Source organism: Lissotriton helveticus, chromosome 2_2, assembly GCF_964261635.1.
Source record: "Lissotriton helveticus chromosome 2_2, aLisHel1.1, whole genome shotgun sequence".
Classification (NCBI taxonomy): domain Eukaryota; kingdom Metazoa; phylum Chordata; class Amphibia; order Caudata; family Salamandridae; genus Lissotriton; species Lissotriton helveticus.
The window spans coordinates 203,863,308-203,935,396 of NC_136060.1; positions in this window are offsets into that span (position 1 = coordinate 203,863,308).

The following is a 72,089-nucleotide window of genomic DNA, read 5'->3' on the forward strand; positions in this document are numbered from 1 at the left end:
GCAGCTCAGTGGAACAGTAAATAGCACCAGTTGCTCAGAGCTTTTGAGTAAAGAGCTAGGTTTTTAATAGCTTCCTAAACCCAACTTCTGATGCTGCTGACTGACTAGCCGGCGGTAAGGCATTCCACAACTTCACCGTGCTGGCCGAAAAAGTCCTGCCTCCGAGACGCGCCTTTCTAACTCGCGGGGCGTGTAACTGAAAACGGTAGTTAGAGTGCAAAAGTCTCACCTGTACATACCTAGGGAGTCTCGCTTTAAGATAATTGGGGCAGGTCCCGCGGAGAGCTCTAAAAGCCAGGGTTAGAGCCTTAAATTTGATTCTGCTTGCCACCAGGAGCCAGTGCAGCTCGCGCAAATGCGGAGAGACATGCTGTTTAAAAGGGATATGTTTTATCAGCCTCGCAGCCGCATTTTGCACGGTCTGCAAGGGTTGAATCAAATATTTAGGTAGGCCCAAATAGAGGCCGTTAGCATAATCCAGCCTTGAAGTAACAGTCACATGGATTACCATTTTTTGACAGTCTTCCGGTAGAAGCAGGAGGATCTTACGCAAATTCCTCAATTTGCTTAGGCACCCTGCAACGACCTGCTGGATGTGGGAGGAGAAGGACAGGTTATTATCCCACCTCACCCCCATATTTTTTGCCTTTGTGCTGGGGAGAGGCGTGTGGCCCATCTCAGATGGCCACCACAGATCCAAGGGGGGGTGAACGCCTTTCCCAAAGAAAACCACCTCCGTCTTGCCCGCATTTAATTTTAGTTTGTTGGTATTCATCCAGCTGGCTACATCGCGGAGGCACCCCTTAAATTTGGAAAAAGAAAAAGCTGCATCCGACACTTCTGAGTAAGGAAAAACAAGCTGGGTGTTGTCAGCATATGAAATTACCGTGACCCCCCCAGTTGGCAATCAAGGTGAAGAGCGGAGCTAAATAAATATTAAAAAGCATAGGGCTGAGTGCCGATCCCTGAGGGACCCCACACCCCAGCTGCTTTGGTTTCGAGGAGAAAGAGCCCAGCGCCACTTTCTGTGACCGATTTGTCAGAAATGAACAAAGCCACCCAAGTGCTTTGTCCTGAAGGCCAATGTCCTCTAGGCGCTGCAAGAGTCTGCTGTGGTCGACCGTATCGAAAGCGCCAGATAGATCCAGGAGCACCAGCATAGCTGATGCTCCTGAATCTAAAGACCACCTGACTGACTCAGCTACCTCAATCAGGGTGGTCTCGGTACTAAAGCCGGCCCTAAAACCTGATTGTGTTTCGTGCAAGATCTTATTCTCCTCCGTAAAGCTATTCAACTGGCGCTGTATCAATTTTTCCATCATTTTACCTGGAGCAGCCAGTAGGGAGATTGGTCGGAGGTTACTAAGATCCTCCGGATCACCGTTCGGAGGAGTGTGGCGTGTTTCCAGCAATCCAGAAACACCCCGGATGTGATGGACCTGTTCCATATATGAAGGAGAGTATTAACAATTGACTCCGCCATCAAATTCCAGAGCTTCGGAGGGCAGGGATCATCCGGAGCCCCTGATTTACACCTCTTTATTTCATGCAGTGCTTCCATGAATGAAATCGGATGGAATTGACTTAAAGTCGGGGGGGGGAGCGCTGTTTTCAACAGTGTCTGCCAATACAGTGGGACTGGAGCCAGCGAAAGTAGCAAACACTTTCTTAATTTTATCATAAAAGAAATTCGAAATGTCTTCACAAAGAGTCTGAGATGGGGCACTATTTTAAAAACTTTTTTGCTGGATTGTTCCACTTGTTGGATAGAGGTGGCAATGAAGAGTTTTTTTGCTTTTTGTATTGATTTTTTCAGCTTGCGAACGGCTGTTCTATAGCAAACCTTGGCTGATTCGCAATAATTCACCCGCCACGCACGCTCCAACCTTTTACAAGCAGACTTTTCCACCCTCAGCTCCGCTGAGAACCAAGGGGCTGAGGGGGATTCCCTTCGAGACAAGGTGATTTTGGCTGGCGCGATGGTCTCCACCATATCTCCTATCCATCGATTCAGCGCAACTGCATCAGTGTTAGGATCTGACGTCAGTACAGGGGGATTAGTTGCCAGGACAGTGCCGATGGTGTCAGATCGCAGGTTTTTCTATTGCCTATGCAGAAAGGAGCGTCTGCCAACAGTCTGACAACCAAGAGGCGATCAAATAGTTGTCCGACCAAAGCAGCGGCTGCGGCGTTTCTGCTGTCGTGTCCCAAATGTCAGAAAAGATCAGATCAAGCGTGTGCCCTGCTCGATGCGTAGGGCCGGTAAAAATTTGTATTAAGTTAGCAGCGCTCAAGGTAGATATTAACTGAGCCGCCAGGGGGCACCTTGACCTGTCTACATGAACATTAAAATCCCCCACTACTATAAAGTGGGGATATAGGAGGGAGGTTTGGACAATGATGTCCATGAGTTCACCTGAACTGACCCCCGTACAATCCGGGGGTCTATAGATAACTATCCCTGCCAATGAGAGTTGGGGGTTGACTTGCAGGCAGAAATGTAACCCTTCCATACCTATGATGGTAGTAGGTAGCGAGGATGTCAGCGTAAATTGATCTTTGAAAATAAGAGCCACTTCCCCGCCCCTTCTGTCACTTTCCGGTTCGAAAAACTCATTTTAAAACCCAGAGGAACAGCTAATGTGATGGTAGTCAGATTGTCTTCATTCAGCCATGTTTCTGTCAGGAACAAGGCGTGCCAATCCGAGTCCAACAACAATAACCAAATATCCTCTGCATACCTAGCAAAGGATATGCAATTCAGTAGGCCAGCTCTAAAAATTAAACCGGAGGGACCCGCTATAGGAATGGATTTATGCTGACCAATCTGGTTGAGTACCAAGTAGTCCTCACATAAAACCTTGCCACAGTGCAAACATACCTGCGGTAATTCAGCCTTTGCTAAATCAACCTTGTTTGACTCACAGTGCCTCGCTGTATTCATCGCAATTAGATCCAACCTGGACCAGGAGATCTTCTTACTGTCCCTACCCTCACTAGCAGCTTTTCTGGCGCTGGCCGCGAACCAGTTGCGGACGGGCGCAGACGGGCTTGCCTTTGGTGCGCTTTCGGAGCGCCATCGGCATGGCCGCGCACCCATCTCCCTTAAGGGGAGGAGAAAACCGGAAGTGCAGGGAGAGAAGGGGAGGAGTCGCGTCCCTCCGTTCAAGCGCCACCTAGAGCCGTGACGGACAGATAGATAGATAGGTACAGCAGCTAATGGCATGTGTGAAGTTACTAGAGAGAAGAACGGAGAATGCGGAGGGCCACTACCAGCGCAACAATGTGAAGGTTGTGGTTCTGCCCGAGGGAGCAGAAGGGTCTGATGCAGTGGCATATACTGAAACGTGGTTGCATGTTCTACTGTCAGCAGGTGCACACACCCTAATATATGTTGTGGAGCAAGTCCATTGAGTGGTGGGGAGACATCTGCCACCGGGGAAGGTTCATAGACCCTTACTCTTCTGCCTCATACAGGGGTTGTGACGCAGTCATGAGGGATGCATGGAAGATGAGAGAGGTGAAAGGAGATAATGAAAAAGTACTTACCTTCCCAGACTGCGCCACATGGGTAAATAGGCAGAGAGGGTAGTCTCTAGTGGTTAAGCGATGCCTCAGGGAGTTATCCATCAAATACACCTACCTCTTCCTAGAAAGGCTGCAAGTGGTGCGGGCATGGAGTAAAGGCTCTGCGTAACAAGTTGTCATCCATGTATTGGGAGATATCAGAGGAGCAGGCATCTCCCACCACAACTACATAACACCCCCAATCTTGAGCAGGCTATACAAGGGAGGCAGAAGGCACTACATGCGGCTGCAACAATGCACAATCCCTCTCAGGGACAGGACCCCAACATTTCTCATGATCGCTCCCCCAGCAACAATGGCTCCAATGTGACAAGACTATTCGTGGCAGGGGTCAAAGGCCCCCGGATGTGACTTCTCAGACGGTAGAAGCTCTATTGTGAGGGTGGCTGGTAGTGTGTCTCCCCTTCTTCCATGGTTCCTGACGGCTCTGTAGAGTCTCTGGCTTTCTACGCTTGCCGGTGTCATGCTTCCTGTTGCTGATGTTCCAGTCCACTGAGTTCAGCATTTAGAGGGGATCAGGTCCAGTTGTCACCCAGAGGGAAGTGAGCAGTTGTTCAGGTGAGTTATGCATGACAGGGGTTGTGGTGGGTGTCTCCCTGGTGCTCCTAGCTGCAATGACAGGAGGGCTGGGCATTGTTGTCCTTGCCAAAGATAAATAGTGGGACTTCTTGCATTTGTCCAAGACCCTAGCAGCAATTTTGCACTGCTGTAACATCACTTTTTTAACATTCCGGTGCCATAATGTGGCACAGCATGCTTATATTGCCAGGTAAAGCTACTTTAAAGAATTTATTTTCACCTCTTTTTGTCATTCAGGAGCACACATCGAATGAGGAGGTCGGCTGGATAGATTGATTATGTGCAGGAAGGTGTCCCTTCCTGCACAACATCAATGTGATCTGCAACACAGGCACCCTTGCACCAAGGCACAAGGGTTCTCGCGTTGGCGCATGGCAGGCATTGTACTCCAAAGTAGGTGAAAAATGCAGGAAGGCACCCTCTCTTGTTGATAGGGAGCATTCCTGCCCTTTAGTTTTGTCTCATGGCATTGCAGCAAGGTTCCTTGAAATGCTGTCCAGCACCAAACACACTTACATGAGGCCCCAAGTGTGTTTGCATCATTCTTCAGGCCAGGTATTTTCTGACAATGAAAAACTGGCTCATATTGAACTTAGCAGCATTTTCTTTGTCTTTAGCAACGTACAAGGACATCCTTGTAGATATAGTGTTGTGTGTTTTGGCTGAGCTTTTACACAAGAATGCCTACCTTGCATCCTATTTTTGGTAAGTCACGCTAACAGCAGTCCCGCTATTGACATTTCAGGATCACGCAAGAAATATGCCACTAACAGGAGTTAGCAGCAAGTTGTAGAAACGGCAGTTAAAATAATCCACCATAGAGTCAACAATTTGATGCTACTGTGGCCTTAAGTACTAGTGAAAATGATCCTAAGTGTGATGGGATGAGGATAGTGCTAGTTGTCAACATTGATTGCCATGCCACACCTATGCTGGATATCCATGGACATCCATACATTCTTGTCTTTACATTGCCATCTCTACTGTCCTACATACTTGTTGGTGAATGCTGATTCTTTAACATTTGTCCCACAGCTAACCTATGTGTCAGGGTTTGTGTTGATAACTTTACAGCATTGTTAGGTCAGTGCAGTGTTGTAAGAGGAGTCATAGCCAATGTTTGTATGCAATACATTTCCTATTTTATCAGTGCAGTGACACATATATCAGCTCCGGAGGTAGTATCACTTGCTAGGGCAAGATATATGTATATTATTGTAAAATGCATTTTCTGCACTGTAGTGATATATCTGTTAGTCTGGCTCAAATATCGTTTGCTTCTTCAGCATACCCACCGTCAAGGTGATCCTGTTCACCATGGTCATGTATGTTTGTGACTTTTGTCAGAAAAACATTTTTCAAGTGGCACAGATTACACACAGAAATTGTTTGTCACAATTTAGGAATACATTTGAGCTGTGTGGCCATAGCTACATCGATGCACCATACACACATTGTCTTGACCCCTACACTCTTGTGCAAAGATGGAACTGATTATGCTTGGGCACCACACACCAAGCACATTGTATCTCACAATGATGGCACATATGCATTCTGTAGTTCCGAGGCCCACAACATTTTTCCTATTCGCCATGATAGTATAGTTGGTGTAATGAACCCTGCTTACGTTTTCATAATGGTGCACCTTCTGAAATCACAAACCAAGCATACAAGACATTGGTGAAGTAATTGTTTATTGTGCTACATCACAAGGTGGACCTACTTGTGCAAAGCTATAGGTGATACAAGAAAAATGAGAGGTGACATTAGGTGAAGAAGTTGTTGATCATGGCATCCCTCCTCAATGTTGCAGCTGCAGTAGTGGAAGGTTGGCCTGGCTCCACTTCTTCCTCCAGCCCATCAGGATTTTGCATCTCTTCCTGATCTTCAGGTATTTGTCCTCACACAAACAAGTATGATCTTGCATACCAACTCCGGCCTGTAAAGGAGTCTTCCACTGGAAACCTTGATTTTAGAACACTAAATATTCTCTCTACATGGCCCTTGAGCGGCCCACTACCATGTTGTAGTCTCTCTGTGCCTGTGTGTGGTCACTTTGATGGGTGTCATCCCCATGGCAATATGTCATAGCTTTGGTCAGCTGAAACTGAAAATGGAGAAAAGGTACATTAGTCGACTTTCAGGATGTGTTAGTGGATTACATTATTTGACCTTGTGTGCAGTGTGCGGAATTCTACATTCTCCTACCACGTGGTGTGGTACAGACAAATAACTGGCATCTATGCCATTAAATTGCCATTAGTTTACAGAATACACATCACTAAGAAGACATTAGGCTGGTCCTGTGTGATACTTCCATAGTGTAATTGTCTTGCTGTATGAGTACCTTTACACAAATGTATCACTCATTATCCTTACTGTCACATAGCACATGGCAATGGTTTTAGAGCTTACTCCCATTAGTGCAAAAAGTATAATTGACTATGAAAAATCTGTCGGTAATACTTGCAATGGGTGAGACATGGCAGAATTAATTTGACCCTGTGAGTTTTGATCTTCACATGTTGTTGCAAACTGGCAAGTTTGGGGACACATTACATTATTTGCGATGTGCGTATGGTGATTGGAGATTAACATTGGCACAAGTATGCTGCATACACTGCAAGTCCAGGCACCTTTGAACATGTGCATATCATATATTGGACACTGTTATGCATTCATTGTGTGTTTGTTCTTGCACATGCAATGCTGTTTACCACAATGACACACACAAAATGCCCTTGTAGACATTGATTGCAGTTGTGATAGAAGATGTGTTGTGTGTATGCAATGTGATTGTATTGTATTGTAATTTCATTTATATCATGCATATTGCCCCGGATGAGGCACTAAAGTGCTTTTTCAAGGGGTATCGTGATACTCCGGAACCCATAAAGGATAAGTGGAGAATTAGGATAGTGAAATATGAAAGTAATTTGAGTGGTGGATATGTTAGTCAGTTATTTAGATTGAGAAGGATAGTGGAGGGATAGAAGAGGGAAAAAAGGTTTGCCTTTATATAGCGCTTGTTACCCCTGATAAGGTGTTGAAGTGCTTTTTCGGCAAGTAGCATGCTACTCTGAAACCAATAAAGGATTAGTGGTGAATTAGTATAGTGAAAATATGAAAGTACTTTGAGCGGTGGATATGTTTGTACGTTATTTGGATTGAGTAGGATAGTGGAAGGATAGAAAAAGGAAAAGCTTTGCATTTATATAGTGCTTGCTACCTCTGATGAGGTATTGAAGTGCTTTTTCTGCGATTAGCACGCTACTCTGGAACTCATAAAGGATTAGTAGTGAATTAGTATAGTGAAATATGGAATTAATTTGAGTGGTTGATATGTTAGTCTGTTATTTGGATTGAAAAGGATAGTGGAGGGATAGAAGAGGGAAGAATTTAGAATTGTTTTTTTTTGTTGGAACTCATAGCTGTAGGAGGAGGCTTGGGATGAGTAAAAAGGGAGGTGGAAGGAAAAGAGTCGGAGAGAAGGGTTTAGAAAGGCTGGTTTGGGAGTTCTGAATAGTAAAAAGATGAGTACTTGATGCACAGTCTTGGTCTCTTGGAAGAAAGCTGGGGTGATGGAGTTTCCCTCAAACATTTCTGGTGGTTTACATTGTTTGCTGTTCATGTTATCAGTTGTGCTGTGTTAAGCTGCATTGTCTAGCATGACTATTGCAGTAGTAGTGTATGTGATTTGTTTGCTTGATCAGATAAGTATGTAATGTCATCTCTCCTCTTGCCCAGGGAAATACATTCTGCGTCACTGAGTGTACAACAGAGATGACTTGCTATATCATTGCCTAGTTGTAGCTGTTAAATATGAAGTGTGTTTACATAAATGAACAGGGCAATATCTGAATGTGCCCATGGTTCTTCATGATATTTGTTTTGCCACTGTACATCGCTGATTGTGCAGGGGCTGTGCTGACCTGAATGCAGAGCAAAGTGTTGGTATGTAATTTTGTTTGACAGACTTAGGATCCGTGTAGTTCATACTCAAACAATTGCTGGATGATGTCATTGCATGACTGAACTGACACCATTGGAGCATTGTGAACATGTTATCTTGTTATGTGGAATTGACATTAGGAAATGTGATACTTGTGTCACAAAAGTGGCAATGTAAGCTGAGTTGTTCCCTCTTACATTAGGTGATACAAGTTACAGGGACTAATCATAGTGTATATGAGGATGACCCCTATGCTTCAGTATCCTTATTTGGGATTCTGGAGGGGGGGCCACCACTTGAACCCAGTAAAAGAGAAGTGTGGCTCACCGGTTAGAAGCGGCAGACCCTGAAGCAGAGGTCGGCCCAGGACCAGGGTTCAATTCCCAACGCGGCAGGGTCTTGGGTCAATGTCCGCGGACTCGATAATTCTCGCCTCGGTGCCTATGCTAACCATGGGTCCCACTCTGCAACTCTGGGCAATAGCTTGCTTAATCTCCACAACGGCCCCAGCAACGCCGGGGATGCCTGGCTTCACCTTGGGGTGCCCTCTCACAGGGAAACCCAGGACGGGTTCCCCAGCGGTATACAGCGCCAGGACGCCACGTAACGAGGTAACAGTGCGCTTTACAAGTATACATACATTACATTACATAAAATGGCTGCACTATATTGGAGAGATATATTGAGTTTGTGGTCTGACGGTATCTTGGGTGTTGCGGGCTAATAACTTCTCCAGGGAAGACAATGTTGCCATTTGCTAAGTGTGTGATGGGCTTCCTAGTGGGTTGTCTTACATGGTTAGCTATTGTTATTCGGAACGCTCAGCATTATTTCTGGACTTGACCAGGTAGGGGGACAATGGGAATGTCCTCCACCATGGCATCATGCTAGAAGACATTCCGTCATCACATAAGACTGGTATGTGCGGCCCACAATATCTTGTAAAATGTCACCAGGACCAACATCAGGGCATAGGTTAGCACACACAATACATGATTGAGCAAGAGAGCTTGTGACAGATGTCCCATTCTTAAATGTCAACTGGGGCAGGCCTGGCATTGTAAGAGCAAAGGAATAACTTAAGTACAACATTTTATATTAAGCTAAGATTGGGAATCAGAGTGTTTAGGAACTGTGACCCACAAACCAGGGATTGAAAAACACTAGATGGATGACCTTCTGTTAGTTACAAAGCCATGGCAACAGCAGGATAGGGTGATGACAGACTGGTAATGAGTGTTGTTAGAAATGTGGGTCTCTAGTTGGCAATGGGTTGAACCTTTGTCCAAGTAGGGACCCTTCTTCCTAGCCAGGGTAAGTTGTAGTGTAGTTCCTATATTCCCAATAGGCTCTGCCCATTAGAATAATATATCCTATAGATTAGACGTAGGACTGAGGTCGACTAGGTCTCTATCGAATATACTAAACTTAATTGTGTGTGCCAGCTAGCTCAGAGGTCACTAGAAACTTTCTTGAATTCACAAGAAGGGATTAGTCTCTGACAACCGCATAAACTTCTGTAGAAGGTACATAGATGATGTGCTTATCATCTGGAGAGGCCCTGAAAATATCCTCCTTGAATTCTTCACTTGGATTAATACATGTGATGCCAATTTGAAATTCAATCACTCATACCATGAGAATGAAATGGTCTTTCTCGATGTAGTAATCACCAAATTTGGCAGCGGACTGCAAACCAGGACCCACCAGAAGCCTACAGCTAAGAACAATTTGTTACACTTCACAAGCTATCACCCACGCCCTTTACGGGAAAATCTCCCCTTCGGACAATGTTTACGACTAAGAAGAAATTGCAGCGAGGTTGCAGTCTTTAAAAACCAAGCCAATGAACTGGCTGAGAAACTTCAAAATCGAGGCAATCCTGTTGGGATTCTCAAAAAGAGTTGTAAGAGAGCTCGTAATCAAAATCGAGAAGCTCTTCTGGTTGTGAATACTGACAGAGTCTCTAAACCTCCTCCGCTAACTTGTGTGACTACCTTCAATGCTGCATCAAATGCTGTTAACAAATCAATCCGAAAGCATTGGAGCTGCAACTCGACCCATGTGGTCTACTTGATTACCGGTCCGTGCAGGCTCAGATACGTGGGGATGACCACTAGAAAGGTCAAACAACGAATTTGTGAGCATCGCAGCAACGTTCGGTGTAAGAAAAACAGCACTAAACTGACAGACCATTTCCTTCTATTGAATCACACCACCAATGATTTGCATTGGACAGTGATAGAGCATCTGCCACCAGGAATAACTTCCCAGCAGTCTCTTTTTGAAAAAGAACAGAGGTGGATTTATCGATTATCTACCCACCTCACGGGTTTAAATGACAATATTCCCTGGGGCACTGTCCTGAAACGTTGATCTTTCCTTTGGTCCCTGTGGCTCTATAAATGTGTTCTCCATATGTCTTGAGCAGGGATGAATATATCAAAAGCTAAACCCCTTGCACGTCTTTATGTGAGAGCACTAATAAACTATCTCTGTCCTCACCGTTTTTGAGACCATGTTTTTTTTTTATTAGTCCTAAACCCACGATTTTGCATATACGAAACCCATTTTCATTGCTATGTGTTCGGCATCTTACATGTTCAGTCTACTAGCGATTAGACTACTTTTGTCCCTATCATTGTGGTCAGGTTGTTCCTCTACTTTAGGCAAGTAAGAAGGATACATTAGACCCTTAATACTTCAGTGGCTAAATGTGCAAAAGAATACTTTTTAAAAAAATATCGCATGTTTTTTGCCGACAATCATCCTGCTGTTGCGAGGGAGCAAGGGCACTTACTATCATTAAATACTTTTTTTCAGCTCCTGTGACAACCAGGCAAGTTTTTCACTCGTTGCTATATGCACTGGTCTCACAAATCTGAGGGGTGTATTTAATTCTATGTAGCCATATTGTATTGTTTTAGTACCCTAAACAAGGGTGATGGGTATGGCCAAGGTTCTAGTGCACAAATCTTTAAAAATAGAGTGGGTCTAAAGCTACGGTCCCGTTCCAGCAAGGGACGCATTGTCAATAAAGTTTTTACACTGCAACGTTAATCGGGGCAGCGTTCTAGTAGTCGAAGCAATGCCCCTCCTTCCAACTCGCGTCACACGTCACCTCATGTAGTTACGTGTTCGCGGAGCTGCATTTGTACCAGGAAGCTCCGTTAATCGGCAATATTCAGGCCAGGGAGTACCTGAGTAGGTTTACTACAGGAGCACACAAGTTGGGAAGTAAGTTCTTCACGGGAGGGTTTTCTTTCTTTTATCCTTGTGGTAAAGGCACCCATGGGCGTTTGACCGAGTTTTGTCGTTTTTCTCCAGATGTCCGGGTGTCTGTTCCCCCTCCCTGCTGGTCCCATGAAGTGATTTACTTCACAGGCATATGTAAGCCTGATTTCTCCATTCAATGTTGTGTTTGTTTTACCTTTCTGTCTCTATCCCGTCTTGTACCAAGGGATTTGTATGTTCATTAATAAGCATTTGTAAGCATTTAGTCGCACTGAAACACACTCTAGAGCTCTTTGAAAAAAATGTTTTTACATACCCTAATGGGATGTGATGCCATACTGTGTGGTTCGCATCACTTTTGCTGGATTCAGACACGATATAGGCCTCAAGTACTTTGCCCTAACTGGGCACTTATATAAAAAAAGAGACATATGCCCGAAATGTTTTGTGATACTTTTGAAGACAGTCTAGTTGATATGTCTTTTAGGTTGATACACACGTTTTTCCGTAGTACTACAGCATTGGTCACCATTTCCAGTATGTTTGTCAGCAACCTACCTTATGTTTCCTAAATGGACTTTGCGGTTAAAATATATGTATGCCCTTGTTCTTCTTTTCTCATTTATTGCAGGCTCCAATGGTCTACGAATCTACACAAGACCACCTCGGTATAACTGTGAGTTGTACCACACAAAACTGTCCCACAGGTTAGGGTGCGCCTTAGGAGCGCATACCGCCGTGGAACTTACCATAGGTCCTGACGAATGCTTTGCTAATGGCACATACAAGCAGAAACATGTTGACCATCTCTTAACACCCAAATTGGATGTTACTAGCTACTTTACAGAACTAGTCCACATCAGTCTCACTCTTTTTAATGGTCTTGGTCAGCCTTTAATAAAATAGTTGATAGGCCAGTACCAATCACCTTTTAAACTCACTTTTTCACTTTCATCACCCATGCACACACGCCTTTGAATATCCTGCTCTGCTGTAAACTAGGCGTAGAAGCACACCAGGGAGGCATTCGGCTTGTCTAGTGGAACCCTATGATGAAGCATGTCACCGACCAGGTCGGTGAGTGAGGGTTCTTTTACAAACACTGGTTGTTTTCTTTTGCTGTTTAGTTCAACCCCTTTTTTAGGTTACACTAATAGTCACTCTTTCGTTGGTACATATTGATTTACAGGGGGTCTAAGAGTGCCTCGCTCCCTCTCTCTCTTGTTGTTATACATGTAACCGCATAAACATGACAACTTTGTTTCCCCAAGATAAAACGTATCTTCAGAGTCGTGAAAACAATAGATAGATATTTCACTCAGTCAATCGTGCATGTTTCGTTTCACTAGAGGTGCAGAGAAAGTAGAAAGACGGGCGTTTTCAATAAAAGGTTTTATTGAACAGTCTTCTTTCTCAAGCATAAGAAATTAACTGCTACAATCATAACACAGTTTGTAAAATATAATACGTACAGTATAAATAGTAGAATAAAATAATACTGTAAGAGCATTGTATGGTTCCTAAACCATAGAAAAATACATACATAAATAACAGAGGCTAAAAGTACTCAACTGGTGCTCTAAAATACGCCAACCCCGATGTACCTAACCTAAGCTTAGTACAAAGGAAGAAGTAAGTGATGTGTAGCATAAATGTAGTATTCTTTTGCCAAGAATCTGCCCAAGATTACTCTAAGGGTCTAATCAGCTCCGTACCTTAGTTTAGAATGAAGAAGGCTGCTGGTCTTGGGACTCGATTTCCCAACAACCCGCAAGGGTAGCTTGGAAACACTGGAGCTGGATTTCTCGGCAGGAGAAAAGACAGCGTCTCTCTCAGTGTGTCTGCTGGAGGGTCGGCTTCCTTCGGCACTTCCTGTAGCCGGGTGCGTCGGGCAAGTAGATATTTGAACTGCTCCAAACCACCGTATGTTTGCTTGGGCAAGTGTGGGCATATTTATACCTTGAAGGTGCCTGGTTTGACCTATGGTTGGACATAATAACGTCATCAAAGAGTCTCAGTTCTTTGAAAACTCCATGAGTTCTTGGATAAATCAGTGCTCAGGCAAGGGGAAGTCCCTGACTGCTGAAGGCAGGTTTTCCAAGAAATCGTTTTGGATTTTCGGAACTAGTGGAAGTAGCCCTGCCGTATTTGGACTGCATGAGCTATGCTTAAATATGGTTATGATTTCTGGGCCTATATAAGGATATAGTGATGTATATCTATATAAGGGCATGAATCGGGAAACTTACAATAGGGTCCTGAAATAATACATAACAAAGGGTGATATACACTTAAAATAACCCCTGCTCACCCCCTTGTTAGCTTGGCACGAGCAGGCAGGCTAACGGCAGAGGCAGTGTGTAGAGCATTTGTGCACAGGTACAGTAATACAGTGAGAACACTACAAATGGACACCACACCAGTTTATAAAAATATGTAATCTCTACTAAAACAAACAAGATCAAAACGACAAAAATCCACAATACATTAATCAAAATATGACTTTTAAAAGGTAGAAACAGTTCTGTCAATAGCAAATTATAGTTGCAACACTTTTAACACAAAGTACCTTGGATGCGTCAAAATCATGAATAAAAACAGTTGCAGAAAAGGTGATAGATTGGTTCCTTACGCACAGGGAAGGTGATGTGCCAGTTCTTTACACCATGGGAGGTGATGCGTCGGCTGCTTACTGCCAAGCAAGGGAGGTGATGCATCGGTTCCTTACTGTGCGGGTAGGTGATGCATCGGTTTCTTACTGTGCGGGGAGGTGATCCGTCAGTTTCTTACTGCGGCCCCAGCGTTCTCATTGACTTGGAGCCCCGGTGTGATGTGTGATGATCAGAGATGCCTCGATTCTCGATGTCGTGGGGAAAACAGCCAGCTTTGGTTGCTCCAACTGCAGTTCCACGATCCGTTGCTTCTTGCAGCCGCACAGCAGGGCCTGCGTCAGAATCGTTGTGGTGATCTCGGACTACGAAGATCGGTGAACTCAATGCGGCATGCATCGATTTCTCCAGCCTCGGGCAGTCTCTGCATCGGTTTCTTCAGCGATGCATTGGAAACAGGTGCGGATGCGTTACGCATCTCATAGTTCCCAGTAACAACCTCCAGAGGCACAATTCAGCAACATGCACATCTTGGCAGGTCAGAACTCCCAGCAAGGAAGTTCATGGGATCTGAGACTTCAGAAAAGGAGGAAAGCTCTTGGAGATATTCCTCAAGCAGGGGACACAGCATACAGCAAAGTCCTTGTCCTTTTTCTGGTGGAAACAGCCACTGCAGACCAACTCCATACAGCACACAGCAAAGGGGCAGTACTTCTCCTTCCGTTTCTCCAGCTCTTCTCCTTGGCAAAGGTTCCTCTTGAATTCCAGAAGTAATCTAAAAGTCTGGAGTTTGGGCCCCACTTTTTATAGCACAAATTCCTTTGTTCTCTGGTGCAAGAGAAGCTCTTTGGCCAGCCAAAACCAGTTATGTCCTCTCTGGTGCAGCTGCTCGGCAGTAGGTGGAGACAGCAATGTCCAAGACAGACCAGGCCCATTCAGGTGTGAAATAAATCTCCTCTCCCTACTCTGAATGCAGCCCAGGTCTATTCAGCCCAGCCCTGGCTCATACTAGAAAGGCAGGACACACCTCACCCCCCAACGTGGTTGTCTGAACAGAATGCACAGCACTAGACCCAGTCACTCCAAAGCCAAACAGTCAATACACAAACGTAGCATGGGCTCACGGGATGGCTATGCAAGAATATACTCACTTTCTAAAAGGGGTATTTACAAACACAGAATGTAAAAAGCATCCTTACTAAAGGATGCATCTTTACATTCTGATTTCAGGCATACTAATCTTTATCTTCCTATCTTGTCCCAGTGATATAATTATACAATGTTATAAATAAACTCCCATTCTATCCTATGGGAAAGATAGCCTCTCAATAGTAAAAAACGAAATTGGCAGTATTTCAGCATCACAACATGCAACACATATCAGGGCATGTCCCACCTTTCACATACACTGCACCCTGCCCACAGGGGTACCTGGGCCCTACCTTAGGGGTGACTCACATGTAAGAAAGGGAAAGGTTTGGGCCTGGCAAGTGGGTGTACTTGCCAGGGCGACATGGTAGTACTAGACTGCACGCAGACACTGCAATGGCAAGCCTGAGATCCTGTTGCAAGGCTGCTTGTGTGGGTGGCACAATCAGTGGTGCACGCCCACTAGCATCATTTGGTTTACAGGCCCTGGGCACATATAGCACACTGTACTAGGGACATATTAGTAAAACAAATAATCCAATTATGGAAACAATTATCCATGACAACAATTTACGTATGGAGTACTTGCATTTTGGAACTGAACAGCAGTGGCAAAGTGCCCAAAGAATCTATATCAGTAAAAACTAAGTCCAACACACAATAAAAATACAGGAGGCAAAGGCAAAAACTAGAGGGGAAACACACCCCAAGGATGCCAGGTCTAACATGTGTAAAAGGTGAGGTAATTGTAGCTGGATAGACCTTGAGTGCACATGCATCATAGGTCATGGTTTTATAACAGGAGTGTGAGGGATGTGAAGAGTCAACTTAGACAATTGGATTAGGGGTTAGACACATCATAGTGCAACAATGATTTAATATCATTACAAATACATTTTGACGTAGTAATTTGGCAAGCAGACCAATCAGATTTGACATGGAACAGAGTGATGGGTGCAAGGGCAAAGGGATGAAATGTTGCAAAGTAAGATTGGATGAATGGAGGGGGAACAAAAGTTGATGAAAGAAGGTGAAAAGGGACGATGGAAGGGCAGTAGGTAGATCTTTCGAGTGGACATGCCAAGTGGAATATAATGATAAATAGTGAAGCAGATCAGATTATTTGAACCAGGACAATGAGCACTGCTGAAAGCTGGGAGGTGAACATTATGTTGAGGGTATGGACCAAGGTGAGGTATGACTTGAAAAGATCCTGCTCCAAATGGGACTGGAGAAAATTAATCATATGTGGTTGGAACATCCATATTTTAAATGGGTGATGTATATAGAGATCAAATGTCACTGCTGAATGTGCACTTTTTGCACACATTTCTTAACAAGTTTAACATGTACAGCTGCAATATGCATCATTGTGAGGCGTTGGACTGAGGGGAGCTGATATCACAGGCAGTTGAATGTTAACAGTAGTACTCAATGGGGCTTAGTTACAAGCCCCTAGCACTGCAGGTAGGTAACATTTTGTGATGCACTGGCAGAGCAACCGGCTGGCCCATACTTACTTGGACATGTAAAGCCAAACACCGTGGCTTTTCATGTCCTTGGGAATATGTCACCTTTACACAACGACCCACCACCGCCCTCAACAAACCCCGCGAAGATGCTGGAGCAAGATCACCACCGACCGACTCACCACCTCCTTGAGCCTAAACTCTCCCACCAACACCACGGACCCCAACGAAGGAGCCCGCAACCTCACACAGTGGATCACCGACTGCGCCGACACCCTTGCTCCACTGAAAAACCCTCCCAGCAACCTCAAAAGCAAGAAAGCCGCGTGGTTCACCAACGATCTCAAAGACTCCAAGAAATCCTGCCGTGACCTCGAGAAAGCCTGGCGCCACAATCAGTCTACGGAAAACATGACAGCCCTCAAGAACGCCACCCACAAACACCACCAGCTGACCGCACCACCAAAAGGTCATCCTTCAGAGAACGACTGGACAACAACACCCACAACAGCAAGGAACTCTTCAAAGTTGTGAAAGAGCTCTCCAACCCCAACGCCAGCAACAACGACATCACACCTTCTTAAGACCTCTGCAACTCTCTGGCCACCTTTTTTCACCGTAAGATCGTCGACGTAATCGACACCTTCGGCGCTCACAGCTCGTACCCCACCACCGGACCTACACGCCCCACCACCACCCTGTGCACCTGGACTCAGGTCAGCACGGAAGATACCACCCACACGATGAACACCATCCACTCTGGCTCCCCAAGTCGATCCCTGCCCACACCACATCTTCAACAAGGCCGACTCCATCATCGCACCCAAACTTCGGGACATCATCAACAACTCCTTCATATCCCCCACCTTCCCGGACAGCTGGAAGCACGCAGAGATCAGCGTCCTCCTGAAGAAACCCACCGCAGACCCCTCAGACCTCAAGAACTTACGCCCCATCTCGCTCCTCCCCTTCCCTGCAAAAGTTATCGAGAAAACCGTCAACAAACAGCTGAAAGCCTTCCTGGAGACGAACGGCTCCCTCGACCCATCACAGTCCGGATTCAGAGCGAACCACAGCACCGAGTTTGCCCTCATCGCGGCCACCGACGACATCCGCCCCCTGCTGGACAACGGAGAAACCGCCGCCCTCATCCTGCTCGACCTTTCGGTCGCATGAATGAATGAATGAATGAATGAATGAATTGTGTCGTATACCGCGCTAACTTAGCCCAATGGGCGTCAAGGCGCCTACATCAAATAAAGGAAAAAAAACAGGTCAGACAGCAGTATCTCATTGGTAGGCTCTGATGAAGTACCAAGTTTTAAGGGCCTTTTTAAACAGGTCGATGGAGGGAAGGGTTTTGATCTCCACCTGAAGGGAGTTCCAAAGCTGGGGAGCGGCAACAGAAAAAGCTCTCGCTCCCCATCTGGTCAGCCTAGCGCGGGGCACTACCAATTGGTGTAGCCCGGCCGATCGTAGGCATCTCGTGGGTACATAGCGGGTAAGCAGGGTACCAAGTGCGTCCGCAGGGCCAGCCACAAGTGCTCTATATGTAAGACATAGGAGCTTAAAGGAGATTCTAAACTGGACGGGGAGCCAGTGAAGATTTCTCCTAGCAGTGGTGGCAGATGATGCTATGGGAAGGGCCAGGACGAAGCGCGCTGCGGCGTTCTGTACAGTTTGCAGTCGATGGATAAGGCCCTTTTTGGACTCCACATAGAGAGAATTACAATAATCAAGCCTGGAGCCAACAAGGGCAATCGCAGACTGTTTGCGCGCCTGGAAGGAGAGATAGTGGAGAATTCTTTTTAAGATCTTGATGACACCCCAGCAAGTGGCCACTGTCCTATTCACTTGGAGCGTCATGGAGAGTGAAGTGTCAAAGATGACACCGAGATTTCTGGCCGATTGGGAGGGAGTGGGGCAGGTGCCGGAGATGAAGGCCACCACTCGCTCGACCACACGTGTTGGTTTTTACCGAAGACCAAGACATCTGTCTTGTCGCCATTCAGCTTTAGGGAGTTAAGGATCATCCACTCCGCCACACGCTGCGTGCATGACCTAAAGCTGAGTGCGGATGTACTGACAGAGTGGGCCAGCGACACCATGATCTTGGTGTCGTCGGCGTAAGACACCACCTCCATCCCCTGCGATCTTACTGGTCTAGCAAGGGGGGCCACGTAGATGTTACATAGGGTCGGGCTCAGGGCCGACCCCGTGGCACCCCACATTGCAATGACTTGGCAGGGGAGAGGAAATCTCCAAGCATGACTCTCTGTTCTCTGTCATGGAGAAAGGAGTTAAGAAGACTCAGGGCCGGTCCAGTGACCCCTGCCTCCCTAAGCCGAGATGTTAAAATGGCGGGAGACAGGGTATCGAACGCAGCCGTGAGGTCCAATAGGACCAGCACTGTGGTTTGGCCAAGGTCAACTTTGCGACGAATATTATCCACCACAACAGTGAGAGCGGATTCGGTGCTGTGATGTTTTCTGAATCCGTGCTGTGAGCTATCAAGATACTCACTAGACTCAAGGAAGGTGGAAAGATGTGTATTGAGGTGCGCTTCTAACATCTTTGCCGGGGCTGGGAGTAAAGAAATGGGCCTAAAATTTTTAAGGAGGCCCGGGTCCAGGGACGGTTTTTTAAGGAGAGGCTTCACTATAGCCTTCTTCCACACCGGCGGAAATACACCCTGGACCATAGCCCCGTTCATGATTTCAAGCAGAGGCGGAAGGATGCTGTTGCTGCACTCTTTTAACTTTTTTAGCGGTACAGGATCCATTGGGGAAGAGGATTTGGTCCTGTCTAGCAGGAGATTAAGTCCTTCCAGTGAGAGTGCTGGAAATTGGGTGAAGGATTCGGAGGGGTCTTCAACCAAAGTATCAAGGTTGGCTATAGTGAGAGGAACATCATCGTCCAGGGAGTGGCGTTGAGCTTCTAAAAGAGTGTGGATATCTGCGATTTTACTATAAAAGAAATCCGAGATGTTATTGCAGAGATCTTGTGAGCTCACCACTGGATCTGGAAGTTGGAGAGAGCATAGCGAATCATCAATTTTGAAGAGTTCTCTAGATGAGGTTAGAGAACTTGTAAGATTGGAGAAATACTCCTGCTTTTCCATGATCACTCTCTGTTTGTATTCCCGCAAAGCGGACTTGTGTTCCTCCCGGTCCTTCATATCCCAAGATTTCCTCCAGCTTCTCTCCTTACTCCTACAGCTCTGCCTCAGAAGTCTCAGATGTTCAGAGAACCAGGGAGCAGTGGGCTTTTGTCTCGCCACATAGCGGAGAGAGGCGGGGGCAAGCTTCCCAACTGCAGTAATGATGGAGTCCGCGAGTTCTTGAGCTGCCTCACCAGCCTCTCTTGAGGTGGAGGGCTCTATGGCCCGAACGTAAGGGGCAAGAGCTTCGTCGGTGATGTTTCTATAATTTCTCCTGAGAGCATATGTGGTGGCGACCTGGTTAGCCGTGGCCGAGGCAGGGAGAGCAAGTTCTAGCGGCACTGCAAGATGGTCTGACCAGACCAGCGGCAAAGGGGGGCCAGTAGATAATCTTGAGTCACTGGAAAATACCCCGTCAAGAATATGGCCAGCCTTGTGTGTTGGGCTGTTCACCATCTGAACGAAGTCCCAAGCTTCAAGTGACTCAGTTAGTGTAGAGGTGTCCTTTGAACCAACTTCATCAAGGTGGAAGTTGAAATCGCCCAAAATAGAGAGACGAGATTTTCCAAAATAGGGTTCAAGGATTCTAAGTAAATCTACACAAAAGCTAGCTCTAGGACTAGGCGGTCTGTATATAAGTATCCCGGTGAATGAGACAGATGGGGCACACAGAATGCCGAAGTATAATGCTTCAAAACGGTCTTGGGGCATCGACAGGGGTTTGATGGTGCAAGAGAGGGAGGATTTATAGAGGATGGCAAGTCCTCCACCTCTACAGAGCAATCTGTCCTGCCTGTGGAGAGAATAGCCATCAGGAATGGCCAGAAGTAAGTCATGACCCGAGGAGTCCGAGGCCCAGGTTTCCGTCACAAAGACCCAGTCTGGCTGTGTCTCTTCAACGAACTCATGGAAGGCAACATTATTTTTAATGAGCGAGCGCGCATTTATTAGGAAACCCGTTCTGGGAGGGATGGTAAGACGTTTTCCGAGGCGCAAATAAGGTCTTATAGGAACGGGAGCGGGGAAGCGAAGGGGAGCTCTGCAAGTGAGACAAAAATGGGAATGTAACATCCCCTCTGGAGTGAAGCAATAATGGCATGAATGTGCTGACGGTTTAAGAGCCAACAGCTCAGAAATAGAATGTTGCCTAAGTACCTCAAAAAATGGAGGAGGAGTGTAAGCTGAGTCCAGCCCATCCTGCAGCGCGTCCTCAGCGCGGACGGGTGCAGACGGGCTGAACTCAGGCGTAACTCCGGCGGATATCCGGCGATCCTGCTGCGCGATACCGCTGCGCGTCGGCATGGCTTGTATTTATGTTGGTCCAGCCTCCTAGTGAGAACTAGACCGCTGGAAGCTTCAACCCTCCCTCAAGATGGCCGCCAACGAGACGGGGCGAGGGACCCACAAAGTGCGGTGTTCTTCCAATTATGATGCGTTCGACATGGTCTGTCACTGCACCGTGACAACCCGCTTCCGCCACGCCGGAATCCAAGGAAAGGCCCTGGAATGGATCGCCTCCTTCCTCTCCGACAGAACCCAAAGAGTCTGTCACCCGCCCTTCCTCGCAGAAGCCACCAAGATCATCTGCGGCATACCTCAAGGCTCCTCGCTCAGCCCCACCCTCTTCAACGTCTACATTAGCCCCCTCGCAGCCATCGCACGCATGCACAACCTCAACATCATCTCCTACACCGACGATACCCAACTGATCCTCTCCCTCACCAACGACCCCACCTCCGCCAGAGTCAGCTTCCAGGACGGAATGAAAGACATCGCAGACTGGATGAAGCTCAGCTGCCTGAAACTGAACTCAGACAAGACGGAAGTCCTCATCCTCGGCCCATCGATCTCCACCTGGGACGACTCCTGGTGGCCCCCTGCTCTGGGCCCCCCACCCAAGCCCACGGACTACGCACGCAACCTGGGCCAATCCTTGACTCCTCCCTCACGATGGCCAGGCAAGTTAACGCCATTACCTCCTCCTGCTTCAACACACTCCGCATGCTCCGTAAGATCTTCCGCTGAATCCCCACTGGAACAAGGAAAACGGTCACCCAGGCCCTCGTCACCAGCCGTCTGGACTAAGGGAATGCCCTCTATGCTGGGACCACCGCCAAACTACAGATAAAACTCCAGCGCATCCAGAACGCCCTCAGCACGACTCGTCTTGGACATCCCCCGACACAGCCACATCTCCGCCCACCCGAGGGACCTGCACTGGCTCCCCGTCAGCAAGAGGATCACGTTCAAACTCCTCACCCACGCACACAAGGCTCTCCACGACTTGGGCCCCGAATACCTCAACAACCGCCTCACGTTCTACACGCCAACCCACCAGCTCCGCTCCGCCAGCCTCGCCCTCGCCACCGTCCCACGGATCCGCAGAACCACCACAGGAGGAAGATCCTTCACCTACCTGGTGGCCAAGACCTGGAAAACCCTCCCTACCCCCCTACGACTCACCCAGGACCATCTCTCCTTCAGGAAGCAACTCAAGACCTGGCTTTTCGAGCAGTAGCAGCCCCCCCAGTGCCTTGAGACCCTTGCGGGTGAGTAGCACGCTTTACAAATGTTCTTGATTGATTGATTGATATGTAAGCAGCGTGCCAGGGGTGTTGCTGTGGGTGTTGCCACACAACACCCATTTATTTTGCCGCATTTCCATCTTTAATGCATCAGAAAGATATGCCCTACCGCGGGAGTTTTGGGGATACGCAACAAGGAGGTATGCTTACAATTCTCAGATTTTTCTGCTCTTTCTATGGGTGCAGTACAAAAGGGGGTGGTGATGGACGGAGCATCTGAACCAACCAAACACTCACACCCAGTCAAAAGATCTGGGTTGGATCCATCACCGTTCTTTAGCCCACTCTGCCACCCCAATTCATACATGGCTATATGCAAATCAGTCTGACCCTGTGCCTCATGGGAACAGTCCAGCCCGAACTGCCAAGCCATATATTCCCTGGACTGGAAGCAAGCTTCCGAGGACCGGTTTCTGGCATTACAGCCGTCCTCACCCCGGCCCGCTTGAATCCAGTGGCAAAGTGAGCAAGGGACTCACGTCTGAGCATACCGCGCCACACTCATGGTGCCCAAAGCGGTACAAAAGGGGGTGGTGATGGACGGAGCATCTGAACCAATCACCCAGTCAAAAGATCTGGGTTTGATCCATCACCATTCTTTAGCCCACTCTGCCACCCCAGTTCAGACATGGCTATATGAAAATCAGTCTGACCCTGTGCCTCATGGGAACAGTCCAGCCCGAACTGCCAAGCCATGCCTTCCCTGGACCAGAAACAAGCTGCCGAGGACCGGTTTCTGGCATTACAGCCGTCCTCAGCCCGGCCCGCTTGAATCCAGTGGCAAAGTGAGCAAGGGACGGCTGCAATGCCAGAAACCGCTCCGGGGAAGCTTGTTTCCAGTCCAGGGAAGGCATGGCTTGGCAGTTCGGGCTGGACTGTTCCCATGAAGCACAGGGTCAGACTGATTTGCATATGGCCATGTCTGAACTGGGGTGGCAGAGTGGGCTAAAGAATGGTGATGGATTAAACCCAGATCAGTTGACTGGGGGTGAGCGCTTGTATTGTCAATGCTCTGTCCATCATTTCCTTTGGTTTTGCTTTGTTCGCCATAAGTTGGCAGGGTATGCTCAGACGTGAGTCCCTTGCTCACTTTGCCACTGGATTCAAGCAAGCCCGGCTGAAGACGGCTGCAATGCCAGAAACCGGTCCTGGGAAGCTTGTTTCCGGTCCAGAGAAGGCATGGCTTGACAGTTCGGGCTGGACTGTTTCCATGAGGCACATCGAGAGTAAGGAGACGCACGCGCAGCGCCTGATTGAATACCTATGCATTGCTAATGATATTGCTGTGAATTTGTTATGTAGCATTTGTGATTTTAAAACTTATGTTGCACTCGTCGTTTTTTAAAAAGACAAACTCACTCATGTGTATAGGCATTTATATAGCGCACTACTTACCCGTAGGGTCCCAAGGCGCTTCGACCGCTGCGAAACCCTTCCTGGCTTCCCTGAGAGATGGTCCCTTAATGGGTATCTCCAGGGTGAGACCAGGCATCCCCGGCGGTCTGGTGGGGCCGTTAGTGAAGATGAGGCAAGCTAATGCCCAGAGTTGCCGAGTGTGAACGCTGATCAGAGTGGGCACCGAGGCGAGAGAATTATCGAGTCCGCTGACCCTGGTCCGGAAACCTGCCGCGCCGGGAATCGAACCCTGGTCCCGGGCCGTCCTCTGCTCTCGGGTCTGCCGCCTCTAACCAGTGAGCCACACTACTCACGCACTTAAGTGCAACAAATTAAAGTAAAGAAAGGTGGGGACAACATGTCCTGGGTTACATCACCCACACTGGCAAAGTCATTTGCGCCCGCGCTTCCCAGAGCCACTGGGATGTTGCTCACTGTCTTCCTCATGGCCTGCAGGCTCAGCTTGGCGCCTGCTGCTCCTACGAGGCTGAACCACAGCGCTTGCCAAGCTGCTGCGGCTACTGCTGTCGTCTCCCTCAGCCACATCCAGGGCAGGATTCTATGCAGTTTGAGATATAATCATTGCCTCGAGGGCACTGGTGATCCTGGTCATGCCCCTGGTGACCTCGGCCGTGTTTTGAGTGAGGCTTTCCTGCATGTTAATGCCTCTACGGCATAGCTTTGCTGTGGCTGTGGCCAGGCGATTCATGGCCCTATTGTTTACACGGACGTCCCTGCACCTTGTGTGCTCCATGCTGTCCAGTTTTGTGCACAGCTGGCTGATTGCAGTACCCATTTGCTGCATTCCTGCAGCTAGGTCAGCATTGGTTTTGGATATCTCCCTGTTGCTTTCTACCATGTTGCTGATGCCCTTCCCCATTTCTCCAATTTGTTGGTTTAGGACACGGAATTGGCGGTGGCAGGCCTGTATTGCTTTCCCCTGCATGCGTTGGATGCGCACCATGCTCCCCTCCAGCCCACGGAACACAGTGCCATCTCCAGGTCCACCTGCACTGCTGGGCCTGCGTTGACGTCTGCACATGGTGAAAGATTCAGTGGTGGGCTGCAGTGCAGCAGGACTCACAGGTGCAGTTTCTTGAGCCTCTACCTCTGCTGCCTCCATCACTGGCAGTGGGGTCACGACTCGCCTCCTGGCTGGTGAGGTTGCAGGTGCAGGCAGTAACATTGATGGGGAGGTCTCAGGAGAGAATACCAATGAAGGGGATTGGGAAAGGTGTGGGGAGTGGGGAAACTCCGGGGTCTGGACTGTCTCCTCTTCCTGGGTGATGGCAGTTGTGTCTTCTTCCTCCTGCGAGGCATGGACATGGCTTGGCCCTGCCTCATCACTGTCCTCCCTCGCTGCTTCAGTCTCTGCTGTTGGTGTGGCTTGACTGGCTGATGTTGCCCCTAGGTATAAATAGACATATGTCAACTGAGTGCTACTGTGTCACAGTCAATAAAATAAAATCTTTACACATTTTACTTTCATTAATCTGCATTACTTTCACTGCCTTGTGGATGTCTGTGCAGTTACACATGGTCTTATATTAGCTGACTACATTTCCCATAATGCATTGCTCCTGTATAGTGCTGGCTGTACCGGACTGGGGTTGGCCTGTGCACAAAGGGTAAAGGGAAGCTGGTTGGTATGGGGTGTCATGCTGCGCATGCATCTTACCTTTTGCTTTGGCTCTGGCTGAGCTGTCCACATCTCCCAGTCCCACTACACTGTCTGGCTCGATGGTTGCCGCCACCAACCCCTCCAGGTCAGTCAGGGGTGGCGCTGGGTTCCTGCCTCCACCGGTGAGACCAGCCTGCTTGTGTAGCTCTGCCATCTTTTTTTTGGTGAGGCTCCTGATGTCGTAGAAGCGTTTCTTGAGGTCATCAATGCTCCTGCTGGTGACTCCCACAGCATTGACCCATTCACCAATGTGTAGCCACCTCTTGCGTGTAGCTGACTCAGGTACAGTGAGGGACTGCTTGCCAAAAAGTTGTTTGTGGACTCTAACCACCTTCTCCACTAGTACCTGCAGCTCCATGCTGCTAAACTTCACTTTCCTTTTCCTCTCTGCCTTCTGGCTCTCACTGCTGCTAGCCATTTTCACTGAGGTAAATTCACAAAAATCACTCCCTGCTCCTCTGTGTCTCTGCTCAGCTCTGACTGCCTCTCCAGAACCTTCTAATGAGTTGCAGCTGCCTGGTTAGCCACTTCCTGGTTGGGAGGGGGAGGGTGGTAGCACCTGATTGGCTGTTTTCATTAGTTTCACTTTTGCTTGCTTCCCGATTCGGAATTTACCGATTTGGTATTTACCGATTCGGTATTTACCGATTCGGTATTTTCAATGCATTCCTGGGCCCATAGGGATAAATGGGAAATACTGATTCGGGAAATACCGATTCGGTAAATACCGATTCGGTAAATTCCGATTGTCCGATACCGACTTTTACCGAATCGGTAAAAAATACAGATTTTTTACCTACATCTCATTTACCGATTTTTGAATACCGAATCGGTAAAATTTGGTATTTAAGAATCGGTAAAATCTGATTACCTACATCTGGCCCTATGTTCTTACCTATTCACGATACAGCTAAATCGGGCATGGCCCAGAGGGTGCGTAAGCGCCCCTGGAAGAAGCTATGACTCGAGGACTTCCATACCCTACTCAAAACCAATCCCCCTACGGATAGGGGAAACGTCAAACAGGGGTATGAAAATTTTTGTAGCTGGCTAAACCAGGCTTTGGACATACTGATCCCTGCGAACTGGATTAGAGCGCGCTCTCTGGAGTCCAGCCCGTGGTTTAGTAAGGAGCTCGCTGCTCTTAAAAAAGAATGTAAAGTTGCTGAGCGTAAATGGAGAAAGGCCTACGCCCCGGAGTTAAAAATGTTATATGTCCGTGCACAAAAACACTACCATAGACATATCTGCAGGTCCCGTGCGGCATACTACACCAATGAGATTAACAACAGTCAGAATCCCTCTAAGGTCATCTTCAAAATTCTTAAAGAGCTGAGTGCCAAGAAAGCGGAGGAGGAGACAACCACCTCCCAGGCACTATGCGAGAATTTGGCTTCCTTTTTCATAGATAAAGTCCGTAAAATCTACAACTCATTCCCTGCCACACCTACCCTTATCCCTTCCAATATTATGCCTACCCACAAACTTATGATCATACCTGAGCTGGGGTATGCGGAATTTCTTAAACTCTGCAATAAAATTTAATCAGGCTCCCCGGCAGACCCGCTGAAACCTGCACAATTCAGAGAAGCAGACACTTTGGTGCTCAACCCCCTTAGAAATATCATTAACTCCTCATTCGCAACTGCTACAATACCCACCAGATGGAAGCAGGCATGGGTGTTCCCCATTATCAAAAAACCTACCATGGATCCCACCAGGCCAGAGAGCTTCAGGCCTATCTCGCTGCTACCCTGGCCAGCAAAGGTGGCAGAGTCCCATGTCAACACCACCCTGACTAAGTTTCTCTGTGCCAATAATATCTTGGACAATTCCCAGCACTGTTTCCGTGTGGGGCACAGTACAGAAACCGCACTTCTTAGTGTAACGGAACATCTTCGGGCCATTTTAGATTCCAGGCAGACGGCAGCACTGATCTTATTAGATCTCAGTGCTGCCTTCGATACGGTCTCGCATGAGGTCCTGCTGTACCGACTGGAGGAGGCAGGGATTTCAGGACTGGCCCTGGCTCGGTTTAAAGCTTTCCTGACGGACAGATCCTTTCGGGTCTCCTCCCCGCCTTTTCTGTCTAAACGAATAATTGAGCAGGGTGTGCCCCAGGGGTCAGCACTCAGCCCGACGCTTTTTAATCTCTACGTTCAACCACTGGCTGAGGTCGCTAAACTATGGGAACTGTCTATAGTCTCATACGCTGACGACACTCAGCTAGTGGTGATGCTGAGTGATGAGTCCGGGGTGAACGCGCATAACTTTAGGCAGGGTCTCACTGCAGTAACTACCTGGATGACAGCCAACTACCTTCAGCTTAATGCTGACAAAGCGGAAGTGCTGTTAGTAGGGAACCAGGCCTCAGCCTGGGGTGATAAATGGTGGCCGGATATTCTTGGCAACGCCCCTGAGCCTAAAAGTAAAGTAAAGAATCTTGGAGTCTGGATTGGCTCTTCACTGAACTTTATCTACCACACTAAAAAAGTTGCCGCCACATGCTTTGGAATTCTCTGAAATCTTAAGTCAGTGTTGAAATTCTTTGACCCCCCCACGCGTCAGCTCGTGGTTCAGTCTGCCATCCTCTCGCGGCTGGACTATGCGAGCTCCCTGCTTTTAGGGGCCAACCAGGCGGAGACGAGACGACTGCAACGTGTGCAGAATGTGGCAGCTCGAGCCCTGACTGGGCTTCCTCGTTCCCAGTCAGTGGCCAGCACCCTCTCCAAACTCCACTGGCTCCCGGTGGAGAGGAGTATTCAATTCAAGACCCTATGCCTTGCTTTTAAAATCCTGAAAAATGAGTCCCCTCCTATGCTTTGCCCCCTTCTGACCAAGTATACTCCTCGGCGAACCCTCCGATCGGAAGGTCAGAACCTGGCAACGGTTCCCCGAATTAACCGTGCCCGGATGGAGGACGTTCCTTCAGATATATGGCCGCAAAACTCTGGAACGCCTTACCGCCCCGGATACGTGGACTGAATGACCACCTGGACATCAGAAAAGCAATTAAAACACATCTCTTCTGTTGATTGCGGTGCTATGTTGTTCCTTCCTGTTCAATTACTGCGTCTGTCTTCTTCCTTCTTCTTGATGAGCGCCGGGACGCCCCTTGCTGGGGCAGCCGTGCGCTATATAAGAATTTATAACATAACAAGGTCAGACTGATTTGCATATGGCCATGTCGGAACAGGGGTGGCAGAGTGGGCTAAAGAATGGTGATGGATTAAACCCAGATCAGTTGACTGGGGGTGAGTGCTTGTATTGTCAACGCTCCGTCCATCATTTCCTTTGGTTTTGCTTTGTTCTCCATAAGTTGGCAGGGTATGCTCAGACGTGAGTCCCTTGCTCACTTTGCCACTGGATTCAAGCAAGCCCAGCTGAAGACGGCTGCAATGCCAGAAACCGGTCCTGTGAAGCTTGTTTCCGGTCCAGGGAAGGCATGGCTTGGCAGTTCGGGCTAGACTGTTCCCATGAGGCACAGGGTCAGACTGATTTGCATATGGCCATGTCTGAACTGGGGTGGCAGAGTGGGCTAAAGAATGGTGATGGATTAAACCCAGATCAGTTGACTGGGGGTGAGTGCTTGTATTGTCAATGCTCCGTCCATCATTTCCTTTGGTTTTGCTTTGTTCGCCATAAGTTGGCAGGGTATGCTCAGACGTGAGTCCCTTGCTCACTTTGCCACTGGATTCAAGCAAGCCCGACTGAAGACGGCTGCAATGCCAGAAACCGGTCCTGGGAAGCTTGTTTCCGGTCCAGGGAAGGCATGGCTTGGCAGTTCGGGCTGGACTGTTCCCATGAGGCACAGGGTCAGACTGATTTGCATATGGCCATGTCTGAACTGGGGTGGCAGAGTGGGCTAAAGAATGGTGATGGATTAAACCCAGATCAGTTGACTGGGGGTGAGTGCTTGTATTGTCAACGCTCCGTCCATCATTTCCTTTGGTTTTGCTTTGTTCGCCATAAGTTGGCAGGGTATGCTCAGACGTGAGTCCCTTGCTCACTTTGCCACTGGATTCAAGCAAGTCCGGCTGAAGACAGCTGCAATGCCAGAAACCGGTCCTGGGAAGCTTGTTTCCGGTCCAGGGAAGGCATGGCTTGGCAGTTCGGGCTGGACTGTTCCCATGAGGCACAGGGTCAGACTGATTTGCATATGGCCATGTCTGAACTGGGGTGGCAGAGTGGGCTAAAGAATGGTGATGGATTAAACCCAGATCAGTTGACTGGGGGTGAGTGCTTGTATTCTCAACGCTCCGTCCATCATTTCCTTTGGTTTTGCTTTCTATGGGCGCAGCATTCTGCAATAACACATTGGAAGTGGAAATCGCCTCTAGTGATTGTTTTTGTGCAAGAAGGTGCCCCTTCCTGCACCAAAACAATCATCCGTGTGATACAGGCACCCTTGCACCATGGTGCAAGGGTGACTGCATGGGTGCATGGCAGCTATTTGTGCACAAGCGCAGGGAGGGGGTGTTTTGATCCGTCATATCACTGTACATATGATGCATCTCTTTGCGTCGGACTTAACGCAGCACAGCGCAGCCAGATGGCTTGCAGCCTTGTGCTGAATTGATTTCTTGTAAATGTAACCAAAATGATTTTGGAGGTTATGTCTTCCTTGAGTTGCAAAGTGGCTTGTGATTGAGTTTCTACCCTACACCCTTGTTGAAACTAGTTACATATAGCTTGTTCTTTGACATTATCTGACTGTGTTTTGCAGTCTGGCCTGATACAATATATGGAATAATGCTATTTCCTACATGCGCATTGTAACATAGTTGACCTGCATAAATAAGTGACTTGAGGTGCGTGGTGTGTTCAGTTTGTGCTTAACAACAAGCAGTGCATTTCCATAAGTTCCTTTCTGGAACCGCTGGTTGAAGACAGATTGGCGGAAGATGAATGAGTCATGGACACTTCCTGGGTACTTGGCCACAATGTACAGGAACACACCAAGGTGGTCGACTATTGTCTGCACATTCATAAAGGTAAAGGTAAAGGTAAGTATACTTGTAAAGCGCACTATGGAGTATGTGTGCTTCCTGTTGGGGTATATGTGTGCAGTTTCTGCAGGGGCACAAGTATAACATGGCTGCAACACATGCCCCAACACATGTGGGAAAACAGCCATGGCATAAAAGCCTTGATTGTTGGTGAGTTGTTATCACCCCGTGTTAAGGAAGTGTAGATACTGTAGTGTAGTGCTGATGATGGCATCCAGGACAGTGGGGAGGAACATGGAGAGGATGCCTGTGATACTCCTGCCACTCTGGCGGTGGTCGGTTGGAAAGTCCCTGAGGCCAGCATGTGCCTCACAGTGAGGAGCTTGGTCTTCAGAGGTATGTTTGTGCTTCACTGGAATGTAGCCTCCGGGCTAGGTGCAATCTGGTTGAGGAGGCAAAGAATCGAGCACCTTTTTAACCTGTAATGGGTTATGACCTCATCAGGCTGTTGGTGGATGAGGGTAATCTTCTGGCGCTAAACCCACTCTCTTCGGCGGCGCTGCCTTGGTGGTGGTGGTCTTCTTGGTGCTCCAAGTTGCAGCAGCAGAAGCTCCATGGTGTCAGTGAGGTTGCCAATGATGATATGGGATTGTCTTCCTTAAATACAGATGTGTTAACACCATTTTTAAGACCAGGTAAGTATTAAAGTTAAAAAACTGCCACTCTTTGGACATAGCTGCAATTTTTGGGGTTTTGCGATGTCAAGGTACTCCTTGTAAATATCACAATGTGTGTTTTGCAGGAGTTTTTACGTGGGAACGCCTACCATGACATTTTGGTGAGTCACGCAAATAGAAGTGACAATATGGAAAAATCTAATTTACGCTAGAAAATTGCCGCTAACTGGAGTTAGCGGCAACTTGTAAATGCAGCAATAAAAAAAAGCCACCCTAGCATCATTAAGTGTGCACTAAGGTGGCGTTAAGTCCTTGTAAATATGTGCCTTTTGTACATCAGGCCACAATTACTGTCCACTGGCAAGTTTTAGCCTTGGTTCCATAAGCAATCACTTATTCTTGCATGGATACCTCCTGCAATAGATGAGCAGCACATTCCTTTCTCCATATTGTGCAGTGCTGAACCAGTATAGCAATCGTAGTTGAGGTCGTTAGGATAAAACTCATTGTATACATAGAACCTCATTACTTAGCTGAACACATATCCACCATTGCTGACTACTGAGTCTACTGAATATACATTTAGATCATTCGGCCAGCTGAATTCACCCTGTATAACAGTCTTTGCCTTTACACAGTATACCTTTTATTCATACAAGAAAAGTTGACTCCAACATCTTTTGAGATACAATTGTACAATGATGATTCACCTAATGAATATCCCCAGCTTCCCATCTAAGCCTGAAAAGTTTTAAGCAAGCACTCACCAATAGAGGTAGCATTGCAGACGGGACTATGGAAAGTTAACAAGTGGACTCAAGAGACTTGGCACTTAATGAAATGTCCAGATTGCTTGTGTACTAGATGCTTTTTTGGTCTTGCAAGTGTAAATAACCTCTACGCCGGAACCACAGCCAAGCTACAGAAAAGACTCCAGCGCATCCAGAACGTCTCCGCCCGACTCATCCTGGATGTCCCCTGACGCAGCCACATCTCCAGCCACCTGAGGAACCTGCACTGGCTCCCCGTCGACAAGAGGATCACGTTCCGGCTCCTCACCCACGCACACAAGTCTCTCCACGACCTGGGCCCCAAGTACCTCAACGACCGCCTGACCCTCTACACGCCCAGCCGCCAGCTACGGCCCACCGCCGGAGGAAGATCCTTCTCTAACCTGGCTGCCAAGACTTGGAACTCCCTCCCCATCCACCTTCGGCTGACCCAGGACCATCTCGCCTTCAGGAAACAACTCAAGACCTGGCTGTTCGAGCAGTAGCATACCCCTCCCCCCAAGCGCCTTGAGACCCTCCCGGGTGAGTAGTGCGCTATACAAATGGCATGATTGATTGATTGATTGATTGATTGATTTAATAACCGGTTTAACGTTCTCTTTTCATTTCTCCTCTTCAGCAGAGGGGCTTTTCTGCCAAGCATTCTTCATGCTTCTGACTGCTGCCACTTACCTCTGCCATTGAAAGGCTTCCCCACCTCATCTTCGTCTCAATTTTTTTTTAATTCAGATGCCTGCAGTTCTGCAAAACCAGAACTGCAATATCAAAACGTATGGGCCACTCAGGCCTTGTACTGAATACCTAGTTTAGTGAGAAATTCAAAAATGATTCCCTCTGTAGAGCAAAGAGTCATCTCGGCTATTAAGTTGTGCTATGCTATGCATGAAGAATGACTCATAGGAATACAACAATTCTACCACTACCACTATCAGATTCCTATCCCTCCCCATACATAAGTATAGCAACAAAGCACTAGACTTCAATTACCAAGGCATTCGGAAATTGTACGAAGTTCTGGCCTGTCCTGGTCTAGAGCAAGCATTTGTAGAACAGTATTGAGACTTAGAAGGAACTTTCACAGTGCATTAGTGCTCACACATCCAGAACTCACGTGTGGATATCCACATTAGCATATCTCTAAAACTTTGAAAAGCCCTGATACATTCACCACAGGCGTACAATCTCTTTCACGCAATGCATTCCAGAAGAGGATTTTGGCCTAACGGCTAGGTCGGTCAACCGCACCGCCTACAAGTCTCGGCAGGGACGCTAAACATTTTGCAATTCTGAGCAAACCACTTAAACTCGCCCTGTGCCTAACAACAATGAATGTGTCTATCTGTAACATAACCGATGCTCATGTAAAGGGCTCTGATACCTTCGGGTGAGGTTCCCGCTATATAAAACTCCACAAAAAAAGTTAGGTCAAGGGAATACAGCTTACTACAGCATAAATTAGCCCCATCTGCATATTTGCCAATTTGAAATTCCATGTAGGCTAATTCATATTTTTACCATGCTCAGGTTGTTAAACGGGACAATATTCACACCAATGTCGAGTGCGTTGTTAATCTGAGGGTTACATGTCCCTCTCTCCACAGCTGCTAAGCATCACCATGTCCTTAATAAAATCGGTAAAGTCCAGTAGTAATAAATATACTACAGATATAAAACATCTTCATTGACTGCACTGAGAAACAACAAGAAGCATACAGACGGTGGGCATGAAGTTTTTCTTTGACTCTCCTCTGTGCATGGACTATGAATCCAACAAAGCTACCATTTTCCCAGGGATTGCCCAGCGGCCCTCCCCGATTTCAGTGGCTCTTAACATAGAAGGGCTTCTCTCTACCCTATAACTCTTCAGTGATGAGATGTAGCACGAAGTAAAGTCTTATCTCTTTAAAGGCATCCAGGAGTTGAAGTGTGACCAAGTGGCGCCCATTGAATCCCTCTACTCTGACGTCCCAGGTGGCATGAGAGCATTTGTATATAGGGGAAAGTTGAACTCCTTGAAGAGGATAAGATCACCTTGGCCGAGACACTGAACAATGACAGTGAGCATGCAAACACTGCTCTACTGTGGTGCGTAAAGCTGAAAAAAGCTTCAAGGAAGAGTAGTAGGTCAAGTGGAGAGAGGGCACGAATTTGGGATACCTTCCTGGTTTACATGTTTCCATTTTTATTGCAATTTTTAGATATGAGCAACCAGGGGTCCCCCGGAGAGAGCCCATCAGAACTTAAAACAGCCTCATGTACATACAGTCGTCCTAGCTAAGTTCCATAGTTTCATGACGTAGAAGTATTTACTTTAAGGAGCAAGACGCAAAGATGTATCTTCCAGAATTGCAAATGCCCTCTTTATCAAAATATTGTGTCTGCTACTCCAGCGAAAAACACACATAGCAGTGGAGCCTCCCTTTTCGCATTTTTTGATTATCAGAACAAGAAGTGCCATTTAACACATAGAAGAGAAGCTGCATGTGGCTCAGCATTCAAATCGAAGGTAAAAGTGTGACCTCTATGAACAGTGACAGGGGCTCTGTGGCTCAGTGGATGACGACGAGATCACAATGCAGGCATAATCCTAGAACATGATGCTACCCTGGTAAAGACTATTGATATGATCTTCAATTATAGTGTGTGATCACTCTTGAATTGAAGGGGCCCAAATAAATGTAGGGCTTAGTGGGAGTCTGGATTGACAAGTTGCTGCCCGACAGGCCTACCTTCCTGAGCCCAGGCTTAGAGGCCCTCAAAAAAAACATTTGACTGAAATTAGGCACCTCACTATGTGCACCCAGAGCACAAAAAAATTATATCTCATATAGTAAATCCCAATATCTTAGAACATCATATAGCAACACAAATCATAGTATTTCAGTAAGCAGCTTCCCAAAGAAACAAGTTAAACAATCGCAAAACTTGATTGTAGACACTTTATTCTTTTAAAACATCACAACATTGCTTGCCGCCAACGCGTTTCATCCCTCAAGGGACTTCTTCAGGGCTAAAAGCAATAATTAAAAAAGACGATATGTACAACACATATACAATAACAATAAATATAAATATTCAATATACAAAATCTGTACCATCCATTATGTGTTATTATCAAATTGGCCAGGTTTCGCTTGACAGTCACTGTATCTTTTTATACATTATTTTCAGTTTCAGTTTCAGTTTTGCGACGATAGAAAGCACCAAAGAACATTTCATAATCATGTTATACTAGACATTTGTAAAGACGGGAGGAGACAAACGTAGGACGACATACACAATTATTGAAGTTTAAGCCACAGCTTTCATAAATTCTTTAGGCCTTTGATAGGCACCATTTTCTGTCATCTTTATACTGAATAACTAATTTAGCCCTGTATCATACTGTGATCAGTATATACTGATAATTAAAAACAATTTATAATTTGTATCATACCTTAATCAGAATTGTTTGTACGATGATTCACGTCACACGTGAAAATAGCAGCAATTACGGGAACATTTATCTAAGACAAGTATTTGGAAAAACAATAAGCACTTATGTACACTTAGCTTGTCCTCTTAAATTGCAACATTATTAGGACAAACATCCTAATTGCAAATTTTATCTTTTACTACATCTCCTAAAATTATTTTCGATTGGGGAGAATAGCTAACATCTTTCCTCTGACAGTACATCATTTATTGTACACACATTTCAAAATAATCACACCAGGTTCTTAGAATCGGTTCCTATTTCAGTTCTTCTTATTTTATTAATAAAATATCCCTCCACTCAAAAAATCTGTTTGTGGAGATGTACATAGTCACCTTTTCAGTGAGATCAATCAGTCTTATAATCCCCTGATATTAATGTCCTACAGCCCCATATTTTAAAATAATGTCCATCACAGTGTAGTGGAATCAAAATATATATAGTCACTTACTGAAAAAATAGATCTGGTGGTTCGTGTTCCTCACAATATGATATCTTGCTATTAGGCCGTAATGTATTCCAAACATCTATACCCAGAGAGCCGCCAATGACATCTGGTGAGAACATACAACATTGCCGTTAGAGAGACCTTCTCAGTTTCTATCACAGTAATTGGTTAGAGAGAGGCGATGCAAAAAGACAGACTTGAACAACATTCACAGTGTTTAGACGCTGTACGCAAAGGATTGAAACAGATACATGTATATGGACAAATGTCTACTACCAAAGTATGCAAGCCCCAAATAAGATATACTATATAGTCAGTATATTCTAGACCCCACATCTATATGCACACGGCGACAGGTTTTAACCCTATTAGAGCAATGTTTGTACTTTATGGACACCTAAACTCGCCTCACGTGCGCATGCTTTTTCGTATGATGACGACCTGTTTATGAAGCCTGTAAGCAATGAATAAGATATACTTCACAGTTAGCATTTCATACATAGTTTGTAGAGGTGGTGTCATTGGGATGAATATTCCTGTCAGACTCTGCTATTCCTACATGAAGGTGGTGGACTTGACTTTGCACCACCACAAGACTTTCCTGGAGGGGGGTCCTCATACATTATTGAATCAGGATTCATATGTGTTAAAGCGTAAAAAGGGATTATTGATTTAGGTTTACCATCAAGAAGGCTAACCCCTGCAGCTTTGTCAACTATTGTGATGACCCTTTCCCATTGTGAATGAGAAGGCAGCTAAAACATTTAGGGCCACATGCATCAAACACGCATTTTGCGATTTTTAAGTAGCGAATTTTAGCGATTCGCTATTTAGAAATCGCAAAATGCAATGCATGAAGAATTCGAAAAAAAATGTGCTTCCTTAAAATTCCTGAATTGCGACTCACAGATTACGAGTTGCAATTAAGGAATTGATTCCCTTTCATTCCGATGGGCCTAGAGGCCCATAGGAATCAATGGGAATTGCATGCGCAATTTACAAGTGGTCCATAGGTACTCGCAAATTTTGCATGCATTTTCGAGGCTGAAGGGCTCAAGAAGGATACCCTGTTGCACCACGGAAATTTCCCATTTTCCACATGTTGCGCACACACATGCCCCAAGGGCATGTGTGTGTGTGTGTAAAATGTGACTTTGAAAAATGCACTTCAGTGCATTTTTCAAAGCAATTGCAATTGCCATAAACTTTAGTTTGATGGTAATTTGCGATTCTTAATAGCGAAATCGCAATTTGTTTTGCTTAATGCATTGCATTTAAGTAATCTAAATTTTAGCGATTCCTTAAGTTGCGATTTTTGCATTTGGGATGATGCATCCCAAATGCAAAAATACCGGTCGCAGGGGCAGATTCTGCAAATCACCCCTTTTGCAACCGGTTTTTGATTTGATGCATGGGGCCCTATATTAAAAACTAGCAGCCCGTCCCGACGTTGCCCGGGAGCAATTAGGCTTTAGGGCCCCCTCCCGCCCCGCTTTTGTAACCTGCAGACGTCACTTTTTCCTCCTGTAATTTACTTTGCTTCAGGGCCCCCGCCCGCCCCACTTTTGTAACCTGCACACAGCATCTAAAACCCCTCTGGCTACACGTCACTTTTTCCTCCTTTTCCTCCTGTAATGCACCGTTTGTCTGACATTTGTAGTGCACCGTTTGCCTCCTGTTTGTTGTCCTCAGGCTTCCCCGACCGCCGCCTGCCCGTCCCGTCCCCCGCCCGTCCCGTCCCGTCCCCCGGCCGGCCCGTTTCGTCCCCCGCCTGCCCCGACCCCCGCCTGCGCCTACATGAGTGCCCTTACCTCTGCTGACGCTGCTCCCGCCTGTCCGCTCGCACCACGGCTCCTCCCCAGCGCCATGTCCGCCGCTCCTCCTCCGCCGCTGTTCCTCTGCTCCTGAAGTCACCGCTCCTCACCCGCGCCATGTCCGCCGCTCCTCGGACGCCGCTCCTCCCCATGCTCCTAACGTGACCACGCACGTCGCGGCCGGCGCTACTTTTGAGATGCAACTTTTTTTTTAAATCTAAAATTTTAAATAATGTTTATTTTTTTAATTTATGTAGCCTATAACCATCTACACATCCTGCCGATTTCAACGGTGTATCGGGTGTGTAGATTGGCGCAGTTCCCGAGTTTACCCGTCTCAAAGTCTGAAAGTTTCTGCTTTATTATAGTAGTATAGATAATCACAATAACTATTCTAATGATTTTTGTCAATAATGAGAGTTGATATAGATTTAATAGATTTTATTCATTAATTCTTTAGTAGATCATCTTTATTGAAAATCACAAGCTAAAATCAGATTAATTTCAATCATCAGTAAATGACAGGTATATAAAATCAATAATGGCTAATCAATTCAGTAAAATTTTGCATCAAAGCACATTCCATAAAGGAATAAATCCCTATTCTAAGCATCGGTCAGAAAATGGAGTTAGTCAGAGCCCAGAAAGGGTTCTAAATCGAGAGAGTGAGAAAAAGCATAAAGCTTCACGTCTAAAACAGCTAAAATCTATCAAAGATCAAAGCAAGATGTTCCCATAAAGATTAGTTCAAGATACTCAGTAGGGTCTCAATGCAATAAGGTCAGGATCTGGGTAAGTAGGAATGAACGTGGCTCAAAGGGTTAATGAGTGGAGTGGAAGAAGCGAAGAATGAATGAGTGTGGTAACCTACTCTAGATACAAGCACTATTACAGACTTCACATTTAATACATTTGTAAAATGTTTCTTTTCTCATCTTCCATCAGCTAATCAGCGTTCAATGCTCTCCTGGGAACAGGATCACTCCTCAACTTCTCACATGAATGCAATGGTCCTTCAAGATAGTCTCGCACTATGAATAATATGTTAACAATTATACTTTCACATGAAGTTAATTTTCTTCGCCCTGACTTGCTCACATATGTACGATGGTATTTAATTCTCTAATATCAGTTTCCAACAAGTAAACTATGTAAGAATCGAAGCATCCATTTAATAAAGAAAAGCATTTCTGCAGGATCATCATGAAGGGGAAAACCAAGTAGGTTAAAAAGTCAAGTTAATATTTTTTACTTCGCAATTCAATGCTTGAACTATTCATTACCTCAGTAATCGACAAGATTAGTTATATATTTATTTATTTATTTGAACACTAGTAGAGCGCGAACGAAGGCCCGAGGGCATCTCGGCGCTAAAGAACTGCTGTGTTTAACCCAGGGAGACAGGAAGTACGAAGGTTAAAAGGGATCAGAGGTTAAAGAGCCAGGTTTTAAGATTTTTTCGAAAGGACCTGAGGGAGGTGCTGGCCTTAATTGAATATGGAAGTGTGTTCCACAATTTCGGTGCAGCTACTAGAAACCGCCTGTCACCCCAATTGACAGTTTTGGTGCGGGGAACCGCCAGATCAGAAGAATTAGAGGAGCGCAGTGTTCTAAGAGGGCAGTATGGAGTTAAATTTTGAATGAAGAACACTGGTCCGACATTATGTAAGGCCTTGTATGTCAAACATAGTGCCTTGAACTTTATCCTCTTTTTCACTGGGAGCCAGTGAAGTCGCCTTAGAGTTGGTGAGACCGATTGGTATTTAGTGATTCGCCCTAGGAGCCTTGCAGCGGCATTCTGAATGGCCTGCATTTTAGCTAGCACTCTCTCCTGGGCACCTAGAAACAGGGCGTTACAGTAATCTAGGGTGGAGAGAACCAGGGCGCTTACCAATGTTTTGGCATGATGCTCAGGTAAAAAGGGCAGAATTTTTTTTTATAAGCCGGAGTTTGTATATATAACACGAATATTTATATATGTGGAAACATTTTGCGAGAATACCTGAAACTGCTTAAGGAACTTATTTGTCCAATATTACAAAAGTTCATGGTGTGGTCAAGTATCAAGCTATTAATGTGCATTCAGAATATTCTATTCAAGATTGTTTTTCAAGTAGCATTGCTTTAGCCATTACTGAGGCCTAATAAACATTTTAGAGTTTTGTGCAGTCTAATTGTGTAATTTCATCAAGCTTTGGAAATAATTTCTGTGCATTAAATAAAACTAGCATTAATATCTTCTTTAGGTTCTTCCAAAGGTTTAATGTTTTTGGTATTATGTTTCAACATATTTCAGGACATTGTTTAATTGGGGTTGTAGGAGTGTTTTGTGATTTCAACTTTCTGATACTGTTCTGTAATGCCCTATGGGGCTTTGCAGAAGAGGCCTATCAGCTTTTGTTGATTTCAATTTTGTTTGGGATGCAGGTGTCGATAGGTTTGGAACCGCTACACCTCATTCAGGTCCCTTCTTTGTGATCCTCAAATCAAGTTTAAAAGAATAGTATCCGATGTCCACCACACTTACTCTAGAAATCCTTATGCCTTGGTAAATATGCATGATGCTACTAATGGCAAAAAACACTATATTCCCACTAGTGATCCCAGAATGTGCTCCCATCTCCTTGAGCAATAATCTGGGACTTAAACCCCACATTGGATATTCTTCCTCGTTCAACAGCTTAGATTAAACATAGAAAGCGTTTTCATTGTTGAAATACTATCCTTCAGTAAACTAGCTCGCATCTTTTATTGCAATCAATGCATTGAGAGTCCACATCACATAATTGACTGATGCCTGAGCAATGTAGTAACCTTGAGGCCTCCATTACGACAGCAATAAAGTATCTAAAATAACATCCCTTAAATTGAACAAAGTCTCAGCCTCAGGTAGTTTCCTGGGGAGTGGGGAGAGGGGCTTATATGAAATCTTCTCTGTAACCCTAGCACCGGAGCTGACTAAGCCCTTTAATTCTTTTGCCAAGGAAAGACAGGTAACTCCCACAATGGAGATGCTCACTGTCTCCCTGGTCCTGAAGTTGAAGAAAGGCACTAAGATATGCATGTTATAATGGCCCATAGATTTGCTAAATGCTGATGAGAAACCAATGATCAAGATGCTGATAACATTCCTTGAGACACTCCTTCCTGGTATGCTACAGAATGGCCAACGTGCATTCATTGAAGGCTACTAGGCCCTACAAAACCATTAGTTGCATAATAAATTGAAATAAAAAAGTCAGTAGGTAGCTGGTCCCAATTGTAACCGTATTTCTTGGCAACTTGAAAGGTTTTAATCGGACAATTAATGTCTTCATTTTGAAAATGCTTCAGCAATTTGTACTTAGGATGAGATCCAACCTCATGGTGATGGCCCTACCTTCTCTAATAATGTAAAAGGTACTGTGTGACACATGTTTCTAGTAAGCAGTGGCACTTCCTATGGTCGTCTGTTCTCAACCCTGCTTTTTGCTCAACAGCATTAACTTTGAGCCAGTTGCTTGCTATTTTTAAAATTATTCTGAAAAACTCTGAGACCCTTACCTTGACTCTAACACTGGCAAAGGTAGATTACTTAAAATCTGGGATACCATTACAGTAGTCAGTCTGCTCTAATAGATAGTTAAAACTCAACATTATGCCAGTGTAGCCGGTATACATAAATCTAATTACCCCTTTCTACTCAACACCGTCTGAGTGACTTTCAGCACTGGGAACCCCTTTTCCTCTTCTGGTTAAGGAGGATATTGAGAAATTTCCTAGTTATCACAAAGAAAAGTTTCAATTCTATTAAGGACGCGGAGGCGAGGATTTTGCTAGTCCTTTCTCCATTTTATTGGACAGCAAGTTAAAAGTAAAAAAAAAACATTAAAACCATGGACTACCCAAACCAACATGGCAGCGGTAGTCATGGTAGCATATCAACCAATAAGAGTCCATCAATCAGCATATAGGGAATCCCAGCCGGTAGTCCTTCCTCTTTCTTGGGTGCTGCCGCAGGAAAGAAGTCATCTATCCACTAGTCCGCTTTCTGATCGGAGCCTAGGGAAGAGAAGCAATAATAATATCTTGTCCAGAACAATGTAGAACGAAGTCAAGAACATTGCAATGGAGTAAATAAAAAACGATTTGCAGAAAGAAGAACAAAACATAATTGAACAGTAATCCAATATATATACCATAAGATACAGGATAAAAGTTACTTCCCTTAGACGAAGAAGAAATCATCAGAATCCAGTTTTGGGAGGGAAGGCTCGATAAAGCCTGGGTGGGAAAATCCTCGCCTCCGCGTCCTTAATAGAATTGAAACTTTCCTTTGTGATAACTAGGAAATTTCTCATTCTATGTCAGGAAGCGGAGGCGAGGATTTTGCTTGTTCAAAGCTTACTCACCACCAGCGATGCAGCCTCATGGATTGGCTTAAAGTAGAACTTTTTGAAAGTTGAATCCGAAGACCAATCCGCTGCATTCATAATATCTTCCAATCGTCCCCCCACCTGTACCGCCTTGGAAGCCATTGCACCTCTAGTGGAATGAGCCCCAAAATCAGTGATATTAATTCCAGCTTCGGACATAATCCACCTGACCCATCTGGCAATGGTGGGAGAGGAAACTGCTTTAAAAGGTTTTTTAACCGCTATAAGCAACTGTCTCTCGCCCGGAGGTCGGAATTCAAGAGTAACATCCTCATAAGTTTTGAGGCAACGAACAACACAGAGCTTTGGAGAATCTGGGAATGCTGGATAAGATACCGACCTGGTATTACATTTAGTTCTTCTTGAAACTGTGAACGTAACTCCTTTCGGGGTAAATACCCTGGCCGAGATATCCAGAGCACGAACATCTGAGGCTCGTTTACAAGAAATCAGGCAGAGAAGAATCGCCAATTTAGCAGAAAGTTCTTTACGCGAAAGGTACTGATTAACCTGCCAGGATTTAAGGAAATTCAAAACGACATTAACATCCCATAACCCAGAGTAACAGGGTTCTGGGGGTCGCGAAAGCCGAATACCCTTGAGTAGTTTACAAACCCAAGGATGCTCACCCACCGGAGAGCCATCAACAAGAGCATGGCCAGCCGAAATTGCCGATCTGAAAGAATTAATGGTGCTGTAAGACAATTTCTTTTGGAAAAGATCAGCGAGAAAGTTAATCACGTCAGTGACAGAGGAGCCCATGGGATCCAGGTGTTTTGCCACACACCAACGAACCCATCTGTTCCACGCTGATCTATAACGCTTAGTGGTGTTGGGGGCCCAGGCACCCTTAATGAGGAGCTCAGCGTCTTTCGAAAGTGAGTCGCAAGACCAACGTCCCCTGAAATCCTCCAGGCCATGAGATGTAGATGGCCCTGGAGAACTAGAGGATGCGGGTGACCCAAAGGATCCATCAGAATGAGATCGAACGACTGTAACCGAAGAGGTCTGTCCCAGGACAGCTCTAAAAGAGAAGGAAACCAGCATTGAGCTCTCCAGATTGGAGTGATCAAAATCAGAGATGCTCTCTGTCTGCGGACCTGAGCTGCTACCCTCTGAATGAAAAGGAAAGGAGGGAATGCATAAGCTGGAAACTGGGACCAGTCCTGTAGGAAAGCATCCACTGCTTCCGCACCCGGATCCGGTTTCCAGCTGTAGAAACGGGGAAGTTGGGCGTTCCATCTGGACGCAAACAAGCCCATCACTGGCAGACCCCAAAGGTCCGAAATTCTCTGAAATACCGAATGATCCAGCCTCCAATCGCTGGCATCCCGAAAATTCCTGGATTGCCAATCCGCCACCATGTTCAGATCGCCTGGGAGATACACCGCCGTGACCGAAATCTGACGAAGAAGGCAGTAGTTCCAGAAATCCTTTGCAAGATCCGCTAGGACTTTGGAATGAGTGCCGCCCAAACGATTGATATATCCGACCGCAGTCGTGTTGTCCATCCGAAGAAGAACACAACACGATACCTTGGTCGTGGTGAAAGAGCGGATTGTGAAAGAACCCGCGAGGAGCTCCAAGCAATTGATGTGGAGGTGAAGTTCTTCCTCCGTCCAGCTGCCGCCCACCGAGAGGGAGCCGCACCGGGCACCCCAACCCTGGCGACTGGCATCCGACTCGATCACAAGATCTGGACGGGAGCCGAAAATCGCCTTCCCGTTCCACGCATCCATGTGATCCAACCACCAAAGAAGTTCTGACCGGGCTTCCAAATTTAAGGAAATCAGTTCAGAGTAAGTGAGACCCTTGCGAAGGTGAAACGCTTTTAGTCTCTGGAGAGCCCTGTAATGAAGAGGGCCTGGAAAAATGGCCTGGATCGATGAAGACAGTAAGCCCACAATCCTGGCTAATGTACGGAGGGATATTCGATCCCGACGGAGAACTTTGCGAATCTCCTTCTTGATCTTGGAGATCTTTTGAGAAGGAAGATGAAGCGTTGCATCCGTAGTTATGATCAGAAATCCAAGGAAAGTCATTTCCTGACGAGGAATTAAATCCGACTTCTGGGCATTGATGATGAAGCCCAGTGACTGAAGAAGAGAAATTGTAACTTGAAGATAGTGAAGAAGGAGGTCCTTGGACTGATTCATTAACAAAATGTCGTCCAGGTAAATTATTAGACGAATCCCCAAGGTACGGAGATGTTCTACCACCGGGCGCAGGAGTTTGGTAAAGCACCAAGGTGCTGAGGAAAGACCAAAGGGGAGCGAACGAAATTCGTAAACTTGATCCTTCCACAGAAACTGGAGGAACCGACAGTGAGGAGGATAGATTGGAACTGAAAGGTACACATCTTTCAGATCCAAGCGAACCAACCAATCGTTTTGTAACAGAAGGTCTCTCAATAGATGGATGCCCTCCATCTTGAAATGTCTGTAAATCAACCATTCGTTGAAGGAGCGGAGGTTGATAACCGGTCTGAACCCTTTGTCTTTCTTTTCCACCAGAAAGATATTGCTGAGGAAACCGTTTGGGTGAAGAAAAGAAGGGATGATGGCGCCTTTTTGCAACATAGCTCGAACTTCCAAGTCTATAAGCTCCTGCTCTGTGACTGAAAAAACCAGAGGGCGTGGACGAGAGATCTGAACATGGGAACCGTAAAACTCGATGTGAAACCCCTGAACAGTCTCCAGAACCCAAGAGTCTGAAGTTATCGACGACCAGGCCTGGGGAAACAATGCCAATCTTCCCCCCATTCGAACCAGAGAAATGATGCGAAATCTTACCATTAAATCCTCTGGAGTTGGATTGGTTGCCACCACGTCCCCTGCCTTGGCCTCTGCCTCCTCTGGAAGGGTAAAAGGTACCCTGACGTCCATCATTCCAGCCGTTGTTTCTTTTTGATTGTCCTCTATTGGGGCCTTGCTGGAATTGGCGGCCGGAAGAGCGACCCCTGCCTCTGCCGGCCCCGCCAAAAACCTTTTTGGGAAAAAACTTCTTCATAGAAGCTTGTGCTTTATCAAGGGCAGAAAAAGTAGCAACGAACTTCCCTAACTCTTTCACAAAGGGGTCCCCAAACAAAGCACCCTGCGCAATCGGGCCCGCTTCTGAAGACGACAACTCTCCCAATTTTGGGTCAATTTTAAGCAACAAGGATCGTCGGCGCACCGCTGAAAGAGCACAATTGGCATTGCCAAGAAGGCACATATCCCTTTGTGACCAACCAGCAATGTCATCAACCGAAAGAGGCATGCCTGACTCTTTAGAACGTTGGGCTAGTTCAATTATTTTCGTCAGAGGACCAACGACATCCAACAGTTTATCTTGACAGGCTTTCCAAGACCTATCTATACCCTTCTTAGGATCTTTAATATACTTGGCAAAGTAGGTGCACAATTTTGGATCAATTTTAGGGGTGCACGCCACCCTAAAGGGAAGAGAAGGACGTGGACACTCAGAACGTAGACGTAAACGTACATCCTGAGGTAAAGGCTGTCGAAGCTTAGCAGCGACATAATCAGCAGTAGACTGCTCAGGAAACCATTCTGATGACCTGGTTCTAAAAATAGTAGATGGGTCAAACATATCAGGAGGCACAAGTTCACCCTCTGAAAAACCAGGAGCACTAGGTTTTGGGCGCCAAGACCTGGTCACAACCGAAAAATCCTCTGAGGAAGCATCCTCATCCTCATCTACATAATCGTCCTCATCATCATCTCCCTCATTGGGAAACCCTTCCTCCGGGTCAAGGTCCTGGGTGGCAAAACCACCAGTCTCTCCGGGCGAGTCATCCCCCCGGTAGGGTGCGCTTCGTAGCATGTGCGCACTCTTACGAAAGACTTCAGATAATTTGTTGAAGCCCTCCAGGTGCCCCGCGTCACGCTTCCTGGCCGTACGTGGTAGAGCACAAGGAACACCACTGGGCCCTGCCCCGCTGTCCCCAAAAACAGCCGTATCAGTCTTGAACACATGGGCTGACAGCTTATTGACACTGTCCTGCAGAGGTGCCAGAGCTTGAGCTATCGCAGAAGAGAGAAACCTGTCCACCTCTTCAGGAGGGCGCAAAAGGGGCAGTTGTGGCTGATCATTAGAATTTGCCACCTCAGTATTGGAAGGACCGGACTGCATTTTAGCAGAAAAACTGGTACCCATAAAACATACACCCCAACTATGTACCAGGGGAAGCCCCTCACACAGGTACCACAACAGGCTAAAACGTTATACTAAGCCTGAAACTCAAATGAACTGACTGAAAATAAAGGACTATTTATTTAAAATTTCAGTCAGAAAATATGTCGTGCCGTCAAATATTTTCACCCCGAGTGGGCTGGGTATGCTCAGACGTGAGTCCCAGGCTCTCCACACCACTGGAGTCAAGCTATCCAGGCTGATGAAGGCTGATAGCCAGAAACCGATCCTTGGATGCTTGATTTCGGTCTGGGAAAGACATGGCTTGGTAGTTCGGACTGGACTGTTCCCATGAGGCACAGGGTCAGAGCTGATTTGCATATAGCCAGTGTCTAACCCAGGGTGGTGTGGAGTGCAAAAAAACGATGGATTTAGGCCCAGATCCTTGTACTGGGGTGAATGTATGACATTGTTCTACATTCTGTCCATCAACTGTGTTTTTTGCAATTTTCACCCCGAGTGGGCTGGGTATGCTCAGACGTGAGTCCCAGGCTCTCCACACCACTGGAGTCAAGCTATCCAGGCTGATGAAGGCTGATAGCCAGAAACCGGTCCTTGGATGCTTGATTCCGGTCTAGGAAAGACATGGCTTGGTAGTTCGGACTGGACTGTTCCCATGAGGCACAGGGTCAGAGCTGATTTGCATATAGCCAGTGTCTAACCCAGGGTGGTGTGGAGTGCAAAAAAACGATGGATTTAGGCCCAGATCCTTGTACTGGGGTGAATGTATGACATTGTTCTACATTCTGTCCATCAACTGTGTTTTTTGCAATTTTCACCCCGAGTGGGCTGGGTATGCTCAGACGTGAGTCCCAGGCTCTCCACACCACTGGAGTCAAGCTATCCAGGCTGATGAAGGCTGATAGCCAGAAACCGGTCCTTGGATGCTTGATTCCGGTCTGGGAAAGACATGGCTTGGTAGTTCGGACTGGACTGTTCCCATGAGGCACAGGGTCAGAGCTGATTTGCATATAGCCAGTGTCTAACCCAGGGTGGTGTGGAGTGCAAAAAAACGATGGATTTAGGCCCAGATCCTTGTACTGGGGTGAATGTATGACATTGTTCTACATTCTGTCCATCAACTGTGTTTTTTGCTTTTTTTGCAATTTTCACCCCGAGTGGGCTGGGTATGCTCAGACGTGAGTCCCAGGCTCTCCACACCACTGGAGTCAAGCTATCCAGGCTGATGAAGGCTGATAGCCAGAAACCGGTCCTTGGATGCTTGATTCCGGTCTGGGAAAGACATGGCTTGGTAGTTCGGACTGGACTGTTCCCATGAGGCACAGGGTCAGAGCTGATTTGCATATAGCCAGTGTCTAACCCAGGGTGGTGTGGAGTGCAAAAAAACGATGGATTTAGGCCCAGATCCTTGTACTGGGGTGAATGTATGACATTGTTCTACATTCTGTCCATCAACTGTGTTTTTTGCAATTTTCACCCCGAGTGGGCTGGGTATGCTCAGACGTGAGTCCCAGGCTCTCCACACCACTGGAGTCAAGCTATCCAGGCTGATGAAGGCTGATAGCCAGAAACCGGTCCTTGGATGCTTGATTCCGGTCTGGGAAAGACATGGCTTGGTAGTTCGGACTGGACTGTTCCCATGAGGCACAGGGTCAGAGCTGATTTGCATATAGCCAGTGTCTAACCCAGGGTGGTGTGGAGTGCAAAAAAACGATGGATTTAGGCCCAGATCCTTGTACTGGGGTGAATGTATGACATTGTTCTACATTCTGTCCATCAACTGTGTTTTTTGCAATTTTCACCCCGAGTGGGCTGGGTATGCTCAGACGTGAGTCCCAGGCTCTCCACACCACTGGAGTCAAGCTATCCAGGCTGATGAAGGCTGATAGCCAGAAACCGGTCCTTGGATGCTTGATTCCGGTCTGGGAAAGACATGGCTTGGTAGTTCGGACTGGACTGTTCCCATGAGGCACAGGGTCAGAGCTGATTTGCATATAGCCAGTGTCTAACCCAGGGTGGTGTGGAGTGCAAAAAAACGATGGATTTAGGCCCAGATCCTTGTACTGGGGTGAATGTATGACATTGTTCTACATTCTGTCCATCAACTGTGTTTTTTGTCAAAACACAGCGTCAGTGTGAGGGACGAGGCAGAAATGACAGAAGCGCAAAGCCTCAGCGCGTTTCTACACCAGCGCGAAGAGCGCTGAGGAGAAAAGCCGGTCGGCGTCAGAAGCCGACACCAAGACCGCGCACGCGCGTAGGAGAAACGCTCGGGCCAAAAGCCTACCGCGTTATATATATATCAAATAAACAGCCTACAACAAAGGCGAAGTCAAAGACTAATCACATAATACCAAAATAAAGCTGTCTACAATCAATTTCAGAACTGCCACGACAAAGATCAAGCTGAAGTAAAAACGGTGACTTATCTTGCCGAGGCAGCAATGGAGAAAGAGGAAGGACTACCGGCTGGGATTCCCTATATGCTGATTGATGGACTCTTATTGGTTGATATGCTACCATGACTACCGCTGCCATGTTGGTTTGGGTAGTCCATGGTTTTAATGTTTTTTTCTTACTTTTAACTTGCTGTCCAATAAAATGGAGAAAGGACTAGCAAAATCCTCGCCTCCGCTTCCTGACATAGAATTGTGTTCAAAATGAATGCTCTACTTAGGATCCCATACCTATCTCAGGACCTGGAGAATAAAGCATTCGTTCGTGAGCTCAAAAGGAGGATGTGTCATCCATTGCCCAGTGGAAGGATGGGGCTGCCAGAATTCTTGATCTACTATTGTGCTGCTTACTTGTGAGTCCTACTGGACTAGTTTCACAGAGCAATGGCCTAGGGCAGAGCACAATGGGCTGCCGTGCACCAACGCAGGCACCTTTGCGTCATGGTTCAAGGGTGCCTGCATTGCGGGGATGATTATTTTGTGCAGGAAGGAAAACTTTCCTGCACAAAAACAATCACAAGCGGCTTTTTTCCTTTTTCTATGTGTGCTGCACAATGCAGCACACATAGAAAGAGGAAAGCAAGAAAAGATAAAGATATTTCTCCTCGTTGTGCCTCCCTTACTCCTCCCCTGGGGAGACATACATTTTTGGTGCTGTCTCAGACTTATGATTTCTCGTAAATCTGGGGCAGTGTCAAACAGTCATATTTATAAGGCCATGAAAGGCCACATAGGATGGCTTTACGAGGCCTTATAAACATGCTAGTGGCACATTGTGCTACCGGAATGTCAATTAAGGGATGTTCCAGCGGCACAAAAGAGCCTAAATTTTGCTAAAGAGTTGGCCATATCCAGGAAACCCTCTAGCGGAAAACAAACCCTAATATTTTGACATTAGCCCCCTTGTTAGCACTACTATCAAAGTTTGGGACATAACTTGTGTGTAAATGGGACAATGTTCCATCCACCATTACATTTCCATTGATTACGATCCTAAGTTTACCACCACCTTGAACCCAGTCTCCTTTGACGAATATAAATGTGGAAGATGCCTTACAGTAGATGACATGTCTGACAAACGGGCCATTATGCCATTATGCCTTTTAAACCCTGTTGGTGGACTTAGAATTTTCGCAAAGTGAGTACTTTGACTATTACTATACCCATTTTCATGGGTGACTAACCCATTTGTGAAAGCAGTGTGCACTAGCGATTGTATCCCCCTAGAAAGCTTCATTTCATTTGGTTGCAGGTCAAAAGGCCTAATTTCAAATATATACACCATCCTGATGGTGACTGCCCTGTGCCCTTGTTGGTCACTGTAAACAGGAATTGGATAAAGAAATGGGGCAGGAACAATGGAAAAGCCTAGGACAGGACCTGTTGAAGGGCTCCAACAGTATCAAGGGGAAAGGTTAATGTTATAAAATGGCCTTCATCTGGCACCTCTAATAAGGAAAGCTGCAGATGTTTTATCAGTCTACTGCTGAGCTCTACTAGTGGGTGGCCGTCTTATAGAAGATGTTCCCTTATGTTGTGAGTCTGCCACCACAGTAGAACTTTTTGGAAGGCGATATGTACATCCTTTAAAGGTAGTGCTTGGTTGCCCTTTACTTTTCAGTACTGCTTTTGTTGTGTTAGGCTTCATTACCCCTTCTTATACAATGATTAAAAGCAGATACGCTGTTCAAATTAAACTGAGTGGTGGCCACGAGTTTCACACTAGCCTCACAGTGGCCGTGGAGGGACGTTTACAGATTCCGTTTGATTAAAAAAAAGATTTCAAATCTATGTGGACTCCATTCTTTTCCTGCTTGTTGATAGCATCTCCGACTTTATGCTATCCATCTTGATTTTCAGGCACTAAATATGTTTGCCTTCTAAGAAATTGATTTCAGAGAGGACCTTAATTCATTGACTGTGACATATGAGTCAACCCCAGATTACTGCTTTGATATTTCCCTACTTCAATCTACTATATATTTTTTGCAGGCTAGAAACCTAGTAATGTCCTGCTCTGGCTGCCACTTTAGTTTTTTCGGGGGAACACGGTGGAGGTCAAGTAATGGATGAGCTTGTGGAGTTTTTAGAGGTGATGAACTTGATTTGAATATTGAAACTGTAGCATCTTCCCAAAGCTCTCCCTGTGAAGACAATAATTTGTGTTGTCTTTGTGTAATACATACAATGTAAAGTTTCTAGTCACGAGAATGGCACACAGCTGGAAGCATGGTGGACCACAAGGGTTGCATGATAGAGCCTTTTCTTTACATGTGAGTTGAGTTACAGAAAGCCTCAGTACACACACTAGGCTAAAAGAAAAATGCTACAGTAAAAGATTATCAGTCCAAGCCATTTTAAAGCAGTGGATTTAAACGAGTATTATCAGACTTTGCATGTTGCATCTAAACATGGCTCTATTTTATAAGTGGCAATATAGCCTGATTTAAAGTGAGATGGAGCAAGAGGAATGGTGGAAAGCAGTGGAGTGGTGTGACTCACTGGTTAGAGGCGGCAGACCCGGAAGCAGAGGATGTCCCGGGACCAAGGTTCAATTCCCGACGCTGCAGGGTCGTGGACCAGGGTCAGCGGACTCGATAATTCTCGCTTTGGTGCCTACTCTAACCAGGGATCACACTCAGCAACTCTGGGCATTAGCTTGCCTCATCTCCACAACTGCCCCCCACATACACCGGGGATGCCTGGTTTCACCTTGGAGATACCCAGCAGGGATCATCTCACAGGGAAAACCAGGACAGGTTCCCCAGTGGTCTACAGCGCTGGGACGCCCCATTGCCGGGGTAGCCATGCGCTTTACAAGACAACCTAACATAACATAACCTCGCTCCTACCCCTGTGTTTCCATTGGTGGAACCTTAGCTTGTTCCACCAGTGATAATATTGGCACCACAGTTTATTCTGACATTTGCACCAACATAATGAAGGTGTGGCACCAGTCATAGATTTTCCCTACTTCTGTGTGATAGGCAAGAAATGGCCATTCGGAGAAAATGGATATCCCTGACAAGCAAGGAGAAACATCCCTGCTTAAAAGGGCAATTTGATTTTGTTTAGAGTGAAAAAAACTCCATTGGGAGTTTGCTTTCACTAAACCAGTAGTTTTGCTGAGCAGGTGCTTTAAACACTGTGCCGTTCTTCTAACCGCAGAGCTGTGAAGGCAGCCGCCATGTGAGAAGCTGTTTTCCCAGCACAGACATCCTCATAACTCAGATTTTATTCTATAGGGTGGAAAGTCATCCATCGGGTTGGCTGAGGCTCATGTTGGAATGGTGGATCTATCAGTCGCGTAATTAGAAACCACTTTCCCAAGTACACCTTTTCTATCTGGAGTGCCCAGCAAAAGGGGGAATTCTGTTAGAAGAATTAAGTTGAAGATGTAAATTATTCTTGTATTTGTTTTTTGTAATTATGATGTTTTATGTTTCTGCCAAAAGTGCTGGAAACGTGGTGCCTCCGTGTCTTCTTCAATGATCACTGTTAATGAGTATAATGAATAAATGAATATATTTGTGGGAGAAAAGGATTATTATGTTGGTTCATATATACAGTTTTCAGATTCCAAACTGACAACTGGGTCGAGCTTTCTAATAGCGGGGAGGAGGTGAATTGAGCTACCAACAGTATGCTATATATGACTTGCAGTAAGGGCCGTGTAGAAAATCATATGCCACCATAGTTTTGCCTTCTAAAGTCTGTTTGGGCTGGATTATTTCTATTAGAACCGGATGAAGTCGGATTTGCAGGTGAGTGGTCCCTGCCTGCCGGAGCATAATGGGTAAGAAGTATGGAATGGAATGTGACCCCAGTAATTACTGGTCGCTGAGATTAGTTGAAATTTCCCACCTATTCCACTTTTTTTTGTTTTTCTTAGTGTGACTTCTTGTATGAGGCAGACATATGTTTGATCGTGTGGTCACTGTACTATAGGATTCCAGCTGCACCTCACTGATGAGGATCAACAAGGCTGAAACCAATTAGGAGTTGCTTGCATTACCATATACAGGCTTTCTGGCCTGGGTGTGTTGTACCTGATCCCTTCTTTATGGAGAAATACTACGTTTGGTTTGCACATGGCTGGTCCTTGTATGGAGTGATACAATGGGCAAACATAATGGGCTGGAATGCAGCTGTGACTAAAAGTAATTCAGACATTCCATCCATCACCTTTACTAGCTTCTAAGTGAGACACTCTAAGTGTGAGCAGTATTTTCAGATGTGGCTTCTGGGCTCAATGTTCCATAGGACTCAAGTAATCAATTTCTTTTTTCTAATTAAGGGCAATGTAGGCATTACAGGTTTACTGTAAATGAGTGTTCTCCTGTGAGGGGCATTGCCTCACCTGTTTATGATTCATGTAGTTACTATACCCTTCCTATTGCTGGAATGTCGTCCTGTTAATTCTGTAGCTTTTGTCTATTTCTCATTTTCCTACAGCAATAATCTGACATGAACGAATTTTTACTAAACTACTTGACATGATGATGATGATGATGATGATGATAAGGGCCTTGTATAGCGCAACTTTGCCCAAAGGCGTCAAGGCGCTGGAGATGGAAAGAAACAAGCTGCGTGTTAATAAAAGAGAAGAAGAATGTCGGCTAGAGGTAGGCTTCCCTGAAAAGCCAGGTCTTCAAGGCCTTCCGGAAATGTAGATGAGAAGATTGATCCCTAATTTCCACTGGGAGGGCATTCCACATCCTTGGAACAAGGGAGAAAAAAGCTCTCCCGCCCCATCTTGCCTTCAGAATTCTGGGAACTACCAGAAGGTTTTTGTGCGCTGAGCGAAGGTCCCTACCAGGGACATACAGGGACACAAGGGAGCTGATGTCCTCTGCCCCAAGCCCATGAAGGGCACGATGGGTGAGGCACAGGGCCTTAAAATCAATCCTGGCTTGCATGGGAAGCCAGTGCAGATCCCTCCTAATGGCTGAGTCCGATGAACGCCTAGGAGCATCAACCACGAACCTTGCGGCCGCGTTTTGCACAATTTGGAGACGCTGGACAAGTATTTTGGTAATTCCCAAATAAAGTACATTACAATAGTCCAGACGGGGGCGGAATAACTCCAGAAACATTTTGATCATTAAAATTAATTGCTGACTAGCAGACTTCCATTTGCTTAGCAAGTCTCCTACCCATTGATACTCTTTGCACTCCCAAAATATTTTGTAGTTTCACAAGCTTCACAAAAGCTGAATTCAATATTTTTCTTTCAATAAAAACGATTGTATTTTCCTTCTTTGGTGGAGGTCATTTTTCAGAATTGCCACATAGCTTAGCAGGTCACTGGAGTGGACTGAGTTTAATCGATTGGTATTTCTTACTTGTATGTTAGGCCTGTGGTAAAGCCATCCTTTGATGTAGCAGGATGTCTTCTGCCTTCACCTATAAAACATGAGGCACAATGTAATGTGGATGCGCTTAAAAGATGAGTGGATATGTACATAAAAAAGACCTACAGTTAGAAGACAGTAGTGTTTCTTTGCCTAGTTGACCTAGTAGAAAACTATCACGGTGCGCACTGTAATTCTGGCACTATTAGCATTAGAAACCTAACTCCAGGAGAGGGTGTTCATTATGAACATGCTCACTTTGTTGTAGGTGCTTAGCTTGGGGCTCCTTCTTAGATACTGAATTCTGCATGGTTTCTTTGTCCTTCAGGGTAAGGGAAAATATTCTGTTTTCTAGGTCACCTGCACTGACAAGGATTTTATTTATTCTGCATGTGGTCTTTTGTGCTTTCTCTCGGCCTCCGATTGGGGTATATGTATGTCTATTCCTGCGTGGCTTCTTAGGTCCAAACTACAATTTATTTTCCTCATAGTAGTCAAAATTGCTATTTTGAGGCAATTTAGTTTAAGTTCTGATTCCCCTTTTGCTAAAACAATTCAAGCCTGTAATTGATAAATTAAAGCTGATGAAAATATGGAGAGCTGCAGAACCTGCTCATCTGGCTGGTCTCCATTGTGGCTGGAGACCAGCCAGATGGTGGAGGAGGAGAGAGGCATCACAGTTCTTTGGAGCAGGATTGTGCCCGTCCTGAAAAAGAGTAAAACCAGTTCCAGGGCTCTCTAAACTTGTAATATAGAGAAATAGAACTGGCAGGATCCATTGTGTCAGAAAGAAAATCAACAAAAAACAGATTACTTTTAGAAAAATATGTGTAAATGATATTATTGTAACTAGAGATATGGTCTATTTGCTGAGATATCTTTTACCCCCTTCCAACTGGCAAAATGTTAATGTCTTCGTCGAACTATTAACAGGAAACATCTCGTCCTGTTGATGATTTCGTCTTTGTTCACTGGAGAACGGCACTGTGATATTATCAAGGTCAAACATGGAGACCTCGGTCGAACTCTGAACCCAAAGCAGCCCTGGCAAAAGACTTGTCAGTGCAATTGTGAAACACTGCTGCTGCCTTTATTACTGGGGGTCAATATTGCAGCACTGCTGCAAAACCGGACACCAGTAACAAAACCAGCTCCCCATTGCTCCAAAACCAGCCCCCACCTTTCCAGCCTCCTGGGTAAATTCCCGATACCTGCTATGGCCAGTCCGGCCCTGCCATATGCACCACAATTATGGATCCATTTCAGGACCTAACCTGGGGATGAGGGTGCATTTTGCATCCTTGCATTAGCGCCCCTGGCGTCCTTGCTACCCCACTGCAAGATGCTGCTTTCAGAAAGGCCCATGATCCACAAATACGTGTATTATTTCTTTTGCTTGTTGAATCGATTGAGGCATAAATTATAATAGCCACAAATCCATTTAGTAACCTGCACTGTTTTAAGGAATAGTAGGTTGTTTTTTTGCTCATGCTAATAATGCCTATGTACTGGTATCAATGCTTTCAGCAGCAGTCGGTTATCTGGTAATATATTTGATTTGCACTGCCTTTTATTCAAACCTGTTGCACACACTGTGCTGTAATTGTATTTCCATCACCTACACATAGTTTAATAGAAGCACTTTTATGAGTTTTGTTCCCAGTAGGTTTTCTAAGTACTAAAATCTTTCCAATCTATTTTGTGCTCTGTAATTCAAACGAGTGCAGGTATTCTCCAATGTGCAGGAAAATTGCTCTTACACAATCTGTGTCAAACCTAATAGAAAGACAAATCTAGTAGCTGCAAGTAGGGATTTAACGATTTTTCTTGTTCTAAAGATAATTTAAAATTAGAAATCAATTTACAGTTTAGAAAGTGTACTTTTCAATTCTACTATATCCATGAATCATAAATGATTTGCAAATGTTTGTGTTTTAAACATGTTTTTACGGAGAGCTGTGTTTTTCTGTACAAAATGCAAAGGAAAATTGAGTTATAACGTGTCGGGATTGAAGTTTTTTTTGGCATAATGTGTAGGCATATTAAGACATTGTGTAAATGGCATATGTAGGTATCGAAATAAATGCTTGTGCTGACACTAACTGCCCGTTATTAAATGTGTTGATAGTGAGTTTTTTGCAACCAGCCTGATCGTTACTTTATTGCATTTGCAAGTAAGACAGATGGGGCCTCATTTACAAGCTCCTTGTGCGCCGCAGCGTTACTTTTTTGAAATCAACGGCGGAGCAATCTATGCGCCAGCCTGCGCCATATCTGCAAACTGACGCATTGGGTCCAATGTGTCAGTTTGTAGAGCTCCGCCTCACATTATACCTGCACCAGGTATAATGTATGCAGGGTAGGCGTACCCATGCAAAAAAAGCCATGTAGGACTGGTGCAGAGAAACATTTCACTGTGCGACTCTATGACTTCACTGCATCACAATCCTTACTCCAGCTCAGACCAGGCATAAGGAATGACGCAGGGATTATACAATGGAACTCGCCTATATGCTCTGGCTTATTGCTGGAGTTGCGTCAGTTTTGCCACCAACTGCAGCAATGTGTCACTTTTGCACCAAAAGATGTGTCAGAATTTCTGATGCATCAGTTAATCCTTGTGTCACGAAGCCCTTTATTGTAAATGCAGCGCATCCATGGTGTTGCAAGGACATTTGGTGCAGTCTCAAGGAATTGCATCAGTTTCTTTTCAATGAGGCCCAGTGTGTTTTGGCCTCCTGGTCATGTTGACAATGGTCTCCCAGTAAACAGACAGGGACAACATTTTTAGGCTGTACATTTTTATTAACTGTTTTTCTTGCATTGGGGGTTATATCGGTTGGTGTCATAGTGGAACGTGGATAGATATGTGATGGGGGATATATTTTAGGTGTGTTCCTCTTTATGACTTCTTGGTGTTTGATTTATTATGTATGTTTATATAAGTAGAGGTGTACCTGTTTCAAGGGTGTTTAGCAGGTTTGTAGCTAATGCGGTGTACTACTGAATATATATGAGGAGGTATGCCCATTCAGGTACTCACACAAAATGATAGCTATTGAAATAATAAATACTTGTAACACAGGGCCCCAATTCATAAATACACATGTGCTTGTAAATAATGTCTAAAAGTGAAATGGCTACAAGACAGTCACAAAAGATGACAAACAGCCAGAATCTATTCCCTCCTCCCTAATTGTAAACCACAGCTGAATGAAATTGCGCAGGTATTGGCTCATAGAGGGGGAAACAACCATCACAACGCAACTTTCACAAAGCACTACCATCACAACGCAACTTTTACAACGCAACATCCATTACAACGCATGCTATTGCAACGCATGGCATTACAACACAGATGCTATTACAACGCATGCCATTACAACGTAAGTATGGGTAAGTAATTTTATTTAATTTTATTTTAAATATAAATTAATTTACTAAAATTACTATCCAACCCTTACCCTACTATTACACCCCCCTGGAGTTAGAATAGTAATTTTAACCCCTACACTATCCAACACTTACCCTACTATTACACCCCCCTGGAGTTAGAATAGTAATTTTAACCCCTTCACTATCCAACACTTACCCTACTATTACACCCTCCTGGAGTTAGAATAGTAATTCTAACCCCTATACTATCCAACATTTACCCTACTAATACACCCCCCTGGAGTTATAATAGTAAATTAAAATATATTAAATACAATAAAAATGAATTTAAATAAATGAATCAAAATTTTGGTAATTAAAGTAAAAATAAATTAATATTATTAAAAATATATACTTAGCTATACTTACGTTGTAATGGCATGCGTTGTAATAGCATCTGCATTGTAATGACATGCGTTGTAATAGCATGCGTTGTAATGGATTTTGCATTGTAAAAGTTGCGTTGTGATGATATGCGTTGTGAATGTATGCGTTGTAACGTCATACATCCCATAGAGGAGGTGGGGTGCGGTGTGGTTTGCTTTATAAGTTTGTGAAACCACATACCTGCAAGTCTATGAACATTCACAAGCACTTCCCCGACCTTTCCACTATCACACACAAATATGGGCTCTATTTCTTACAAACAGGCAGACATACATATAAATGCACACATACAAATGTACACTTCCATGCAGTCTCATGCATATATAGACATTAGCACAAGCATGCACTATTAGACAAGCATCCAATAGAATATTAATTGAATTGTGTAGAGGGAGGTATTGAGAGACTACAATGTTCATCACTCATTTCTGGTCCTTTGGAGGGTTGGCGACACCTATAACATTAACGAAGCAGCTAAAAGTTTAATAATTTTCTTGCTGATAAGTTTTTACTAATCAACAGAATAATGTCTGGTTCCTAATGTGAGTGCATTCTCAATAACAACAGCACAGTCGTGGAAAAACATGACATCTTGGAGGCAAAACTTGCTTTTGAACTTATGCATTTTTGAACTCAGGTTAATAAGAAAACCAGACTGACATTGTAAACCAGGTGTTGAGCCTTGGTCTTACTCTGTCCCTTTAAATGGGACCAGAAGGAGCCTTGTGCCTGTATATGACAATTCACTCTGTCTGAGGAGTATACCTTCACTTGGTGGCTCCACAGATGATGTGTGCTGTGGTTGGGTGTATGTAGTATTGTGGTTAATCTCTTTCATATTTCATTAGAATGATCTGGTTCTAGAGAATGTAGAATCAGAATTATTCGTTTGGTTCTGTGTATTTTTTTCTTGTCTTTTCTTTTATTTCTTGACCATCCTGACTCCTGCAGAGGTGGTCGCTCCCCACGCTCCCTGATATCGTAGCGCTGGACTGCTACATTGCCTGCTTTTAAATTGTGCCAGATTGGTATCGTAGCGCAGCGCTGGACTGCTACATTGCCTGCATTTTCAATTGTGCCACACTGGTATCGTAGCGCTATATCGCATTGCCTGAGTGTTTGCTTCGCCTTGTTTCGCTTTTGTTTCTGCTGCCATTTAGTTGTTTGTTTGCCTCCCAGCCCATCCCTCCACCCCGCTCCCGCCTCCCAGCTGCTCCTCCCTCCCACAGATAGCATAGGAATCGTCCTGCCAGCCCTAGCGCTGTGACCATCCTGACTCCTGCAGAGGTGGTCGCTCCCTGATATCGTAGCGCTTGACTGCTACATTGCCTGCTTTTAAATTGTGCCAGATTGGTATCGTAGCGCAGCGCTGGACTGCTACATTGCCTGCATTTTCAATTGTGCCACACTGGTATCGTAGCGCTATATCGCATTGCCTGAGTGTTTGCTTCGCCTTGTTTCGCTTTTGTTTCTGCTGCCATTTAGTTGTTTGTTTGCCTCCCAGCCCATCCCTCCACCCCGCTCCCGCCTCCCAGCTGCTCCTCCCTCCCACAGATAGCATAGGAATCGTCCTGCCTGCCCTAACGCTGTGACCATCCTGACTCCTGCAGAGGTGGTCGCTCCCCCCACTCCCTGATATCGTAGCGCTGGACTGCTACATTGCCTGATTTTAAATTGTGCCAGATTGGTATCGTAGCGCAGCGCTGGACTGCTACATTGCCTGCATTTTCAATTGTGCCACACTGGTATCGTAGCGCTATATCGCATTGCCTGAGTGTTTGCTTTGCCTTGTTTCGCTTTTGTTTCTGCTGCCATTTTGTTGTTTGTTTGCCTCCCAGCCCGTCCCTCCACCCCGCTCCCGCCTCCCAGCTGCTCCTCCCTCCCACAGATAGCAGAGGAATCGTCCTGCCTGCCCTAGCGCTGTGACCATCCTGACTCCTGCAGAGGTGGTCGCTCCCCACGCTCCCTGATATCGTAGCGCTGGACTGCTACATTGCCTGCTTTTAAATTGTGCCAGATTGGTATCGTAGCGCAGCGCTGGACTGCTACATTGCCTGCATTTTCAATTGTGCCACACTGGTATCGTAGCGCTATATCGCAATGCCTGAGTGTTTGCTTCGCCTTGTTTCGCTTTTGTTTCTGCTGCCATTTTGTTGTTTGTTTGCCTCCCAGCCCGTCCCTCCACCCCGCTCCCGCCTCCCAGCTGCTCCTCCCTCCCACAGATAGCATAGGAATCGTCCTGCCTGCCCTAGCGCTGTGACCATCCTGACTCCTGCAGAGGTGGTCGCTCCCCACGCTCCCTGATATCGTAGCGCTGGACTGCTACATTGCCTGCTTTTAAATTGTGCCAGATTGGTATCGTAGCGCAGCGCTGGACTGCTACATTGCCTGCATTTTCAATTGTGCCACACTGGTATCGTAGCGCTATATCGCATTGCCTGAGTGTTTGCTTCGCCTTGTTTCGCTTTTGTTTCTGCTGCCATTTTGTTGTTTGTTTGCCTCCCAGCCCGTCCCTCCACCCCTCTCCCGCCTCCCAGCTGCTCCTCCCTCCCACAGATAGCATAGGAATCGTCCTGCCTGCCCCAGCGCTGTGACCATCCTGACTCCTGCAGAGGTGGTCGCTCCCCACGCTCCCTGATATCGTAGCGCTGGACTGCTACATTGCCTGCTTTTAAATTGTGCCAGATTGGTATCGTAGCGCAGCGCTGGACTGCTACATTGCCTGCATTTTCAATTGTGCCACACTGGTATCGTAGCGCTATATCGCATTGCCTGAGTGTTTGCTTCGCCTTGTTTCGCTTTTGTTTCTGCTGCCATTTTGTTGTTTGTTTGCCTCCCAGCCCGTCCCTCCACCCCTCTCCCGCCTCCCAGCTGCTCCTCCCTCCCACAGATAGCATAGGAATCGTCCTGCCTGCCCCAGCGCTGTGACCATCCTGACTCCTGCAGAGGTGGTCGCTCCCCACGCTCCCTGATATCGTAGCGCTGGACTGCTACATTGCCTGCTTTTAAATTGTGCCAGATTGGTATCGTAGCGCAGCGCTGGACTGCTACATTGCCTGCATTTTCAATTGTGCCACACGGGTATCGTAGCGCTATATCGCATTGCCTGAGTGTTTGCTTCACCTTGTTTTGCTTTTGTTTCTGCTGCCATTTTGTTGTTTGTTTGCCTCCCAGCCCGTCCCTCCACCCCGCTCCCGCCTCCCAGCTGCTCCTCCCTCCCACAGATAGCATAGGAATCGTCCTGCCTGCCCTAGCGCTGTGACCATCCTGACTCCTGCAGAGGTGGTCGCTCCCCACGCTCCCTGATATCGTAGCGCTGGACTGCTACATTGCCTGCTTTTAAATTGTGCCAGATTGGTATCGTAGCGCAGCGCTGGACTGCTACATTGCCTGCATTTTTAATTGTGCCACACTGGTATCATAGCGCTATATCGCATTGCCTGAGTGTTTGCTTCGCCTTGTTTCGCTTTTGTTTCTGCTGCCATTTTGTTGTTTGTTTGCCTCCCAGCCCGTCCCTCCACCCCGCTCCCGCCTCCCAGGTGCTCCTCCCTCGCTCCACCCCCCTCCACCATCCACTTATGACAGATGCTTTTGCGCGCAGCGGTCGCGCACCATGCGCGCCGAAGGCGCGCCAAAGGTAAGCCCATATACGCCCGTCCGCGCCTGGACCGCGCCCAGCGCCAGACCCACTGGCCCCCGCAAAATCCACTCCACCCGCGTAACGTACGACGCCGCTACCCTCTCAGCACTTAACCCCGGCCGACTCCCAAACTGCTACCAAGCCGCCCCAGGACACACCCATGGACCCTTCACCTGCCACTCCTGCAAGCTCGACTGCATCAGGACCCACACCAATTCCACAAACTCCAAGCAGAGCTCTGAAACTAACCACCTGAAGTGCATTCTGCTCAACACCCGCTCAGTCCACAGACACGCCATTGAACTTTGGAACCTACTCGACACCACATCGCCGGACGTCGCCTTTCTCACAGAAACCTGGATGAACGCCTCATCTGCGCCCGACATCGCCATAGCCATCCCGGACGGCTACAAGATCATCCGAAAGGACCGCATCAACCAAACAGGAGGAGGAATCGCCATCATTCATAAGAACACCATCCGCATCACGACCAGTTCCGATGACAACCTCAGAACCGCCAAACACCTTCACTTCCAGATTCACATCGACCCTAAGACCACACTCAGAGGCACCCTCATATATAGACCACCCGGACCCCGCACACAATTCAGCGAAGACATCACTGACTTCATCAGCCCTCACGCCCTCCCCTCCGAGGACTACATTCTACTGGGAGACCTCAACTTCCACCTGGAAAAGAGCAACGACAGCAACACCACCACCCTCTTGGACAACCTCGCCAATCTCGGACTCAAACAACTTGTTGACACCCCCACCCACTTTGCCGGGCACACGCTCGACCCAATCTTCACTTCCAGCAAGCACATCTCCTTTAATCACACCACAGCTCTCCATTGGATGGACCACAGCTGCGTTCACTTCAACTACAAAAAGACTACGACCCAAAACCATTTCCTCGGAGAAACTGGAATAAAATTACCACCGACCAGGTCTTCACATCGCTTCACCAAAACCCTCCTGCAAAATCATCGGACCCAAACCAAGCAGCCACCAACCTCACACAATGGATCACCCACAGCGCTGACGAATTAGCACCCTTGAAAAACCATCAAATCAAGCAAGGCAGCAAAAAAGCCCCCTGGTTTAATGATGACCTTAAGAAATCCAAGAAGATCTGTCGCACCCTCGAGAAAGCCTGGCGAAAAAACCCAACCACTGACAACCTGGCCACCTTCAAGAACGCCACCCGCAAACACCACCAACTGATCCGATCCACCAAGAAATCAGCATTCAAGGATCGACTCGACAACAACACCCACAACAGCAAAGAACTATTCAACATCATCAAAGAGTTTACCAACCCCACCGCCGGCACCAACGACATCATTCCCTCCCAAGTCCTCTGCGACTCTCTAGCCTCGTTCTTCCACAACAAAATCGCTGACATACATAACAGCTTTGTGAGACCAGCCCACCCCACCCACCTCCGAACTAAACCCCCCCAACAATATTTGCGCCTGGAACCCAATCACCACTGAAGACACCATCCGCCTGATGAACACCATTCACTCAGGATCGCCAACCGACCCATGTCCCCACCACATTTTCAACAAAGCAGATTCCATTATCGCACCCCATCTCCGAGACGTCATCAACTGCTCCCTCAAATCCGCCACCTTCCCGGATAGCTGGAAACATGCAGAACTCAGCGCCCTCTTGAAGAAACCCACAGCAGACCCCACTGAACTTAAGAACTACCGCCCCATTTCGCTCCTCCCATTCCCTGCCAAAGTCATTGAGAAAGCCGTCAACAGTCAACTCGGCGCCTTCCTTGAATCCAACAAATCCCTCGACCCTTCACAGTCCAGCTTCCGAGCCAAACACAGCACCGAGACCGCCCTCATCGCAGCAACAGACGACATTCGAACTCTACTGGACGACGGAGAAACTGCTGCCCTCATCCTACTCGACCTCTCCGCAGCCTCCGACACAGTCTGTCATAGCACTCTCATACAACGCCTCAGCAACGTCGGAATACAAGGAAAAGCATTGGACTGGATAATCTCGTTCCTCGCCGGTAGAACCCAGAGAGTCTGCCTCCCCCCTTTTAGATCAGAGGCCACCGAAGCCATCTGCGGCGTACCCCAAGGATCTTCACTCAGGCCCACCCTCTTCAACGTATACATGAGTCCCCTCGCATCCATTGCGCGCCAACACAACCTCAACATTATCTCCTACGCAGACGACACTCAGCTGATCCTATCCCTCACCAAAGACCCAAACACCGCCAAAACCAACCTACACGAAGGGATGAAAGAAGCAGCCGAGTGGATAAAGAACAGCCGTCTAAAACTAAACTCGGACAAAACGGAAGTCCTCATCTTAGGATCATCCCCCTCCGCCTGGGACGACTCATGGTGGCCACCGGCCCTGGGAACCGCACCCATACCAACGGACCACGCACATAACCTGGGCTTCATCCTGGACTCCTCCCTCTCGATGACCAAACAAGTCAACGCCGTCTCATCATCATGCTTCAACATCCTACGTATGCTCAAAAAAATCTTCAGTTGGATCCCCACCGAAACAAGAAAGACGGTCACCCATGCACTGGTTACAAGCCGACTGGACTACGGAAACACCCTCTACGCCGGAACCACAGCCAAACTACAGAAAAAACTCCAACGCATCCAAAACGCCTCAGCCAGACTCATCCTAGACATCCCCCGCCAAGCTCACATTTCTGGTCACCTGAAAGACCTCCACTGGCTCCCCGTCAACAAGATAATAACGTTCCGCCTCCTCACCCACGCACACAAAGCCCTCTACGAGCTAGGACCCGAATACCTCAACACCCGCCTGTCCTTCTACACCCCCACCCGCCAACTTCGATCGTCCAATCAAGCCCTCGCCGCAATTCCACGCATCCAAAGATCCACCATGGGAGGAAGATCCTTCTCCTACTTAGCGGCCAAGACCTGGAATTCCCTCCCCACCCACCTCCGCCTCACACAGAACCACCTCTCCTTCAGAAAACACCTAAAAACTTGGATATTTGATAAGTAAAGCTCCCCCCCTCCCTCAAGCGCCTTGAGACCCTCTGGGTGAGTAGTGCGCTATACAAATTTAGACTTGACTTGACTTGATTTGACTTGTCTTAGAATGTTTGTGTCAGATTAACCTGTTACTGGGCTTACTTGTATTACGCTGAGGGGTTGACTGCTTATCATGTTTTATGCATTGTCGAGCCTTGAGCCATTCGGCATCACGTGAAATACGTTAATTTTGTGATTGCATTATTCTACTGCTATTGCGACAATCTTCAAGTTTCATTCATTGTTTGCCAACCACATTTTGGTTCCTGATCGACATTTTTTTTTGTCCGTTGGCAATTAATTCATGAGGTCACAGAGAGTTTTGTTACGATGGGTCAGATGTCGAAAAGCTCCCCCTCAATTGTGGTTATTTTAACTATAATAAACCTGTCATAGAAATTCATCTGTGGACCTCAAAGAACAGAGAGGCTGATACCAGTTGAAGCATCAGGACAAAGGAGAATACTTTTGATTGTTAGCGGCTTTATGCGTAGTGCAAACGACATAAAAAGGGTAATTTTTCAAAGGAAATTATTGCAAAAACACCAAAGCTGAAGAAACGTGATCTCTACTTAAGAAGCCCAGAGATAACTTGGATGCCGAATTTTTGGACCAATTGAAGTTTAGGTGATCCAGATAAAGAGCATTACTGTAATTGATCAGAGCGGTCAGATGTTCATTAGATGGACTTTATGCAAAAGGAAAGTAAAGGCAGATTTTCTTTCAGAACCTGCATCTGAAAAAAGTTCTATTTAAGGAATTTATTTGAGCTTGGTCAAATTGAGAATCAAATCTTAGACCCAATTTCTTTGCACAAGACATTGGGACAGGTTTAGCCCCAAAGGACTGCAACCAGAACGGTGGTACCAAAAGGGAAAGGCACTAAAGAACAACATTCTTTCCAGTTTATCACCTATTAAGTTGATTGAAGCACATCCAGTTTTCAAGAGCATCAAGGAATCATGCCAGTTTGTGGAGCATGATGCAAGTGTTTTGTGATTTCGAAGACAATCTGAGTATTGTTTGCATATACAAACAAGCACTGACTAAGCCAATAGTAATGTCGCCAGCCCATTGGCAATTCTTGCTTTGTTTTGTCATGGTATTTGCGAAACTTGATTGTTCAGATAGCTGCCGGGTGTACATTCATCTACAAAGAAAGCATTGACTAAAGGCAAAATGTGTTCTGCTCTTAAAAAGAAAAAAATACTTTAGTTCTCCCTGGCACTGAAGGCTATTACTTTGTGTGTGAATGTGCTCATTGTGAAAGGGACGCATGCCGTAACTCATTGTAGCTTCAGCAAATGCCTTAAGTGGGTTGACACATTGCCCCTAGATGCATGCTTGAGTGGGTTGGAGTAAAAATGTGAATGACACAACAGATACATCGATGGAGTGTAGTGAAAACCCCAATAAGTAAGTGAGTCATGCACATCATTTTAGTAAAATCATAAGGTCTTGGCAAACACAGACCTAAACAAGCCAATCATTCTGCCATTGCCCGCCAACCTCTTGCCTTGCTGTGAGAAAGAAAGAAAGGAAGAAAGAAAGATGGAAAGAAAGAAAGAAAGACAGACAGAATAAAAGAAAGAAAGAAGGAATCAAATAACAAATGAAAAAGAGCAAATAAGGAAAGCTATCAAGAAAGAAGGAAAGATGGAAAGAAAGCAAGAAATAAGGAAAGACAACAAGAAAGAATAAAAGAAAGAATAGAAGAATGGAAAGAACAGAGAAACAAAGAAATAAGGAGATAGATAAATAGAAAGATAGATAGATAGATAGATAGATAGATAGATAGATAGATAGATAGATAGATAGAAATGAAAGAAGAAAGGAAGAAAGAAAGAAGGAAAGAAGGCAGGAACGAAAGATATAAAGATGGAAAGAAAGGAGGACTGATAAAAAAGAATTAATGAAAGAAAGAAAAAAGAAAGGAAAGAGTCAAAGAATGAAAAAAGGAAAGAACCTGAAAGAAAGAAGTAAAGAAATCAGGAAGGACAAAAGGAAAGAAAGGAAGAAGGATGGAGCTATAAAAAGAAGGACAGAAAGAAAAAGAACAACAAGAAAGAAGGAACAAAGGAAAAAAGAAAAGGAAGATGAATGATAGAAGGAAGGAAGGAAGGAAGGAAAGAAAGAAAGCAAGAAAGAATGAATGGTAGAAACAAAGAAAGAAGGAAAGCAAAAAATAATGAAAGAAAGAAGGAAAGAGAAAGTAGAGAAAGAAGGGGAGAAAGAAAGAGAAAGGAAGATAGAAAGAAAATGAGATGAAAGAAGGAAGGAAAGAAAGCAGACAAGAGAGAAAGCAAAACAGAAGGAAAGAAACAAAGAAAGAAACAAAGGAAGAAGAAAGATGGAAAGAAACAAGAAGGAAGTAAATGAAAAAACGTGAAATAAGTGCTGCAAATCAAACATGATAAAGGCTGTTATACTGCATGTCCGGGGAGTGGGGGGAGTTTCATGCGTTCCTCAGTTGGGAATTCTTCATTTTTTTTTTGTTCTGTTTTATGTTCTGGAGCAGTACGAAGTGTGACTGGCTTTCCGGGCCTTCTGTTGACCCCACCGAGTGATGAGGGAGGACTAGAGGGAACATTCATCCGAAGTATGGCTGACTGACTTAATATTGTCACATGGAATGTCTGAGGGCTCTGAGACTATACAAAGCGCTATAGGATCCACTGTTTTCTTAGACACCATAAGATTCACATTCCCTGCTTACAGGAGATGCACCTAGGGAATACTGAGAAGCAAAAGTTGCAACAAAAGTGAAGGGGTCAGGTCTTCTCTGCTTCTTGCTCCGCGTATGCTAGGGTGGTGGTCACATGGGTGGTTCCCGGGGATTCCCTTTCAGCTCACTTCTTGCGAGGCTGATGTGGAGGGATGGTATGTACTAATCCAGGGTTCCCTTGAGAAGAGGGAGCTCACATTGCTCAATTCATATGCCCCCAATCTAGATTACAGGTACTTCTTTCAGGGGTTGCAGCCTCTACTGTCGAAAAGTGTTGCATGCTCCATCATTTGGGTGGGCGATTTGTGTTATGTTTTGGATGGTGTGGGGGACCGCCACCCCCTTTGGGTTGGGACCAAACCTTTGATGACAGGTGCTTTGACATTGGCAAGTCAAAATCTGTGGCTGCAGGATGAGTGGCGACCTATGCACCTGGAGGGCTGCGACTATACATGTCAATCACTAACGCATTATACATTTATTATAATAAACATAACAACTCTGCTGTGATGCATATGGCCCGGTTTCTGTCTGATCATGCTCCAGTCCTGCTGGCATTGGACTGGAATGGGGGGTCGGATGGTTGCAGGTTTTGGTGTGTGCCCTCTGACTTGCTGGAGAACCCCGTATGTAGGGAGGACCTTCAAACTGTTCTCAACACTGATCTCGATAATAACTGGGGGACAAATGAACATCAGGACCATTGAATGGGAGGCTTTAAAAGTTTCTGAGCGGGCTGCTTGCATTAGTACCGTTTATGGGGTGCGTAGGAGACTCATAGTGGATAAAAAGTCAGGAGGACCGATTGGTCACTCATCAGAAACAGATGGCTCTAGTGGCTGGGGACTGTGTGGCGGTACTGGAGGCTCATAGAGAGGTACGCTCTCTCTGGGATACCTTGGACAAAGCAGTTCTTAAATCCTACTGACAATTGCTGCATAGCAAGGGGACAAATCGGGTAAAATGTTGGCATGGATTCTAAAACGGGAGGTGGAGATGCCCCTCATTATCTCAATACATGATGCGGAGGGTAATCTGCCCTCTCTGTGCCATGAAGAGCTAATGTCGCTCTTGGACCACTTTAAGGAAGTATGTAAGGCATGGCCCCTGGATGTCGAGGGCAGACAGCAGCGCTTTCTGGCACAGGAGGTCTCCAGGGGCTGCAGAGGACAGCCATGTTAGAATTGGAAAGGGACCTCAAAGAGAGTTGGGAGAATTCATTTAGGTTACACAAATCCAAGGGCCCCGGTGGGGATGAGTTCCCAGCAGAATTCTATTGGGCTTAATATGCAACTGTTAGAGAGGAACTGGTTGAGGTTTATCTGTAAGCAAAAGGGCATTTAGTGCAAACTATGAGAGAGGGCGCTGAGCGCTGAATTTTGAAACCTGGAGGGGATCCTGAGGACAAATATACCTATAAGCCCTTAACTATGCTTAATAACGACCTAATAATGTTATGCAAGATTTTGGCAACACGACTGGGTGAGGTTATCCGGGATCTAGTCCACGAGTACCAACGTGGTATCATGCAAGCGTGAAGTACTGTGCATAATATTCATAGACTGACACATGTGCGACATGCTGCCCTGGATAGAGAGGAGGAGATGGTACTGATCTTATTGGATTTAGAAAAGGCATTTGGTACGGTGGCATGGGCCTTTCTCATGGCAGTATTTGGGGTTGGGCCCCAATTTCTGTGCCTGGAATCAGCTTCTATACACTGAGCTCTTGATACATATCAAGGTTGAAGGGCAGCACTCAGAGGTTTGGCTGGTGGGCATGGGCACCCATCAGGGCTGCCCCACTCTCGCCTTTGTTGTTTGCTTTGGCGAGTGAACCACTGGCACTATTGCTGTGTGCAGAGATGGCCCCTCAGGACATTTGGCCGGGGAATAGTAACCATGTAGTCTCGCTCTACTTGGATGATGTGTTATTGTATATTCATGAGCCGGGAGTCCATTATGTTGTTGATGAGGCATTTGGGTGATTTTGGTGTTGTCTCAGAACTGAAACGTAACATTCGTAAATCCTTGATGTTCCCCCTGGGGGGACTGATTGGGAAGCAGCCACATCAGCTTCCAGCTGTGGGCCTCGGATGGGAATTGGAAGGGTATTGAAATTTGGGAATCTGTGTTACACATACAGAGGACCAGGACCACCGTCAGAATGTTAACAGGATGTTGTCCATTCTGGAAGCTTCCATATCCTTCTGGAATTGGCTCCCCCCTCTCTAATGGGATATTCCATATCTGTAATTTAGATCTGGTTGGACTGCATGTTTTTAACGTTTGTTGGCTGAAGATTCTCTTCCAGATTTGACAAAATACACTGTATTTTTGTTGTTGGTGAAACATCTATAAAATACGGTTTTAAAAACAAACATGATAAAGGCTGATTTTCTTCCTGGGCAAAGTTTATTAAAGAACCATTGGTGTAATTGAGTACAGAATAGACATGTTCTGAAGAAATGTCCGCTTATGAATTTACATGTATAATATTGAAACTTTCTGTTGGACCCGGCCTCGTGGCGTGGTTCACCTCTGTCCCTCCACACCCTGTGAGCGTAGGCGTGTACCCCGAGTCCCCTGCGCAGCCTCCCCGTTAGGGTAGCCAGCAACCCGAGCCTGGTCGTCCTACCCCAGTTAAGCCTAGATCCCCCTGGGACCTCGACCAGGCCTGCCTTCCCCGCTCCACTACCGGCTCCGAGCGCCTAACCTTGCATGCCCCACAAGGCCCGGATGTCATCTTCCCTTCCCGACATCCCTGTCTCCCTGGGCCTAGCGTGACCCCGGCCCCCGCGAAACCCAGACTCCAAAGGCGCGCCAGTCCCGGCTGGGGGGTAAAAAGCTCCCGAGTGAGATAAGCCAGGGAGTTTCGATGGCACCTCCGGCCTCCCCTGAGGGGCTGGTTTCTGTCACACCTTTGGCCCTCCCCTGTGGGCCAGTTTCGATCACCCCTCTGGCCTCCCCGAGGGCTGGCTCCAGACCCGCTGGGCGTCTGGGAATTGCCGGACCCATCTTTCAAAGGGATCAAAGAGCCAACCGCCGGACCTCGCCAACGACCAGCCCCCAGGGCCTGAGACCTCCGCCTGCGAGGGTCCGGAGATCACAGAGCGGAAGGACTATAACTGGGGCGGCCTGACAACTAGCGGGCAGTTGTATCTTGGACCTGAAGCCCTGCTGATCTGATCGCGGCTGACCCTAAGAAGACTCATCCTGAACCTCTGAGCCCTGCTGACGCAGTCGCGGCTCAAGCTGAACTTGTAACCATCGGAGCCCTGCTGACGCTGTCGTGGCTCAAGCTGAACCTGCAACCATCGGAGCCCTGCTGACGCTGTCGCGGCTCAAGCTGAACTTGCAACCATCGGAGCCCTGCTGACGCTGTCGCGGCTCGACCTCTAAGACCATCGGAGCCCTGCTGACGCTGTTGCGGCTCTCACGAACCTCTCCAGATCGAGCCCTGCTGACCTCGTCGCGGCTCGAGGAGTACTCTGGCCCGGCTGGACCATCGAGACCACCATCACGACCGAGCCGACTCGACGGAGGTGAGGCAGCCAGTACGACCATCATCCCGTACCCCCCGGCTCGAGGATTGAGAGCTGTGCGTAGGGTATGCCGCGTACTGACCCAGACACTAAAAGACTGTCCCGCTTCCCCCTTCCCGAATCCTCCAAGACTTTGTGGTCCCTTGACCACTGTGTATACAAGAGTGCTTCCTTTGTTATTTGCTATATAAAGAACTTGTTACTAGAATCCAACGGTGTGGTGTCTGTTCGTAGTGTGGTGTGAGCTCAGTGTGTACGATCCTAGACCCGAAGTCCTCCCCGGTGGGGACCTCCCAATCAAGACTCGGCAAGTTCTGTGGGAGAGGTGGATCTTGGGGTGACCGGGTGAGCACAACCTGGCCCTCGGAGATCGGCCCTTCCAACATTGGTGGCAGCGTCGCGATAAGAACCTACGTCTAGGGATCGTACAGCACTGACACACTACCCGAACGAAGAGCAACCATGAGCCTCACGAGCGACAAGACCACCTTCCAGATGGAGCTGCTGGGAGACTATTCGCACCGTGAGCTCAAGCAATTCTGCAAAGATCTCCGTATCCCGTCAACGGGATTAAACACCAAAGAGGACTTTCAACAAGCTCTAACAGCCTGGGTGGAGACTGGAGCCCAACCTCCAGCACCGACAGAAGCCGATGGAGGGGGAGCACCACTGATCGAAACCCACGCCCCAGAGCAAGAAAGAGCAGAGTCCCCGACACGGACTCACAGCACGGAGAGAGGTCTATCTCGAGAAGAGATGACCGACCGAGAACGCAACCGAAGCCACGAGCTAGAACTAGCCCGTTTAAAGATGGAGGTAGAACTCAAGCTGGCCGAGAAAAAGCTAGCCATCGAGCAGCTACGGCTGCAAGGAGAACTGGAGGAGAAGAAACTCCAACGAGAACATGACGGAAAGAAGCTCCAGCTGGAGCAAGAGCGCAGCGTATTGGAAATAGAACTCAAGGCAACAAAACGAAACGAAGGCAACAAAACAGCAGCGACCCGAGAGTCTGTTCCCCCAGTGGAACCCAAGGTCCACATCCCCAAGGATGTGGTCAAAGAATATTATAAAAACGATGACATCCAGCAATGGTTCAAGGCCTACGAGGTAGCTATGACCTCCCACCGAGTTCCGCAGAAAGATTGGGGAGCCGGGCTGTGGGGTCGATTCCTGAGTGAGGGGAGAGACACCCTACTCGACCTACCGGCTGCCGAACAGACCTCCTACAGCCACATGAAAGAGGCCCTCCTCACAAGGTACGGGCTCACCCCAGAAATGTACCGCCAACGCTTCCGAGAATGCAGAAAGATCCCCGGCACCACGTGGGTAGAATATGTCAATTTCTACAGCCGGGCCCTGGAAGGGTG